At 45.0% G+C, this 71370-nt stretch overlaps 3 protein-coding genes, 1 non-coding gene and 1 pseudogene across 8 annotated transcripts in view; 1 reads left to right on the top strand and 4 right to left on the bottom strand.

The window, feature by feature from the left end:
• LOC144698232 (uncharacterized) overlaps positions 1-2933 on the bottom strand; it is a 4344-nt gene extending 1411 nt beyond the window's left edge. Inside the window, exons 1-2 of one of the 2 annotated variants that reach the window (XM_078570217.1) lie at positions 2662-2933; positions 1-1122 (exon numbers count right to left, since the gene is read on the bottom strand). The exon at positions 1-1122 is cut by the window's left edge and continues 1411 nt beyond it. In XM_078570217.1, coding sequence (XP_078426343.1) covers positions 287-667 — 381 coding nt within the window. In that variant the 5' untranslated portion in view covers positions 668-1122; positions 2662-2933 and the 3' untranslated portion in view covers positions 1-286. Of the gene's footprint in view, positions 1123-1669; positions 1766-2661 lie in introns of those variants that run through there. The other variant, XM_078570216.1, reaches the window with a different exon arrangement.
• A 4355-nt stretch (positions 2934-7288) lies between these two features.
• Positions 7289-14569, bottom strand: LOC144698370 (uncharacterized). The gene is made up of 4 exons (XM_078570324.1): positions 14522-14569; positions 13798-13913; positions 10132-10234; positions 7289-8762 (listed from the first exon to the last, which is right to left on the bottom strand). The coding sequence occupies exon 4, from the start codon at positions 8306-8308 to the stop codon at positions 7442-7444; it is 867 nt and encodes a 288-aa protein (XP_078426450.1). The 5' UTR covers positions 8309-8762; positions 10132-10234; positions 13798-13913; positions 14522-14569; the 3' UTR covers positions 7289-7441.
• A 10910-nt stretch (positions 14570-25479) lies between these two features.
• LOC144698218 (uncharacterized) lies at positions 25480-28143 on the top strand. Of its 3 annotated transcripts, none has more exons than XM_078570195.1 (2): positions 25480-25534; positions 26930-28143. In XM_078570195.1, the coding sequence occupies exon 2, from the start codon at positions 27298-27300 to the stop codon at positions 27874-27876; it is 579 nt and encodes a 192-aa protein (XP_078426321.1). In that variant the 5' UTR covers positions 25480-25534; positions 26930-27297; the 3' UTR covers positions 27877-28143. The 3 variants fall into 3 exon arrangements, with proteins under 3 accessions (XP_078426321.1, XP_078426322.1, XP_078426320.1); XM_078570196.1 differs by having other exon boundaries at positions 25499-25549; XM_078570194.1 differs by lacking the exon at positions 25480-25534 and adding an exon at positions 25550-25580 and having other exon boundaries at positions 26903-28143.
• Positions 28144-37892: 9749 nt separating this feature from the next.
• LOC144697751 (uncharacterized) lies at positions 37893-66588 on the bottom strand (annotated as a pseudogene). The gene is made up of 5 exons (XR_013580428.1): positions 65756-66588; positions 51897-52049; positions 41746-42072; positions 41445-41679; positions 37893-39806 (listed from the first exon to the last, which is right to left on the bottom strand). The product of XR_013580428.1 is annotated as an uncharacterized LOC144697751 (transcript).
• On the bottom strand, positions 46725-46889 carry LOC144698610 (U1 spliceosomal RNA). Its single transcript, XR_013580550.1, has one exon. It is a non-coding gene; the product is annotated as a U1 spliceosomal RNA (small nuclear RNA).
• Positions 66589-71370: the final 4782 nt, after the last annotated feature.

The raw sequence follows: 71370 nt of genomic DNA, 5'->3' as shown, positions 1-71370 counted from the left end.
TCCAGACAGGCTCCTTAACAAGTTCTTTAATGAGATTAAGGTGCCGTTAATTGGTGGTGAGTGGGTTTCCTGTTTCCTCCCCTCCACCGGCACTTTGAAAATTACAAACTGTTTCAGAGGCAGCGGATCCAGTGCCTCCGACCGGGAAAGTAATTTTCAAATCGCATAAGTCCCGGTTCCCACCCCCATCAGAAAGTGAAAATCCAACCCCAGTTATCAGAATGAACCTAGTTCAAGCCTGGATGTGATTCACAGCAGCAATAACAGCAGAATCCAACCCCTGTTGTCATATGTGAAACTTCTGGTGTCTCTTCAAGTTAGATGAAAAAGTGAGTCCCTTCCCACAGACGGGGCAGTTGAAAGGCCTCTCCCCAGTGTGAACTCGCTGGTGTCTGTGCAGGTTGTGCGACCGAGTGAATCTCTTCCCACACACACAGCAGGTGAACGGCCTCTCCCCAGTGTGAACTCGCTGGTGTTTCAGCAGATTTATCGGTCCTTTGAAACTCTTCTCACAGTCAGAGCATTTAAACAATCTCTGATCACTGTGAACAAGTTGATGTGTCAGCAGAGCAGATGACTGAGTGAAGCCTTTTCCACACACAGAGCAGGTGAACGGCCTCTCCCCAGTGTGAACTCGCTGGTGGGTCCCCAGGTTAGATGAGCTCATGAATCCCTTCCCGCACACAGAACAGCTGAACGGCCTCACGCCACTGTGAACACGCTGGTGTGTCAGAAGATTTGATAACTGCGTGAAACCCTTCCCACAATCGGTGCAGGTGAACGGCCTCTCCCCAGTGTGTATACGCCGATGAATTTCCAGCTGGGATGGGGAAATGAATCCAGTTTCACAGTCCCCACATTTCCACGGTTTCTCCGTGGTGCCGGTGCCCTTGTGTCTCTCCAGATTGGATGATCAGTTGAATGCTTGTCCACACACACACACAGAAAACACGTGTATGTGGAATTCACAACATCCCACGGTAAATGCTGTAATTTTTGTTTTCAAGTTGTATAACTAGGTAAAGGTGATATTCTGCTCCTGATGAATCAAGTGACTCTGTTAGATCTTGATGTGATGTTTTGTTTGAGTTACCAGTGTATAAATTCTCCCTTCTGATGCCCCTGTAAGCAGAGATTTCAAAAGTCCTCATTGTAAGCACGGCATAGAAATGAAGAACAGTTAATTTTAGTTCCTATGGAACATTTTTTCTCTCTTGTTCCCCCAAAGCTGCAAATCCCCGTCCCACACCCTCTCCCCCCTCCCTGGGTTGAAATCTAAATAAAGTGTTGGATAATTCTCTGTATCCTTTTAATAAATTCTACAACTGGAGATCATGTTTTACAAGGGGCCATTTGTTAACAGTTTCCCAAACACAGATCAGATCCTCATTGATTTGAGCCCAAAGTGTAACCTCTTATTTCTTGTCCCCCCTCCCCCATCCTCTGATGTGAACCATCCTCCACTCGCTGACCCAGGATGGCGGCCGTTAACCTGGGCCTGTTCCCGGGAGGGAGAAGCCCCGCAGCTGCAAACCAGGAGCTGACAATTATTCCTCAGGGTTTGCGGATCCACAAAGTGTTTCCAAATCCTCCCCGTCCAGCCGCCGGCTCCATCGCTCCCTCCCCCCGGGCCTGTCACCGCGGGGTAAACACGGGGCCTGGGGCCTACCCCAGAAGTTGCTCCAGTTCCCAGTCCAGCCGCGGTTTCCATTCCTACCCTGTGCTCACAATCTCCTCCCGCCTCCCGAACCGTCCGCTCCTCCTCACTCTGTCACCATGACTGACACTGAGCATGCTCAGAGCGCACACCCACACTGCACCTGCGCACTGGACTCCTGTAGTCATTGATAGGGGACTTTCTGCAACGCGGTTTGTTCTGGGTAAATAATCCGCCATTGATAGCTTGACTTGGGAACACAAAATTCAATGCATCGGCTTCCCAATCGAGATCGGGACCCGGGGCGCTGTTGGCACAGTGGATGGTAAATGCTGAGCTGCTCAAGTCACAGAACAAAACCTGAAACAGCTGCCAGTACTGTTTTGCAATTTGTATTTTATCTTGAGATGCGTGAATGATATTCAAAGTGAGTTTTCTTAGCTTCAGTTCCTGCAGACAGCAACTTAATGCATAGAGGCTGGAGGCTTTTCATACTTGTGTTAGATCTCAGAATGCCTTCCCTCTCCTTCATACATGTTTCTCTCTTAATGTAAATTCCAATGTCCCAGTATGTCTGCAAATTTACTTTTCTTATATCATAAATCTTTCATAGTACTTATATTAACAGTAACCTTTGGGAAAAATAAACACTGTTTTACTTAGCTTCCTATGGCTAGATGTAACATCTTATCGTCTCTTTGAAGTTCAAACTAATCTAATATATCTAAAAATGCAATTGGTCCTTGCACCTCGCATTCTAAAACTTCAGCCAGGTTTATGTATTTAGCATTTCAAACCTAGCTTCCCTTTTGATCATTCAAAAGCTCCAGACCAGCTGTCTCCAATTCCATTAAATCCCCTCCCCCAAACAAATCCACACAGAGAAACTAGTCCAAACCCCAAAATTAACCTACCTTTACAATGTATCACATCAATATGATGAAATGCATTATATTTTCATGACAGCGCAATACACACAATAGGTACTTAAAGTATGTACATACCAGAATGTCTGGGCCTTCCTCCATGATGCAATCTGTGCAATTCACCCCCACCTCCACCTCCAATTGCAGATTGGAAAAAGGTCGATGTTGAAATTTACAAAGATCAAGACTGGTACAAACTGGTGGAAACAACCTGCTGAGTTTTTCCATCACTTTCCGTTTTTATTTCAGATTTCCAGTTCCCATAGTATTTTGCTTTTAATTCAGTGCTGGTATCTCTGTAAGGAAAGATATGCTGAAAAGCAGACATGAGATAGACGAAATGGAATGTATCTTGTGCGAAACATAAACACCAGCACAGGTCAGTTGAACAGAATTCACTGTTTCTGGACTTGATATTTTCTGTAATTCAGTGTCATCTCCAACCAGCTCCTGATCAGCATGTTCCACGTCCATCACTTGTACTGCACATGCTCAGAGTGCAACCGAGTGCTGAGTAATCACACCACGCTCCTGTAGTCATTGATGGGGCACATTCTGGCACATGGAAAATTATCGATTGTAACAGTGTCGCTCAAAGCTTAATTGGTGAATGAAAATGTTCATCACCACATTGAGATTGGGCCTGTTTCTGTATCAAGTAGCACTTGCTAAGAAATAACCTGCTCACTAATGCTAAGCGTGGGTTCCGCCAGGGTCACTCAGCCCCTGACCTCATTACAGCCGTGGTTCAAACATGGACAAAAGAGCTGCACTCCTGAGGTGCGTTGAGAGTGACTGCCCTTGACATCCAGGCAGCATTTGACCAAGTGTGGCATCAAGGAGCCCTGGTAACACTGGAGTCAATGGGAATAAGGGGGGAAACTCTACACTGGTTGCATTCATACCTAGCACAAAGGAAGATGGTTGTGGCTGTTGGGGGTCAATCATCTCATTTCTACGACATCATGGCAGGAATTCCTCAGGGTAGTGTCCTAGACCCAACCATCTTCAGGCTGTTTCATCAATGACCTTCCTCCCATCATATGGTCAGAAATGGGGATGTTCACTGGTGATTGCACAATGTTCAGCACCATTCGCGACTCCTCAGCTACTGAAGCAGTGCATGTCTAAATGCAGCAAGATCTGGACAATATCCAGGCTTGTACTGACAGGTGGCAAGTAACGTTCGCAAGACACAAGTGCCAGGCAATGACCATCTCCAACAAGTAAGAATCTACCCATCACCCCTTGACATTCAGTGGCATTACCTTCACTGAGTCCCCCACTATCAATATCCTGGGTGTTACCATTGAGCAGAAACAGAACTGGACCAGCCATGTAAATACTATGGCTCCAAGAGCAGGTCAGAGGCTGGAGATCCTGCCGCAAGTAACTCACCTCCTGACTCTCCAAAACCTGTCCACCATCTGCAAAGCACAAGACAGGAGTGTGATGGAATATTCTCCACTTGCCTGGATGAGTGCAGCTCCAACAACACTCAAGAAGCTTGACACCATCCAGGGCATCCGCTTGATTGGCACCCATCCACAAACATTCACTCCCTCCACCACCGACAAACAGTAGCAGCTGTGTGTACCATCTACAAGATGCACTGCAGGAACTCACCAAGGCTCCTTTGACAGCACCTTCCAAACCCACGACCGCAGCCATCTCGAAGGACAAGGGCAGCAGATAGATGGGAACACCACCCCCTGGAAGTTCCCCTCCAAACCACTCACCATCCTGACTTGGAAATATATCGCCATTCCTTCAGTTGCTGGATCAAAATCCTGGAGCTCCCTTCTTAACAGCACTGTGGGTGTACCTGCAGTGGTTCAAGAAGGCAGCTCACCACCACCTTCTCAAGGGCAACTAGCTATGGGGAATAAATGCTGGCCCAGCCAGTGAAGCCCACATCCCGTGAATGAACTTTAAAAAATATTATATATATATAGTTAATATATGATATATTACTATATCATAGATTAGGCAGAGGTCATGGTCCATATCGGTACCAACAACATAAGTAAAAAGAGGGATGAGGGCCTGAAAGCAGAATATAGGGAGCTAGGAAATAAATTAAAAAACAGGACCTCAAAGGTAGTAATCACAGGATTACTCCCAGTACCATGTGCTAGTGAGATCAGGAGTTGGAGAATAGACCAGATGAATACATGGCTGGAGAGATGGTGTAGGAGGGAGGGATTTAGATTCCTGAGGCATGGGGACTGACTCTGGGGATGATGGGACATGTAAAAGCTGGATGGGTTGCAGGACCAGTATCCTCGCAGTGGTATTTGCTAGTAATGTGGGGGAGGGTTTAAACTAGACTGGCAAGGGAAAGGGAAACTGAGTGAGGAGACACAAGAGAGGGAAACAAAGATAGGAATGAAAGATAGAAAAGTAGAAAGCAAAAGTGGAAGGCAGAGGAAACAAGGGCTAGCAGCAAATAGGACCATAGTACAAAAAGAGATGTATAAAAAATGTTAAAAAGACAAGTCGAAAGGCACTGTATATGGATGCATGGAGCATTTGCAATAAGGTAGATGAATTAACAGTGCAAATAGATGTGAACGGGTACAATATGATTGTGATTATGGAGACATGGCTGCAGGGTGACCAAGGCTGGGAACTGAATATCCAAGGGTACTCGATATTTAGGACAGACAGGCAAAAAGGAAAAGGAGGTGGTGTGACATTGTTAGTTAAGGATGAAATTGGTGCAGTAGTGAGAGAGGATATTGGCTTAGAAAATCTAGACCTAGAATCTGTCTGGGTGGAGCTAAGAAGAAACAAAGGGCAGAAAACATTCGTGGGGGTTGTCTATCAGCCTCCAAACAGTAGCGATAAGGTAGGTGACAGTGTTAAACAGGAAATTAGAGATGTATGTAACAAGGGTGCTACGGTAATCATGGGTGACTTTAAGCTGCATATAGACTGGGCAAGCCAAATTAGCAAAAATACTCTGGCAGATGAATTCCTGGAATGTACAAGATAGTTTTTAGGCCAGAATGTCGAGGAACTGATTAGGGAACAGGCTATCCTAGATTTGGCATTGTGCAATGAAGGAGAGTCATACGGAATTGAAATGTTAACTCTGTTTCTCTCTCCACAGGTGGTGTCAGACCTGCTGAGTTTTCCCAGTATTTTCTGTTCTTATTTCAGATATCCAGCATCCGCAATATTTTGCTTTTACGCTAGCATCACGATGAAACCTTTTCAGCAACAACTGGTGAGAATTTGGAATTCACTATCTGATGGATACAGGTTCAAGAGTAAACTTCAAAAAGGAACTGGATAAATATTTGAAGGAGAAATGATGCAGGGATGAGTAAAGAATGGGGGAGTGGGACTAACTGGATAGCTCGTCGAATTTGTCAGCACAGATTTGATAGGCCAACCGGCCTCCTTCTCTGCTGTACTATTAGGAGATTCTATCATCTATAATAATATAATGATTCATAATAAACATATGATAGAATCATAGAGCATGGATGGTGGCCATTCAGCCCACTGTGCCTGAAAACGTTACCAATCTGTCCCACTCCCCTGCTCTTTTCCGATTGCCTTCCAAATCTTTCCGTATTAATTTAAAATCCAAATCACTTTTGAAAGTTACGACTGAATTTGCTTCTAACAACCATTCAAACAATGACTTCAGTCTTCCCAATATTTAATTGGAGGAAATTTTCTGCACATCCGCCCAACAGTCTGATAATTTACCAAGAGTGGAGAAGTCGAGAGAGGTGGTGGTGAAGCAGAGCTGGGAGCTGTCAGTGTAAATGTGATAAGTGACAGTGTTTTCAGATGATGTCACTGTTTGGAACAGGTTAATGAAAAATAAGAGGAGACCAAGTCTGGATCCTTTGGGGACACCAGAGGTGACTCTGTGAGTGGAAAGGGAAGACATTGCAAGTGATTCTCTGGCGATGATTAGATAGAGAAGAATGGAACTAGGAGAGAGCAGCCCCACCCAGCTGGACGACAGGGGAGAGGCGAAGGTGCAGAATGATGTGGTCAACCTTGTCAAAGGCTGCAGACAGGTCGAGGACGAGAAGGGAGAGTTTATCTTAGTCACAGTCACATAGGATGTCATTTGTGACTTGGATAAGAGCTGTTTCAGTACCGTGACAGGGGCAAAAACATGATTGGAGGGATTCAGAGATGGAGTTCTGGGAAAGATGGGCAGGGATTTGGGAGGTGACAACAAGGACTTTGGAGAGGAAAGAGAGACTGGAGATGGGGCAGTAGTTTGGAAAGACAGTGGGGACAAAGATTTGTTTTTTGAGAAGGGTATAATGATGGCAGATTTGAAGGAGAGAGGGACAGTACCTGAGAGAGAAAACTGTTATCATAGTCAGTGAACATGGGGAAGTTGAGTGATCAGTAGTTTAGTTGCAACAGGGTTGATGAAGGAGGTGGGTTTCATGGACAAGATGAGCTCTGAGAGGGCCTGAGGGGAGATGGGAGAGAAACTACAGAAAGATGAGAGTTCAAGGCTCGGGTAATGGGGAACTTTAGGGAGGGCGAGTGGAAGGGAGGGAAGCAGCAGAGGCAGCTGATCGGATTATCTCAATCTTAGTGACAAAGGAGCTCCATGAGATTCTCACACCGGTTGCTGGGGGTGAGGATGGAGGCTAGGGGAGAGGGAGAGCACTTCAAAATGAAGTAACTTGTGTTAGAGATATTAAAAAGATTCAACACATTGTGTCTTTAGCACAAAACTAATTTATGTGACATTTATCCAGAATATTAGCCCCTCTAAGTGGTCTGTAGTTTATTAACATCAGCAGAAACAGATCCCAGGGAACATGGTTCAGTCCTGGATGTGATTAATAGCAAATTCCCAGCACTTTAGTTACTTGTGAACTTGCTGGTGTCTCAGCAGGTTGGATGAGGTAGTGAATCCCTTCCCACACTGGAGGCAAGTGAATGGTCTCTCCCCAGTGTGAACTCGCTGGTGTGCCAGCAGGTTGGATGAGGTAGTGAATCCCTTCCCACAATGGGGGCAGGTGAATGGCTTCTCCCCAGTGTGAACTCGTTGGTGTGTCAGCAGGTGGGGTGAATGACTAAATGCCTTCCCACACTGGGGGCAGGTGAATGGCTTCTCCCCAGTGTGAATTCGTTGGTGTGCCAGCAGGTTGGATGAGGTAGTGAATCTCTTCCCACACTGAGGGCAGATGAATGGCCTCTCCCCAGTGTGAATTTGCTGGTGTCTCAGCAGGGTGGATAACTGAGTGAATCCCTTCCCACACTGGGGGCAGGTGAATGGCTTCTCCCCAGTGTGAACTCGCTGGTGTCTCAGCAGGTGGGATGAGGTAGTGAATCTCTTCCCACACTGAGGGCAGATGAATGGCCTCTCCCCAGTGTGAATTTGCTGGTGTCTCAGGAGGCTAGATAACTGAGTGAATCCCTTCCCACACTGGGGGCAGGTGAATGGCCTCTCCCCAGTGTGAACTTGCTGGTGTGTTAGCAGGCTGTGTGACTCAGTGAATCCCTTCCCACACTCAGAGCAGGTGAACAGTCTTTCCCCCGTGTGAACTTGCTGGTGTCTCAGCAGGTGGGATGACTGAGTGAATCCATTCCCACACTGGAGACAGATGAATGGCCTCTCCCCAGTGTGAATTCGCTGGTGTACAGTGAGTTGGGATGATCCCCTGAACCCAGTCCCGCATTTAGAGCACTTAAATGGTCTCTTGTCAGTGTGAACACATTGATGGGACATCAGCTCTCAGGAACTTTTATAGCACTTCCTGCAGTCTGGGCATTTAAAAGGTCTCTCTTCACTGTGAACTCGCTGGTGGCTCAGCAGGTGGGCTGAAAGAGTAAATCCCTTCCCACAATTTGAGCAGGTGAACGACCTCTCCCCAGTGTGACTGCGCCGATGCCCTTCCAGCTCAGATGGGAATCTGAATCCCTTCCCACAGTCCCCACATTTCCATGGTTTCTCCCGGATGTGGCTGTGCTTGTGTCTTGACAGGCCAGATGATCGGTTGAAACCTCGTCCACACACAGGACACGTGTACGATTTCTCTCCACTGTGAATGGTGCTTTTTCCTTCCACGTTCAAAATCAAATGATATTCAGGTTACGATAAATCGGGCGACTGTCAGATTCTGCTGTGATGTTTTGTTTCTGTTTCCTGACTGCAAATCCTCTCCTTCTAATCCCCTGTGAAACTGATTTAAAACAGAAAAAAGGGAGTGAGAGAGAACCCACAAAATCACAAAGGCAGGTTGAGCTGAATGAATCTGGTAATTTGTGGGGCTGGCACGAGGCAAAAGTGACCATAATGCTGGATTGTCATAAAAACCCAACTGGTTCACTAATGTCCTTCAGGGAATGGAACCTGTCACCTGGTCTGGGTCTACACAAGACTCTGCCTCCATGGGAGGAAAGAGAGAGGTGGGAGATGCAGGGGGTGAAGATGTGTTTAATACATCTTCAGCTCAACCAGAACTTTGGCAGAATATCCCAAGCCCTCAACGTCCCACGACCTAGAAGGACGAAGGTAACAGGTGTCAATGAACACCATCACCTCCAGCTCACACACTGTCCTGACTTGTCTGACATGCAGTACTGGATGAGCAGAAATTTCCTCCATTTAAATGTTGGGAAGATGAAAGCCATTGTTTTCAGTCCCTGCTACAAACTCCACTCCCTAACCACTGACTCCATCCCTCTTGCAGCTCTCTGAGGCTGAACCAGACTGTTCACAATCTTGTTGTCATATTTTAGCCCAAGCTGAGCTTCTGACTACAAATCACTAAAACCAGCCATTTCCACCTCAGTAAAATCGCCCAACTGTGTTCCTGCCTCAGTTCATCTGCTGCTGAAACTCATCCATTCCTTTGTTCCCTCTAAACTGAACGATTTGACTGTGCTTCTTGTCGGCCTCCCAGATTCAACTCCATAGAAACTGGAGGTCACCCAAAACTCAGCAGCTCATGTCCTTACTTGTACCAAGTCTTGTTCACCATCATCCCCTGTGTTCCCTGACGGTCGTGGTCGTCTCCAGCCCTTCAGCCTTCCAGGATTATCTGAGATCATCTAATTCTGACCCACCCCTGGCTCCAATTCCTCCCGTGCATCCACAATCTCCTCCAGCCTCCTCAGCTGCCTGTTCCACCCCAGTCCGTCTCCACCAGCCGCACTGAGCATGCTCTGAGCACAGCCCGGTCCCCACGCAGTCGCTCTGGGTTCCTGTTCTCATCGATAGGGGGCTTTCTGACCCATGAGGCATTCTGAGTAATCCTGCCACCATTGAGGCCAATCAGCGAACAGACAATTTTTTTCAACACCAGCTCTGAAGAAGGGTCATATGGACTCGAAACGTTAACTCTGTTTGTCTCTCCACAGATGCTGTTAGACCTGTTGAGCTTTTCCAGCAATTTCTGTTTTTGTTTCAGATTTCCAGCATGCGCAGTTTTTTGCTTTTGCCTTAGGCAATTTTTTTTCCCCCAGTTGGTAAAACAGAAGATCCATGAATGAGGGGGATATTGGACAGGAAGCACAATGAGAGGTTCAGACACTTTATTAAATACTCACAGCAGAAGCACATTAATCTGATCGGAGATCACTTCCTCATGAGCAGCCAGCTGAGTGGAGCCTCCTGAGATTCTGTTCCCTTTCCAGTCAGTATTTACAGGAGCTGGGACATGGAAAAGAGTCTCAGTAAAATCAGGGATTTATTTGTTCACTGTTTTAAAATGGGCCTGGGCTCACACTCGAAGTTTGTGCAGCCTATGACTCCCTGGGATTATTAACCCTCCCCTTCCAGACCCTTTGGGCTCTCTATTGTTTCTCAATATCCTCCCGGCCCTGTGACTCCCGAGGTTTATTAACCCTCCCTCTCCAGGCCCTTTGGACTGTCTAATGTTGGACTATGTATTGTTTTTCAATGTCCTCCTGGCCTTGTTGTATCTGATCCAATAAAAACCCTCTTTACATCACACAGGGAACAGCTTTAGACATGTTCTGACTTTTCACCTCAATCTTATTCTGCTGAATGATCTTACTGACCGTTCCCTTTCTCTCGATCAGTCCGTCCACCATCTCTTTTCTGGATTTCACTCCTTCTTGTTGTTCCAGGATTTCATCTCTCTGCCTTTTATTTCTTTTACTGAAGATTCCTGTCCATTGCTGCCTCACAGCCTCGTCCTGTTCCCACATATTCTCCATGTCTAAGTGCTTCCCAGCGGCCGTGCCAGCCGTGGCCCCTATTCCAGCCCAGTCACTGATCCCTCTCTTCCCTCCACCCTTTTTACTGGTGTCACTATCACAGGAACGATTGCAGAGTTTTGCAAAACTGCCTTAACGCCAGGGTCTTGGCTACTGGTGGTCATAGTCCACCCATCTCTCTCCCTGCGTTCTGACTTCTGAAATCCCCGGATAATTCCCTTATCATCTGAACATCAAGGTGCTTGAAGATGGGATGATATAACCTTGGGGACGGGTGTATTGGGGTTCAGGGCAAATATTACAGGAATTATTTTAAATCTTGTATCATTATATCGGCTTTCTGAGTATGGGTGATGATTAAACCATTTGTGGGATCAATTTCTTATGGCAGGACAGATTGAGGGGTAGTCAGTGAAGCATATGGGGCCTTCGGCTTCATAAATAGAGGTACTGAGTATAAAAACAGAGGCATTATTTCGGCATTTATAAGGAAGGCAAATGGAATTTTGGCATTTTTTGCAAAAGGAAGAGTATAAAAATAGGGAAGTGTTGTTGCAACTGTACAAGGCTTTGGTGAGACCGCACCTGGAGTACTGTGCACAGTTTTGGTCCCCTTACTTGAGGAAGGATTTAGTTGCACTGGAGGCGGTTCGGAGGAGGTTCACTGGATTGATTCCAGAGATGCGGGGCTTGTCTTATGAGGAGAGATTGAGCAGTTTAGGCCTATACTCGCTAGAGTTTAGAAGGATGAGAGGAGATCTAATTGAGGTATATAAGATGCTAAAGGGGATAGACAAAGTAGACGTGGAGCGGATGTTTCCCCTTGTGGGGCATTCTAGAAAAAGAGGCCATAGTTTGAGGCTAAGGTGTGGTAGATTTAAATCAGAGATGAGGAGGAATTACTTTTCTCAAAGGGTCGTGAATCTATGGAATTCACTATTCCAGAGTGCAGGGGATACCGGGACACTGAATAATTTTGAGGAGATAGATTTTTAATTAGTAATGGGTTGAAAGGTTATGGGGAGAAGGCGAGAAATTGGAGTTGAGGCCGAAATGAGATCAGCCGTGATCGTATTGAATGGCTGGGCAGGCTCGAGGGGCCGAATTGCCTATTCCTGCTCCTAGTTCTTATGTTATAGAGTTTTGGTTAGGTCACAACTAGAATATTGCATCCAGTTCTGGTCCCCAGTCTTTAGGAAGAATGTGAGGGGCCTTGATAAGGTGCAGAGGAGATTTACCAGAATGGTTCGAGGGATGAGGGATTTTAGCTACAAGGTTTGGCTGGAGAAGCTGGGGTTGTTCTCTTTGGAGCTGGGGGATTGAGGGGAGATTTGATAGCGGTGTACAAGATTATGAAAGGTTTAGAATAAGATAGACAAAGGAAATCCTTTTCCATTAGCTGATGGTACAAGGATACAGGTTTTGGGCAAGAGATGCAAGAGGGGATATGAGGAAGAACGTTTTTCACAGCAAGTAGGGTCACGTGATTTGTTCAACCAATGTGTAGCTAGTGCGGGGGTATAAATTCTAGGGGAGGAGTTTCCTAGGAAGTGGTTGCAGGAGGGGCTGGCTGGATACAAGCAGCCACACAAGCTCTTGTCTAAATAAAGCTTAATTTGTTTGACTAAAAAGCCTCTGAGAGCATGTTTCTACAATAATAACCTGGAACTCAGCCCACGAGGGTGGTGGAAGTGGAGACGATTAATCATTTCAAAAGGAAATTGGATGTTATACTGCCAGGATTTTATGAAGGATTTGACCATGTTAAGTGCATGCTGGACCCTGAAGTTCTGGTCACTTATCATTTAACTTCTCCACCCCACTCCCACTCTGACCTCTGTGTCCTTGGCCTCCTGAACTGTTCCAATGAAGCTCAAGGGGAGTTTGAGGAACAGCAGCTCATCTTTCGATTCGTCACTTTACAACCTTCCAGACTCAGCATCGAGTTCAGTAGTTTCTGCACCAACAGAGAGTTGTCAGGATCAGGAACGCTCTACCTGAAAAGGTGCTGGAACCTGATTCTATGTTTAGTCTCCGCCCACTGGTCCTAGATTCCCCAACCAGTGAATATAGTTTCTCTCTATCAACCCGGTCAGTTCCAATTAATATCCCAAAAACTTTGATCAAATCACCTCTTCATCTTCTAAATTCCCGGGTTTCCGGGATTACAATGCTCATAGTGAGGTGCGGTGCTGGATTTTAGCAGAAGGAATAGGGAGAGGGAAGATATAATTCATGGCTCAGTTCTAAAGAGTGTGCATGGACAGAGGGACCCGGGGTTCATGTGCTTTGATCTCTGAAGGTGACAGGATGTATTAAGAGAGAAGTTAGCAAAGCCGATTGGATCTTGAGCTACATAAATAGTGACATTGAGAACAAAAACAGGAAGCTATGCTGAATCTTTACAAAGCACTGGTTAGGCTCCAATTTGAGTATCTTCTGGTCACCAGACGTTAGCAAGGATGTGAAGGTCCTTGAGAAGGTGCAGAGGAGGTTTACCAGAATAGTTCCTGCAAAGGAGGTTGAGGTGGGATTTGATTGAGGTGCACAAGGTTCTGGCAGGTTTAGATAAGGTGGACAAAGAAAAGCTGTTCCCATCAGCTGATTGTACAAGGACTCGGGGACACAGATTTAAGGCTTTGGGTAAAAGGTACGGGAAATGTGATGAAGAATGTTGTTACACAGTGAGTGGTAATGACCTGGAGTTTACTGCCTACGAAAGGAGGTGGAAACGGATATGATGAATGATCTCAAAAGGAAATTGGACAGACACGCGAGGGAAATAAACCTGCAAGGATATGGGGATAGAGCAGGGGCAGGGGAATGGGACGACTGGATTGCTCCAGAAAACTGGCATGGACTCAATGGGCTAAATGGCTTCCTCTGTGCCATAATGACTCTTTTGTGTAATCTTCTTCTGTAATTTAACCCTTGGAGTTTGGATATCACTCAGGTAAAACTGTGCTACACTCCCTCCTGGTGTTTTTCCAGTCACATTGATATCTGAAATTTTCTCCCACAAACAGAACAAACCTTCCACATTCAGATGCTGCTGATATTCAGTTTCTGATGAATCGAGTGAATCTGTCAGATCTTGTTGTGATGTTTGGTTTGAGTTTCCCGTCTATCAATCCTCCAATTCCAGTGCCCTGTAAAGTTTACAGAAACCATCACTGTCAGTCTAGGACAGAAATTCACAATATTCTCTCCTCTAGCGTTGCCAACTCTGATTAAATGGAGGTTCCATCACATGACTTGTCCCTATGCTCCAGCCATGAGTCGGCCAACACATCCTTCCTTGTGACACACTGCCTTCTCAGGCCAATTGGAAAGCAAAATGTCTCGTGACGCAATTGGATGATGATTTGTCCCACTTTCAATATTTTAATAAAGAGAAACATTCAAAGAAAATTACAAATTAAAACAATCTTTTTAATGCCCTTAAGATATTTCTCCAGTGCTGCACACAGCAATGTCCTGGAGATTGAGCTTCAGCTCCTGGAAACTCCAGTCCAATCCTGGAAGGTGGCAACCCACTCTTTGCCTGTCTCCTAATCCAGGATCACAGCGCATGCGCCCTGCTGTACCGGGCCTGTGAACGGAAGGCGCCCCGCAGCTCATAGACCTTTCGGTGCTAATGCGGGACCGGTAACTTTTTACTCGGGGTTCGAAGCCTCCGCGTAGTATTTATGAAGCCCCCCCGCCCATTCCGCTGGCTCTAATCCTCCCCGCTCACCCACCGACTCCATTACTCAACTGCACTCGATTGTTTCTTCCCCGTTCCTTGCAGCGCCATTGACAGTCTGCACTGCGCATGCTCTACTCTCAGCGGGAAACTGCGCCTGCGCAAGGCGCGCCGGTCGTGTGGATAGGGCACATTCTTACCCGCAGTGAATGCTGGGTCAGAGCGACGCCATTGTGATCATACATTTTTTTTAGTAGAACATTGTGATTTGCGATCAGAATTCCGATTACAATTGGAGCCATTTGTCCAAGTTACAAATTTACTAAATCAATTGATACAGCAACTAAAGAGCACGTGTCTTCCACCATAGTTCTGTCCTGGGTGTGATTAACAGCAGAACAAACCCCTACAGTTAGATGTGGACTCACTGGAGTCTCAGTAGGTGGGGTGAACAAGTGATTTTTTTTCCATAGACATAAGGGTTAAACTATCCCTCTCGAATAAGAATGGACTAGTCGTAGATCAAAAGTGTTGGGTTTCTAAAGTTGGAGTGTTAACCAGGGGGCAAATTGAGTGAATGCCTTTGCACACACAATGAGTCTGATTCTCCTCCCTCAAATGTGAACGTGCTGTTGCGTCAGTAAGTGGGATGACTGAGTAAATCCTTTTCCACATTCAGCTTTCAAATTATCTTTGCACGGTGAGGTTTTATCTAAGAATTTCCAGCTCAGGCGGGAATCACAAATCCTTCTGGTGGTTAGTTTCACAATCTTTTTTAAAATTCATTCAAGGGATGTGGGCGTCGCTGGCTAGGCCAGCATTTATTGTCCATCCCTAATTGCCCTTGAGAAGGTGGTGGTAATCTAGCTTCTTGAACCACTGCAGTCCATGTGGTGTAGGTACACCCACAGTGCTGTTAGGGAGGGAGTTCCAGGATTTTGACCCAGCGACAGCAAAGGAACGGCAGTATACTTCCAAGTCAGGATGGTGAGTGGCTTGGATGGGAAGTTCCAGGTGGTGGTGTTTCCCAGGGATCTGCTGTCCTTGCCCTTTTAGATGGTAGTGGTCTTGGGTTTAGAAGGTGCTGTCTAAGGTGAGTTCTTGCAGTGCATCTTGTAGATGGTACACACTTCTGCTACTGTGCGTCAGTGGTGGAGGGAGTGAATGTTTGTGGATGGGGTGCCAGTCAAGTGGGCTGCTTTGTCCTGGATGGCGTTGAGCTTCTTGAGTGTTGTGGGAGCTGCACTAATCCAGGCAAGTGGAGAGTATTCCATCACACTCCTGACTTGTGTCTTGTAGATGATGAAGTCAGGAGGTGAGTTATTGCCACAGGATTCCTAGCCTCTGACCTGCTCTTGTAGCCACAGTATTTATATGGCTAATCTTGTTCAGTTCCTGGTCAATGGTAACCCCCAGGATGTTGATAGTGGGGGATTCAGCAATGGTAATGCCATTGAATGTAAAAGGGTGATGGTTAGATTCTCTCTTGTTGGAGATGGTAATTGCCTAGCACTTGTGTTGCAAATGTTACTTCCCACTTGTCAGTCAAGCTTGGATATTGTCCAGGTCTTTCTCCATTTGAACATTGACTGCTTCAATATCTGAGGAGTCGCAAATGATGCTGAACACTGTGCAGTCATCAGTGAACCTCCCCATTTCTGACCTTGTGATGGAAGGAAGGTCATTGATGTAGCAATTGAGGTAGTGTCCGAGGCCCAATCGGCAGTGATGTCCTGGAGCTAAGATGACTGACCTCCAACAACCATAACCATCTTCCTTTGTGCTAGGTATGCCTCCAACCAGCATAGAGGTTTCCCTGATTCCCATTGACTCCAGTTTCACCAGGGCTACCTAATACCACACTCGGTCAAATGCGGCCGTGCTGTCAAGGGCAGTCACTCTCACCTCACCTCAGGAGTTCAGCTCTTTTGGCATTGATTGAACCAGGGCTGTAATGTGGTCAGGAGCTGAGTGGCCCTGGCGGAACCCAAACTGGGCGTCAATGACCAGATTATTGGGGCCGGAGACTGATGGGGCAGTAATTGGATGGGTTCGATTTGTCCGGCATTTTGTGTACAGGAAATACCTGGGGAATTTTCCTCATTGCCAGATGGATGCCAGTGTTGTAGCTGTACTGGAACAGCTTGGCTAGGGACGTGGAACGTTCTGGAGCACAAGTCTTTAGTACTATTGCTGGAATATTGTTTGGGCCCATAGCCTTTGCAGTATCCAGTGTCTTTAGCTCTTTCTTGATGTCACATGGAGTTCATTTCAGCATTTTCCAGTTAAAGAAAAGCAAAATACTGTGGATGCTTCAAATCTTAATTAAAAACAGAAAATTTTGGAAATACTCAGCAATTCTGGTAGCATTTGTGAAGAGAGAAACAGTTTACATTTCAGGCCCATGATCTTTCATCAGAACTGGACTGCATCTGTGCACAGATTTAAATATTAATCTTCTGTTTCCATCCACAGATCTGCTGAGTATTTCCAATGTTTTCTGTTTTTAATCTCTGGTTTAAAATGTTGCTCTGGAATTGCATATTAAATTTATTAGCGACTAAATGATATTTATTCTCATTCTGTCTGCAAGTGGAAACATCTGCCACTTGTCTACCCTGTCAAACCCTTTCATAGTCTTAAAGGATCAGGTCATCCTTCATTCTCTTTTCTAGAGAAAACATTTACAGCCTGTCCCGTCTTTCTTAATGGGTGTCACCTGCCAGTTCTGGCATCATTCTAGTATTTTTTTCTTGCATCTTCTCCAGTCCTTTTAGTTCTATCTTATAATATGGAGACCTAAGCTAATCTGAGCAGCAAACTCACCATTGTCCCCAAAAGCGCGTATGTTTCAGTATTTTACTCATTTTCCCATGAGATGAATATAAAATGGGATGGAATAACCAGATCTAATGAGCCAGACTGGAGTAATTACAAAGTTGTCTCTTCTCCTTACAGTGAAACGGTGGCTGTTTTACTCTTAATCTGTCAATTATGACATTAAGAATAACATGTCAGAGAAAGACAAGATTTCAGTGCTGTGACACTAGGCCAGACTAAAGTTCAGTTAATATGATTGCCGAGCAGTGATCAGGAGCACTTGCAAATTATTCTCTGTCTTGAATATATTCCAGATGCAAATCCATGAACGTTTAGATACTGGGGAATCAATGGTTTGGAGATAGGGAGGAGAAGTGGAGTTAAGGAGGAAGAGCATTTAATGGTGTAGTGGCCATACGTTCTCCTGCTGCTCCTATTTCTGGTCTTCTTATGAACATCATTTTGTATCATTTCCGTGTGAGCACAGCAGATGCTGCACCCACCCTTTCATCTCCTCCCTTACTACATTCCCAGCTCTCAATACGCTTTCCGGTGGCACAGTGATTTCCTTGTACTTGTTGCAATTTAGCATCGTGTTTTCATTACTCATGATGCCATCTCTCCTACACTGAGGAGATTAAATTAAATTGAGTGACTGCTTTGTGGAACATCACCATTCAGTTTGCAAACGTGATACTGAGCTTCTGATCATTTACTATTTTAGTTCTCTGCCTCACTTCAGTTCTGACCTCTCTGTCCTCAGCCTCCTGCACTGTTCCAATAAATCTCAAAGGAAACTCGAGGAACAGTGCTCATCATTGATTAGACTCTTTGCAACCTTCTGGACTCAACATTAATTTCAACAATTTTGGATCATAACCACCACTCCCATTTTTTCAGACAGTAGGTGCTTGTAATTGTTCTGCTGTTATCATTCATATCTCATCTGGACCTGTCTTTTGTCTCTTCAGTTGTCCCATTAGTTTATTTACTTGTCTCCTTATCACCCAGTGTTGCCTTGCATCATCCGCTTTGTCATTTAATCACTCCAGCCTTCCATCCTATCACAAGACCGTTTGTTCTTTTCTCCTTTCCCCTTCTCATTTCCCAGACTCCGTACATGCTGGAAAACAACTAAATCTCTAAATTCTTCCAGCTTGGATAAAAATTTAGCGACCTGAAACATTTACTCTGTTTCCCTCTCCGTAGACACTCCATCTCTAGCTCTAATTCCCGAACAGAAAATGCTGCCAAGAGTCATCAAGTCAGGCTTGAGTCTGTGGCCGCTCTCAGCGTTTGAAACCGTCACAATGCCCGGGTGATTAACGGCAGCTCCGGACCAATAGGAAGAGTGGGCGGGACTGGAAGACTGAGCGGGACTATCTGGTGGTCCTCCAACCAATCGAAATGAAGGAAGGGTGCCACCTGATCATCCGTCAGGCTGGCGCCCTGCGCGCAGGCGCAATGTCGTTGTGACTGAAGACTGGGGCTTGCGGGAGTTGAAGGAGGAAGGATGGGGGGACAAGGTGAGAAACAGCGTAACTGAGGAGAGGAATGGAGCCGGAGAATGGACTGGATGCTTCATAAACGCTAGGTATCGGCCTCTAAACCCGAATGAGAAGCTGCCGGATCCGCGTTTGCACCAAATCGAGCAAAGCTGCCGACCTCCTCCGGTCACAGGCCCGAATGAACGGCCGCCATCTTTCTAGGGTCAATGTGCAGCAGTACGCATGCGCAGTAATCCCTGTCCCTGACAGCAGGAGGAGAGAATGGTGTTCATTTCTATCCCAGACTGACAGGGATGGATTTTGGAAACTCCTTTTACAGGGGGTTAGAAGGGGAGGATTTACACCCAGCAAACTAAAACCAAGAGAGATGTTTGTCTCTTCTCAATTTCTATCCTGGATTGACAGTGATGAGTTTTGTAAACCAGAACAAATATTTCTGTTATGAAAGATTGAAAAGGGTGGAGCTTTCTTTTTCCTTTAGAAAATGGAAGAGTTAACAGTGAGTTGATAGAGGTCTTCACAATGATCAATGGGTTGGACGCGGTAGATATGGAGAGAATGTTTTCACTTGAAATTTCTTGAGAGTGATTACAATGTGAAACTCATAGGAAACCATTGAGATAATTTTGAAAGGAAACTAGATGAGTACGTGAGGGAAATGGGAATAGAAAGATAAGCTGAAAGGATGAGATGAGGTGCATGGAATGGGAGGAGAAGCATGTGGTGTATAAAAACCAGCGTAGTCGTTGGACAGAATGGCCTTTGCTTTTTGAATATTCTGAGTATTTTAATGTAAACTCCTTTTACAGGGCATTCAGAGGGTTGGATTTGCAGATGGGAAATTCAAACCAAACATCATGTCAAGATCTGATAGAGTCACTCGATTCATCAGAACCTGAATATCATCAGCCTTTGAATTTGGAAGAAGAAATGTCTGTCTGTAAGGAAAGATTTTAAACAACGTTGTGACTGGAATAGCACTGAGACATACACACATGAGTGAGAGTGTTCCAGTGCAATGATTGGAAAGAGTTTTAACCAGCCTGAAAAAAAAGTGCACCATTCACAGCAGGGAGAGACTGTACACGTGTTCTGTGTGTGGATGAGGCTTCAACTGATTGTCAAACCTGGAGAGAAACAAGGACACCCACACCATGGAGAAACCATGGAAATGTGGGGACTGTGGGAAGGGATTCAATTACCCATCTGAGTTGGAAACTCATCGACGTATTCACACTGGGGAGAGGCCGTTCACCTGCTCTGTGTGTGGAAAAGGATTCACTCAGTCATCCAGCCTCCACACACACCAGCATGTTCATACTGGTGGCAGGCCGTTCACCTGCCTTGAATGCGGGAAGGGATTTAATGCATTATCAACCCTCCGGACTCACCAGCAGGTTCACTCTGATCAAAGACCATTTAAATGTTCTGACTGTGAGAAGAGCTTTAAAAGCAGAAAGGATCTACTGATATACCAACGCTCTCACACTGGGGAGAGGCCATTCACCTGTGCAGTGTGTGGGAAGAGATTCACTCAGTCATCCCACCTCCTGACACACCAACTTGTTCACACTGATAAGAGACCTTTTAAATGTTCTGACTGTGAGAAGAGCTTTAAAAGTAAAAAGGATTTACTGAACCACCAACGCACTCTGACTGGGGAGAGACCATTCACCTGCTCCGTGTGTGGGAAGGGATTCACTTGTTCATCCCACCTTCTGACACACCAATTTGTTCACACTGATCAGAGACCGTTCCATTGTTCTGACTGTGAGAAAAAATTTAAAAGCAAAAAGGATCTTCTGAAACATCAACACATTCACACTGGGGAGAGGCCATTCACCTGCTCTATCTGTGGGAAGGGATTCACTCGGTTAGCCCACCTGGTGAGACACCATCGAGTTCACACTGGGGAGAGGCCGTTCACCTGCTCTGAGTATGGGCAGGAATTCATTGATTCATCCAACCTTCTGAAGCATCAGCGATTTCATTCTGGGGAGAGACCATACACTTGCCCCTTGTGCAGGAACAGATTCACTCAGTCATCCCATCTCACTACACACCAGCTTGTTCACACTGATCAGAGACCTTTTAAATGTTCTGACTGTGAAAAGAGATTTAAAAGTAAACAGAATCTGCTGACACACCAGCGTGTTCACACAGGGGAGAGGCCGTTCACCTGCTCCGTGTGTGGGAAGGGATTCGCTCAGCCAAACAACCTGCTGAGATGCCAGCAAGTTCACATGCGACAGTGGGGGTTGGATTCTGCTGTTATTGCTGCTGTTAATCACATCCAGTGCTGAATCATGTCTGGATGCCTGTTTCCAGTGGGGCTCCACAGTTTTGTGGTTTATAGCAATCATTTAGACTTAAATGTGGGGATCATGAGTAAGAAGTTTGCAGGTGATCCTGAAGTTGTTTATGTGTTTAACAATGAGGAAGAAAGCCTTAGACTGCAGGAAGATATCAATGGACTGGTCAGATGGACAGGAAAATGGCAAATGAAATTCAATCTGGAGCAGTGTGAGATAATGAATTTGGGAGGGCAAACAAGACAAGGGAATGAACAATTAATGGGTTAATGCTGAGAAGTGTAGAGGAACAGAGGGACCTTGGAGTGCATATCCACAGATCCCTGAAGGTGGTTGGACAGGTAGATCAGGTGGTCAAGAAGGCATTTGGGACATTTTCCTTTCTTGGCTGAAGTCTAGAATATACAAGCAGGGAGATTATGCTGGAATCGTGCAAAACACTAGTTAGAGCACAGCTAGAGTACTGAGTACAGCTCTGACACTGCATTACAGGAAGGATATTCTCACACCAGAGAGGGTACAGAGGAGATTTATGATTTACAGGATTGAAGAAATTCAACTATGAGGAAAGATTGGATAAGCTGGGGTTATTTTCTGTGGCTGAGGGGAGATTTAATTGATGTGTATGAAATTATGAGGGGCCCAGAATGAGTGGACAGGAAGGACCTTTTTCTCTTAGCAGAGAGATCAATAACCAGAGGGAGGGTATAGTTTAGAATTAAAATAATTGGCAGAAGGAATGAGAGGGGGAGGGAGAAATCATTTCAGCCAATGGGTGGTGCAAGTCTGGAACTCACTATCTGATTGGGTCGTACAGGCAGAAACCCTCATTGCATTTAACAGAAAGACTTGGATATGCAGTTGAATTACTGGAACATACAGGGTGACAAACTAAGATCTGCAAAGTGGGATTGGCTGAATAGCTTTATTTCAGCCAGTTCAGACACGAAGGGCCAAATGGCCTTTTTCTGTACCAGAACTTTCTGATGCTTTTACTCTGACAGTTGGAGCTTGTTTCTGATGATGTTAATAACCTCGCTAATTGGACTGGAGTTTAATATTCTGGATAAATGTGAAATAAAACAGCTTTGTTTTCAACATGTTGTAGATTTTTGTCTTTCCCACCTGAGTGTTTAACATCACCTGGCTGGAACTCAGAAAGGACAAGCTAGGGTAAGATCATACGGCAGGAACAGAACTTCAGCCTGGACACAGTCCTTCAGGGTCACACTGACAGGGTCTTTCTCATCTCTCTTCACTGACGACAAAGTCCCCATGTGGGTTAATCCTGGGGTATGTAAGAAATGTGTCCCAGCCGCTGTCTTCCATGGTTCAGAGCTCCTAGACACGGAACAGAAGGCTCCTTCACAACTGTGTTTAGAGTCAGGAAGAACAACGGTGAATGCTGGAAATGTGCTGTCAAATCAGAGATTGGTGTAAAGTTGTGATCTGTTTCTGACTAAAAGTGAAACAGCAGGTTTAAGTTTAAGAGAATGACTGTGGTAATTATTCCATGGAGATTTAATGTGTTTTTGTGGCAGTCCTGAATCTAGCACTTTAAAGCTGGTGTTAAAACATTTAAAATAAACCAATTTAAAACTGGGAACATCTAACTGGAGGATTCACAGAAGCCTGTTAACTTCTGGGACAATCATACAGCAGACATTTGATCTCCAAATAAAGGAGGACCTGCAGCGTGTTTTCAGAAACTCCCTGTTTTATTAATGTGTGTGTGTGTGTAAGACACCAGGATAACTAAAACCATGTGCCTTGGAACATCCCCAAGGGTGCATTCCTGATAGTTACTCTGAGATCACTCCCGCTGTGGAACTCCACCACTGACCCTGCTGAAGATTGTAGGCTCAGGGATGGGGCCTCCAGGAGTGGACTGTAAGAAAGGTGGGTTTCAGTATCCTGACTAATGGTCCAGACAACTGACTAAAGTGAGGAACCAGAGGAATCCTTACTGAGAACTGTCTGCAGTTTTGTCTGTCAGTGTAGGTCTAGGGGTGAATGATTCCTGACTCCCTGAACTGTCTGACATTGAACCCAGTTTAGAACAAGATGGATTCAGTGTCCAGGAGAATGGGGACCAATATCACCCACAATTGAAGAAGACAAAAGCAGCCGGCTCTAATAATGACTTGGATGAAGGAACTGACTGTATTGTAGCCAAAATCACTGATGATACAAAGCAAGTTGTGAGGAGGATACCAAGAGTCTGCAGAAGGACATGGATAGGTTACCTGAATGGACAAAAATTTGGCAGATGGAGCATCATGTGGGAAAATGGGAGCTTTCCCACTTTGGCGGGAAGAATATAAAAGTAGAAAATTATTTAAAAGGTGAGAGACTGCACAATGCTGCAGTACAGAAGGATCTGGGTGTCATAGAGTCATAGTCATAGAGTCATAGACTTATACAGCACAGAAACAGGCCCTTGGGCCCATTGTGATTGTGCTGGCCATTTTCCAGGACTTGACCCATTGCCCTGTATGCTATGGCATTTCAAGTGGTCATCTAAATACTTCATAAATGTTGTGAGGGTTCCTGCCTCTACCACTCCCTCATGTGTTCTTGTACATGAATCATGAAAAATTAGCATGAAGGTTCAGCAAGTAATGAGGAAGACAAATGGAGTGTTGGCCTTTATTGGAAGGGGGTGGAGTAGGGAACTTGCTACAACTACACAGGGCATTGGTGAGACAGCAGCTGGAGTACTTGTACAGTTTTGGTCTTCTTACTTAGGGAATGATATACTAACATTGGAAGCAGTTCAGAGAAGGTTCATTAGGCCAACTCCTAAGATGAAGGGGTTGTCTTATGAGGAAAGGTTGAACAGGTTGCACCCATACTTGTTGGGATTCAGAAGAATGAGAGGTGAACTTACTGAAACAAAGAAGATTCTGGGGGGGATGACAGTGTAGATACTGAGCAGATGTTTCCCATCATGAAGAAATCTAGAGCTAGGGGACACAGTTTAAAACTAAGGAGTCTCCCATTTAAGACAGAGATGAGGAGGAATTTCTTCTCTCAGGGGGTCGTCAGTCTTTGGAATTCTCTACCCCAGAGAGCAGTAGAGGCCAGGTCATTGAATATATTCAAGGCTGAGTTAGACAGATTTTTGATCTACAAGGGAGTCAAGAGTAATATTTACTTGGATTTATCTAATATTATGGCCCTTACAGACATCAATACTTTATCCCCAGTTTTATTCAGGGTGGCAAGTGTCCATCCAATGGCACAGGACCTGTTCCATGTGAGAATGTGCGGGGGTGGGTGGGGGGAGGATGGCTGTGTGTGTTAGTTTGTGTACATGTGGATGTGTGTGCTTGTGTGTGAGAGAGCATATGGGTCTTTGTATGTAGGTCTCTGAGTGTGTATGCTGCTTCTCATTAGCTGTAACACAAAACCTTCCTCTCTTTGAGCAGACGATGTTGGTTCTCAGAGAATCCCATCGAGTGATTTGAATGGTACCATTCAGAGATTCTTCATCCAGGGTGAAACCACAGGCTGACCTTGTGCTGTGTAAAACCTGACTCCGACACAACTAGGACCCACTTCGCCTGGAACAACATGAAATGTCTGCTCCTTTCCACATCCCTTCCTTTCCGCACACTGTTATCCTCAGATAGTTCACAAATTCCTTGTGTACATCATCCTTAAGCACCCCTCTGGTCTCCACTTTAAATACTTCCATTGGTCATACTGACAGTTAGCAATGGGATTGCTGCTATCACAGAAATCTGTTCTGAAATACTGTCACCCTGACTTTAAGGCTTCCTGGAGTAAAACACTGATCCAGATCTTCCCACCGAACACCAATCCATATCCTCATCTGAGTTCTAGATTTTGTCTAATATAGAAAACCCCTTTTAAACTTATTCAGCATATCTCATCCATACATAATACAAGAGTTTGTCTTTGAAATCAGTTCTTCCTTTATATTCTTTGTTGTTCTGAATGATGACAGTATTAACCTTCTCCCTAACCTATCCTAACCCTTCTTCCAGTTCATTTATTGAAACCAGAGACTCTCCTTGTTCCAATGGTGACATTCCCTGTCTGCCCAGTTATTCCTCAAAGTCAGCCCTTGAATTGTGTGTCCATTGTTTCATCATGTTCCCACATTTCAGTAACAAATGTTGAAATATTTGCTCCACACCCACAGGGTTTCATCTGTTTTAAGCCACAAACAGAAAGGTCCAGTTTTCTCCTGGAGTTTGAGACAAATCTTTCAAAATGATGCAGAGTTTCAGCCAATGAGGGAGATCCGGGCTCAGCCCCGCCCCTCATTCATTCCGATTGGTTGGAGGACCAGCCGCTCCCTCTCGGTCCTCGAACCCTGCCCCATCTACCTATTGATGATGGGCATTGTGAGCTGGAGCATGCGCATTGCCGACGATGGCGGATGACTGAAGCGGCTGTGTGGAAATTCTCAGCTGGTGAGTTACCGCCGGGTGGGTCAGGAGGGAGGAAAGGAGCCGGCGGGTGTGTTGGAAGGCTTCATAAACACCTCGTGTAAGCCTCCAGCCCAGAATACGAAGCTTGGGCACAGTATTTGAAAGGGCGACAGCTTCTCGGGCTTTTCTCCGAGACAGGCCCGGGTTAACGGCCGCCACCTTTATCGGGGACAGTGCGCAGCCGGGGCGCCTGCGGAGACAATGAGGGATGATGGAGTTATGGGCTCAGCCCCGCCCCCCCCCCATTCAGTCCGATTGGAGGACCAACCGCTCTCGTTCGGTCCTACAGCCCCATCCCCTATTCCTATTGGTCCGTACCTGCCGTCAATCACTGCCCGGGCATTGTGAGCTGGAGTGACCGTTATGAATAATTATCAGCGCCTGGTTTGCAGCTGCGGGGCTTCTCCCTCCCGGGAACAGGCCCAGGTTAACGGCCGCCATCCTGGGTCAGCGAGTGGAGGATGGTTCACATCAGAGGATGGGGGAGGGGGGGACAATAAATAAGAGGTTACACTTTGGGCTCAAATCAATGAGGAATCTGATCTGTGGGAAGGAAGGAAACCCTGGGAGGTGGGCGGGGAGGATTCAGAAACACCCGCTGGAGGCCCCAAACTCCCAATAAGAACCTGCAGGACCCGCCTTTGTTGCTCCGGGTCTTTTACTTTCTTGCTGAAGCAACAGTAAGTGGGCGGGGCTTCAGGGGCCCAGTGACCAGGAGAGAAAATGATTGATTCATCGATTATATTCTCACTTTCCACACAGGTATTTGAGAACAGAACCCAGCCAGAGTAGACAGAGGGATAAAACTGGGAGTGAGGAAAGGAATGGTGGATATGGTATGAAGGGTTTGGCAGGATGACCATATCACAGGAAGAAAATTGAGGGACAGCCTGCCTTGGGAGTCCATACGAGTGAGTGGGGGTTTGTTGGGTGGGGTGTTGCCTGAGGTTGGGGGTGATGCGGTGAATTGGCTGCCAGAGCTGTTGGAGCACAGAAACAGTGGGGGACAGGGTTCTGTATGGAGAGCGACCAGAACCATAGAACACTACAGCACAGAAAAATAGGCCATTCGGCCCTTCTAGTCTGTGCCGAAATATTATTCCGCTAGTCCCATTGACCGGTCCAATTTAAGGGACAAAACGGAGTTCCGGCACCAGGAAGACCAGAATAACTGACTCTCAAATAGGGGACAATTCTGTAAAATACAGTAAGGTTGGTCACTCTGGGATTTGGATTTCAGCACGGTAGGAGGGAGAGTGTGTGGGATGAGGATTTTCAGGAACATGAGGGGAAAACATGTTCCATAGAAACAAGACTTGTCTGTTCAGAATTTCTGTCCTGTATTTACAGTGATGAGTTTTGTAAATCCTTTTCTAGGATATTAGAACGGGTGGATTTACAGACAGGAGGCTCAAACCGAACATCACAGCATAAACTGATAGAGTCACTCGATTCATCAGGACCTGAAGATCATCAGCCTTTCAATGTGGATGGAGAAATGTTTGCCTGTTCAGTCTGTGTGGAAATGTTTCAAACATCAGTGTGACTGGAAAATCACCAAGACACACATTCACCTGAGTGAGAGTGTTCCAGTAAACTGACTGTGGAAAGTGCTTTAACCAGTTACACAGCCTGAAAAAACTTCACACCATTCACAGTGGGGATAAACTGTACATGTGTTCAGTGTGTCTGGACAAGGCTTCAACTGATCCTCAAACCTTAAGAGACACAAAGACAGCAGCACTATGGAGAAACCATGGAAATGTGAGGACTGTGGAAAAGAATTCAATTCTTCATCCCGGCTGAAAATCCATCAGCGCATTCACACACGGGAGAAGCTGTTCAGCTGTTCTGTGTGTGGGAAGGGATTCACTCGGTCATCCGGCCTTCCGTCACACCAGCGAGTTCACACTGAGAAGAAGCCATTCAGCTGCACAACCTGTGGAGAGAAGTTCAAGTCTTCATCCATCCTCACTGAACACCAGCGGATTCACATGGGTGGGAGACCATTCACTTGCTTCGTGTGTGGAAAGGGATTTACTCAGGTATTCACCCTCCAGTCACACCATCGAATGCACACAAAGGAGAATCCATTCAGCTGTACTTCCTGTGGAAAGAGTTTCAGGCAGTCAACCGACCTCAATGAACACCAACGTACTCACACCGGGGAGAAGCTGTTCACCTGCTCCGTGTGTGGGAAGGGATTCCCTTGGTCATCCCAACTACTGACACATCAGCGAGTTCACACCGGGGACAGACCATTCACCTGCTTCTTGTGTGGGGCGGGATTCACTCAGTCACAACACCTGCTGAGACACGAGTGAGTTCACAAGTGATTACAGGGGTTGGACTCTGCTGTTATTGCTGCTGGTAATCACACCCAGGACTGATAGTCCGACAATATTAGGTTTGTTTTTGCTGATATTCACAACCTTATAACTGGCTGGAGTTTAATATTCTGGAGATGTCACTGACTTTCGGGGCTGCAATGACCCTTTTGAAAGCACCATTTGTGATCTTACCCCTTAATACAAGAACTCTTCTCAAGAACAAGTTTACAATAAAATTATGAACTGTTACTTCAATCCTAATTTATATAAATCTATAATTTGGTGTCAGAAAGGTTCCATTTTTTACATCTCTTGTTATAAAGTGCTGATTAATCCTTGCTGACAATTCTTACTGACTTGCACATTCTTCAGTGACACCTTCATCATGAGGTTAAATTAATAAGGAACATTAAACAAAGCAGTAAATATTTTACAGGCGCATCAATAAAAGCTTCATCAATCAACATTGATATTGATGAAGTTTGGAAGTCGCTGATTCAATCATTTCTGACACAGCAGCAGCAACATTTGGTAAAGGTGGAACCCTCAACAAAGACTGGTTTAGGACCTATTCAGCTGAGATGACATCTGTCATTGAAGCAAAAAGCAAAGCCTACCTGATGCACAACATAAACCCAACAGCTAGAACACTGCACAATTTGAAAGTAGTCAAGACAGTCATGTAAAAGACAGGGAGATCCTGTGCAAATAAACACTGGATCAGCCTATATCAAGAAATCCAAACTGCCTGTGACAGTGGAAATGTATGTGCTATGTATGATGGGATCAAGAGGGTGCTTGGTCCGACCATCACCAAAGTTGACCCCTGAAATCACGGATGGTGACGTACTCACTGACAGAAGTAAACAGATATCCCACTGGGTTGAACATTACTGTGAGCTGTACTCCTGTGAGACGTACATCTCTCAGTCTCCATTTGACTCTCCTGCAGCTTCCCATCATGGTTGCGTTGGATGAGGAACCTGCATCATTTGAGTTTGAACAGGCCAATTATTGCTTAGCAAGCAGTAAATCACCCGGCAAGGATAGTGTTCTAACCAAACTGCTCAGGCACAGGAAGTCCCAGATATTGTGACCACCTCCTTCTCTGAAAAGTAGGATCTGTTCCACAAGATATGCATAATGCAAAACTCATCACAATATACAAAAACAATGGTGACAGAGGGGATTGCAACAACTACAGGGGTATCTCATTCCTTAGTATCATAGGGAAGACCTTCACTGCGGTCATGTGTACCCAGAAGCACAGTGCAGTTTCTGTGCTGGCGGATCTACAGTGGACATGATCTTCTCCATACACCAGCTACAAGAGAAGCATACAATTGGGATTTAAAATGCTGCCAGCTTCTGTGCTGAGAAAAGTGAAATATTACAATTACTGATTAAATTAAACCTTGTAGCATTAATCACAATTTACTTGTAGAATTATCAAAGGCACTGAAAAGTTGGATTCCCTAAAGATAAGCTTCAGCCTTGAAATTATGAGCTGGAGTTGACAAGCTGTGGGAAGCTCCACCCTCTTTGACTCTTTTTGGTCTAAGAAGGTTGAAACTTCAATGCTAACTTATTTAGTTTCATTTTTCTTCAGTTATATTACACATTTGAAAAGGTGTGTGATGAAACCTCAACTCATCTCTGTTGGTTCAGTTTGGAAATGCAAGTCAGATGACCTGAAACGGAGCACCATTATCTTGGAGGTGTCCCAGGGAGCAGGACTTGGGACAGGGACAGGGAGAAGCTCCCAAACCAGGGAGAGGTCCCAAAAGGTAGTTCCAGGTAAGGAATGAAGAGAGGGGACAGGAATAGATCCCCTTGAATGAGGTAAAGGAAAGGAGCAGAGAAATAGGTTCAGAGTTAAAGAAGGAGCTGCAGTGAGCAGACTTATAGTGAATTGGGCTTGAGAGAAGCCCTGAAGATCCGAGAAGGCAGCTGAAGGTTGGTGACTCAATGCTGTGGGCTGTTGGGTACCTCTTTGAAGCAGTGGTGTTCTGCTTGGCACAGCCAAAGATCTGAAATTGTGCTTGGAATGTGATGCTTGAGTGTGCTCGAGAATCCAGGGGAAAGGAATCTCAGAAGGAGAGATTAAAACCCTGTGAGGTGGGCCATTGTTGAAACTGCCCGAGTCGGAATACTTTTGGAAAGAATTCCAAGGCAAGGTCTTCAGATGTGGAGATCAGAAACCGTCATGAGAAAGACAAAGTTTCTGTGGGATTGATTGGCTCACAATGTGACAAACGTCTGGGTGGGGTGTTGAGAAATCCATGGAATCTGCTTTGGTCGCATCTGTCATTGAGTGTTCAGAGTGTGTCAGAGAGAGAGGACAGGAATTTTAAGCTCTCTGATAAGAAAAATTCTGAGGCTCTTGGGGAGAGTAGTTAACTGAATAATCAGCTAATAGAACTCAGTAAATTGATCAGTTTAGCCGAGATGCTACTGGAAGATAGAGTTTAGGGAACTCATTTGTTCACTTTGCAGTTGAAGAAGCAAAGAGTTCAGAATGTGTTTTTTGGGTGTTTCAGGGAGAGATACAAGTTGGGTGATAAGCATCGAGTGAATGCTCAGGATTTCACCGGAAGAAAATTGTTTGCAACTGTGGCAGTCCGAAGCGAGAAGCTTTTGTGTCAATCTCGTGGTAACTCTTCCCTGTAAAGATATTGTTGGGGTAAAGGAATAGTGTGTGTCTGAAGTGTCTTCTTGTGTTGGTATTGAGATCTTTCCCATTATTTATCTGGCATAATATAGTTCATTATTTCTTGTTTAATAAATAGTTTATTCCTTGCGTTAGAAATTCGTCAACAGACTCCTGTTGATGACTTTTCCTCCACGGTTTCTTCAAAGAAAATTAGGAACTGTCAAACCAGGATTCACTCTGGGATCTTATTGTCCAGTATGAACGTCAGCTGGGATCGTAACAGTAATCTGAAGAGAGAACAAAAGAGCTGTGAGAAATACCAAAAGAATTGGAGAAACAAAAATCATGTTTGGCTCATCTTTGATCTGAAAAGAAAAGTTATGTAAAGTTGATACAATTGTGCACATTTGAGAATGTTTGCTCCAACCTTTCCGCAAACAAGCAGAATAGTTAACCCTTTCCACTGTGACAATTTGAACTAAAGACTTTGCCTTTTAATGGTTTGGCTTTATCCCATTTGTTACCTTTTAAGACAAAGTACTTGAGAACGGGAGATATGGGAGAATTGTAAGTATTTCTATCTCTGATGTAAAAACACCATATTACGTGAATATTGAGTTGGACAGTTAAGTTCCTCCAGGGCTCATAAATGAGATAGAATGATAATTAATGGGATGGCCCACTTTGAGTAAAAGATAGAGAAAATCATATGAACAAATGGAAATTGGAAGAACTCATCCTGGGTATAGATCAATAAAATAGCTCAATTTTGTATCCATGTACATTTAAGTGGAAGAAAGGAAAGTGTAAATGAGACTAATAAGTTGAAAGCCTTTTCTTGGAGATTTTAGTTTTCTTGCCTCTGAACTTTTCAAGGTAAATGCATTTAATTGTCTGGTCAGTACCTGAGGCATTGCACCCTGCAATGGGGAGATAAGTCAAGATCGTCAGACACCCTCCTGATCTTTTGGTAAGATTACCTGAAAGTCAAGAATGGCTTGTATCAGACGGCATGTGTAGCATGATATTGGGATACTGGTGTGAGTGTGTAGATGTGATTGGTTACATGTGAAGTAACTAACATGTTGAAATGCATGGTGAACCTGCTCTGAGGAATGAATCCCAGACATGCTCAGGAACTCAACAACACAACAGCATAAAGTGATTAATGTGGTTAGTAGGATGAGACATTTTATATTATCAATGCATTACACATACTCCATGGAGAAACAGACTTTAAAACAATCAGGATAGAAATAAACACATTAAATTCCACCTCTTACTGTTAATATTGTATGGTCCATTGTTACACTGGGTGATCAGCCCCCGTAGCAAATAGTGTGAAATACAGAACAACATACTTGGATAATAACTGCCTCTAATTTCCTCTTGGTATTACCGATGATGCTAAGTCCCCTAACGTTCATGGTCTGGTTGATGAAGAGAATTCAAAGACAGGTAACAAGGAGAAAGGATATAATGGAAATGTTTGCACTGACCAAGAGAAAAGCTTTGAAGCTACAAAAGGAAGAACATTCTTGAGCCTCAAGGTGGGGAATGTAGACAGAGGGAAGCCAGGTGAGGAAGATCTGAATAATTTTAATAACTCTATTAAACATTTCTCAATAGCAAAGGCACTTACACAAATTAAAACTAAGAATCTGCAATCAGAGCAGGTTCTAGGTGGTCCTGTTGAAGATAAGATTGGACATGAACAGACCAATGATCTGAAAGGACAGATAATGCATGTTCTTGACACTGAGCCAGGGTCAGGAGATGAACTCAATACAAAGACATTATTAGGTCTCTCATATGAGATTTTCAGGCAAACATTGTGTGAAGAGGAATAACATTATCTCACTGCCTATTCCAATGTGGAATTCACTCAGGGCAGGTACAACATGTATTAGAAACAGAGTAAAGGTCCCGCTACACTTTCCCATCAAATATTCCCAAGGTAGGTACAACACGTGTGAGAATTAGAGGCCGAACAAAGCTTCTTCCAAATCGTCTCGTTAAACATGTCCAGGGCGAGTACAGCCCAGCTTAGATACAGAGAACTCCCACAACATGCCACATCAAACAGTGCCACAGAGCAGGTACAGCACGGTTTCGATAGAGAGTTAAACGCCCTCGACACTGTCCCATCAAACTCTCCCAGCCTAAGTAAAAACATTACTCTCCTGCAATCTCACAACTACGAATTGGCTGGGATGTTGCAATATGAAGAAGCCCCACATATTTGTAAGGTGGGAGAGGCTGTGTCCAGCAGATCCCTTCCTTCCGGGAGAGGTGGGGCCTTCCCCCACCTGTACGTTACGGCCCTTCTGATGAAGATTGGCCATATTCACCCACATGGAACATTCTGGGTAGAATGCTTCACCATTTATATGTTACAGAATGGAGGGGAAGGTCATGCATCATAATCATAGAAAAATAGAATAGTATAAAAGAGTGAACATTTCCCACGAGTGCTGGGCAAAATGAATATGTTAATTGGAAACAATTATTGTTAGTTGAATTTCAATACTTTAGTTTATAAATTGAATCCTGTTTCTTTAACTGTACTTCCCAAATTAGATTCACAGCAGCAATTTTTTTTCCCTCTGAGCCCCTGAACTCTGACAGTGTTGGTGAGTGGTGATTAATTCACAAGTGGACTGGATCTCTGAAGGTCAATCATTTCCCTCTTTCCATGTCAATATCTGTTAAAGATATGGAGTTTGATTTCCCCCTCATTTTTAACCTATTTCCAATATTTAGATGGACAATGTTTCACTTTTTCTCTCTTTCAGTAGTTAAGGTAACATTCTTGGTCTTCAGAATGGAGTAAAAATTTCGATGCCTTCAACCTTTAAAATTACCATTGTTTTGTGTAAATCCCTCCACAGCTCAGGATCCACGCAATCACCTTGTACACAAACTAGTTCTAGCTGGATTCCCTGACCCTGGAGCATTAAAAGACCCGTGGATGGAAAAACTGCTGGCTTATGCACATAAGATGGAAGGAGAGTTTTACTCGGGTTTCTGTATAACTTGGATCCGATTTTCATTGATTTCCACACCACCGCGCTCAAAAATCCACGTCATATCAAAATAAATCTCTATACACTGGTTAGGACTTTCCGTGGCGGGGACATTACCCAGCATCCCTCGCAATGGTGAATGCCTCCTATCCCCACTACAGGAGAGCAGTGCGCACGCGCATTTCTACCCATCGTTTGGAGCATGCGCAATGATGGCTCTGGAGAGCCGCTTGTCTGTCGTATCACCAAAATGGATGCGGAATCGAAGGGGAGGGTTTCTAAACACCTGCGGAAGGCCTCATGCCCCGAAAACAAACCTGCAGCTTCGGGTCTCTTCCCACGAAACGGCCTGTTGGTTCAGCAGGGAGCAGAATGCTCGCGTCTTGGTGACGTAACCGAATGGGCGGACTTTCACGGCCTCTGTTCCCATCCGGGTCCTAGTGTCCGTTGCATTCATGGGTGCCCAGGTGATGTTTGCAACCTCGAGGAGTCCATGGGCCATGCATACATTCGTTGTGAGAGTTTGCAGCCCCTGTATCGTTACCTGAAGGGGCTGCTCCTCAGTGTTTGATTACAATCTTTGCCTGTCCAATGTGGAGGGGCTAGGTAAGTTAGAGGATCTTCTCCTGAACCTGGTCTTGGTTAAAACAACAATTTGTAGATTGAAGATGGACGGGGGATATGGTGGGCGTGGGGGGGGGGGGGGGGGGGGGCGGGGGGTGAGGGGTGGCGACAGTGGCATGGCTTCACACCAGCTGCCAGCCTCTTTCGCAGTCTCGCCTGTGCCCCAGTAACTCTGGAGAGGGAGCATGTGGTGTCCACCTTCATCAGCTGGTGGGGACATCAGGGTACAGAGTGATAGGGTATAGACACGGTGAACAAGATTCTGGTTTAGATAGAAATGTTCTCTGAATTCTTGTTAGGGGTTTGTTGCTGATTGTCACTTCTTTTACCTTGATTGAACCCATCTTTGTAGAAACAAGAGAAGAAAGAGTTTTCTGTAGGAACTAGAATTGCCTATTCTGAATTTCAATCCTGGGCTGATAGTGATACTGACACTGTCAACTTCTTTTCCAGGGATTAGAAGGAGGTAATTTGCAAAAAATTCTGCAGATCTGACAAAGTCACTCGATTCATCAGGACCTGAATATCATTGGCAGTTGAACGTGGAAGGAGAATTTTTTGTATGTTCTGCCTGTGGCTGGAAAAACACCAGCACATACATACCGGAGTGAGGGTGTTCCAATGCCCTGACTGTCGAAAGAGCTTTAACCAGTTACACAGCCTGAAAATACATTGCACCATTCACAGTGCGGAGAAACCATACACGTGTTCTGTGTGAACGAGACTTCAACTAATCATCCAACCTGGAGAGACACAAGGACATTGACACCACGGAGAAACCATGGAAATGTGGAGACTGTGGGAAGGGATTCACATCACCAACTGCGTTGGAAATTCATTGACACAATCACACTGGGTAAAGGCCGTTCATCTGTTCAGATTGTGGGAAGGGATTCACTCGACTAACCCACCTCACTGCACACCAACTCGTTCACTCTGACACGAGACCTTTTAAATGTTCTGACTGTGAGAAGAGCTTTAAAAGAAAACAAAACCTGCTGACTAACCAGCGAGTTCACGGAGAGGCCGTATACTTGTGCTATGTGTGGGAAGGGATTCACTCAGTTATCCAGCCTTCAGTTACACCAGCGAGTTCACACTGGGGAGAAACCATTCACATGCCCTAAGTGTGGGATGGCATTCACTCAGTTATGCAAACTGTTGGATCATCAGAGAGTTAACAGTGGGGAGAGGCTGTTCACTTGCTCTGTGTGTGGGAAGGGGTTCACTCAGTTACCCACCTTGTTGAGACACCAGCACATTCACACTGGGGTGAGACCGTTCACCTGCACTGATTGTGGAAAGGAATTCATCTCACTTCACACCAACGTGTTCACTCTGACATGAGACCTTTTAAATGTTCCGACTGTGATAAGAGCTTTAAAGGCAAAATGGACCTGCTGACTCACCAGCGCAGTCACATTGGAGAGAGGCCGTTCACCTGCTCTGTGTGTGGGAAGGGATTCATTCAGCATTCCCTCTGACTGAAACACCAGCGCATTCACACCAGGGAGAGATCATTCACCTGCCCCATCTGTGGGAAGGGATTCTCTCGTTCATCCACCCTGCAGACACACCAGCGAGTTCACAAGTTGCAGGGCTTGGATTCTGCTGTTATTGTTGCTGTTAATCACATCCAGGACTGAACCGTTTCATTTTGAAAGTTAGAGTTTGTTTCTGTTGGTGTTAGTAATCCTTGTAACTGGGCTGGAGTTTAATATTCTGGGTATAGGTTAAATAAATCAGCTTTGTGTCAAACACAGTGTCCCAGTCCTTCATTTCTCTAAGATAAGAGGAGACTGATTGGTGTCCTGTTACCAACTGTTGTATTTTTGGGCATTTTCTCCTTTGTTAATGGAGACTTGTATTTATATAGCACCTTTCACAACTTCAGGACGTCCATAAGTGCTTTACAACCAATTAAGTTTTTTGAAGTGTAGTCACTGTTGTAATGTATGAAATGTTGTCACCAAATTGTGCACAGCAAGATCTCACTAATAGAAATGTGATTGTGATCAGATAACCTGTTCAGTGATGTTTGTTGAGGATAAAAATGAAGCAGTACAGCAGGGAGAACTCCCTTGCTCTTTGGAAGAACATCCTGGGAACTTTTACACCCAAATGAGAGGACAGATGGGGCCATAGACTGACAGTGCTCCCTCAGTACTGCATCAAAATATCAACCTGGATTTTAAACTCATGTTTCTAGATGTGGATTTCAACCCACAGCCTCCTGACTGAGAGATACGAATGCAAACACTGAACCACAAATAACACCTCATCATTACTCCAGATTATTTCAGTTCTCGTACCTTCAGTTACTCTCATGGTCAAGTGTAAGATTTTAGTCCAGGAGTTACAGATTACCCAAAAAGGGGTTTGAAGTCGTAGGTGTTTTGAAGCATTTTATTAAGAAGCAACAGTTTAGATACGATACATCAGTTAAAAAGGCAGAAAGGACATACAACCCATCACAGGTGAGAACGGTTTACTGGTCCCTGATTGGACAAATGGATAGGGAGAAGCAAGAGTATGTTAATCTCTGTGGCTGGAGGTGACAGTCTCCTCGGAATGGTTTACTGGTCCTGGATCAGGGGGATGCTGATCTCCTTGGCTGGAGTTGGCAGTCCCCTCGGAATGATTTACTGGTTCTGGATCAGGGGGAGGCTGATCTCCATGGCTGGAGGTGACAGTCTCTCCCTTTCTCGGTTTCTTTAAGCCAAAGTGTTCAGCTGAAGCCAGCATAGATCACTGAGAAGTTCTTTCTTCTCTAAACTGATTTTCCTCTTGAAAGGCTGTTTGTATACATTATTTCTGGGGGTCTTTTGTCAATCGCTTATTCAATTATCAAGGGATAGATTTTCAGGTTAATCCCTCCTATTTCCATTGGAAATCCTTGAAGTCATTTAGTGGCTCATCACTTTCTAGGGCATCCTGTTAACCTTTACTTAGACAGTTGGTTTACATTTGGGTCATGAGATTCCTCCCCCATCACCCTCCACTGACCCGATCAAGTGTGTCTTGTTTCAGGGTGTGTGCTGGAGACATGTCCTTGGCAGAGATAACAGGCTTACACTGTCCTGTGTTTGTCAACCCAGGAAGCTTTCCTCATAAGTGAGAGAGAGAGAGAGAGAGATTCCTACAATCAGTAAATTTCTTTAAAAATTACATGGTTATTGGACAATTATTTCTTCCAGATCTCCCCACCTTGAGAAGGAAATATCCTTACTGACTTTTCACAAACCAATTTCTGGCTAACCCAGTTATTTCTAAGCTAAGAGCTTGTTTTCATAATTTCATGATTACATACCATCAATAACATACTCAAGTTACTAGAATTATCAGAATCAGCAACACAAACCCTTGAGCTGCCAAGAATAAATGTAAAAACTATATCCAGTAAACGTGATAGCTATCAATTTCGATTCATCCTCCCCACCTGCAGAAAATCTCACACAATTCTAAATTATTGGCATGTCGTAAATACATATGGTTCAAACAAAAGTTCCGGCGCAGAATTTAAAGATTTTCCAGCTCATTCTTCACCTGCATTCACCTTGTGGATATTTTCCAACTGATTCTGGACTTTCTTCAATTTAATTTGGCCTTTCTGAAACTCTTTAGAAAGTCTATAGAGATATATTCGTAATTCTCATCATACCCTTCTACAATCACCAGGATATCTCTCACCCCTGGCGTGTCCATGTTCTCTGTCAGCCTATCTGTCCATCGTTCCCTGTAATATGTTAATGTCATTATATACTCCTGGCTTCACTTAGGAATTTCCCCATTCACATTTAACTAAGACTGTTACTTCTCAAGCCTATGACCTCGACCACTGTGATCCTGCTCCTAACACTCCTTGTAAGATTTAGGTCTGGGAGTCACAGATTACCTGAAAAAGGGGGCCGAGCTCAGAAGTGATTTGAAAGTAGTTTATTGAGAAGCAACAGTTTAGATATGATCAAAGAGCTAAATAGACAGGAAAACAGATGACCGGTGACAGGTCAGAATGGTTGACCAGTCCCGGAGGACAAACGGACGCATGATGTCTCAGAGTGAGTGCTGGTCTCTGTAGCTGGTGGCTGCAATCTCCTCTGAACGGTTTACTGGTGTGAGCCAGAGTGTGGGTGCTGGGCTGAAGCCAGTACGAGTCACTTTGAAATCGTTTTGCTCTCGTGAGCCTGTTTTAACCTTCAGACAGACAGTTGGTTTAAATATGGGTCATGAGATTCAATCACATCAGGGTTAGAAATGTCTTGTTTCAGGAAATGTGCTTGAGACGTCCTTGGCAGAGATAACAGGCCTGTCCTGTGTTTGTCATCCAGTAAGCTGCTATGGAAGCTTCCTTCATAAGAGTGAGCAATTTCTATAATATTCCATAAATTTCTGAAGATTTCATAAGTTTATTAGACGGCGATTTCTTAGTCCATCACTTGGATTGGACTTGTCTCCATTCCTGTGCCAAGGGGATTTCTGTACTAGACAGGAGGGGTAACATTTGGGGACTCTCGATTCTCCAAACCCCATTCCCCTTCTTTCTGGTGGATAATGGATGTGTCACTGTGCTTAATGTGCAAATCAGTAAGAATTGTCAGCAGGGATTAATCAGCACTTTCTAACTGGAGATGTTAATCAGTGGAACCTTTCAGACACTGAATTGTAGAGTTCGTACCAAAGATCAATTTAGGATTGAAGAAAAGTTCATAATCTTGATGTAAACTAATTTCTGATGAATGTCACAGAGTTGTGGGGAAAGATCAGACAGCGGTTCTTAAAGGGACACTGCCGTCCCAAGAACACAATCAGCTATAGATTCAGCATATTAAACTTCAACCCAGTTACAGGGATTATTAACAGCAGCAGAGACAAACCCCAGCTGTCAGAATGAACATGGTTCAATCCTGGATATGGTTAACAGCAGCAATAACATTAGAATCCAGTCCGTGCTGTCACTTGTGAAGTCGCTGATGCCTCACCAGGTGAGAGGAACAAGTGAATCCCTTCCCACAATGGGAGCAGGTGAATGGCCTCTCTCCTGTGTGAACTTGCAGGTGCAGACTGAGATTACTTGAATGCCTGAAACTCTTTCCACAGGAAGTGCAGCTGAATGGTTTCTCCTCAGTGTGAATTCGCTAGTGTGACACCAGGTTGGATGAATTAATAAATCCCTTCCCACACACAGAGCAGATGAATGGCCTCTCCCCAGTGTGAACTCGCTGGTATAATGCTAGGTTGGCTGACTCAGTGAATCCCTTCCCACACACGGAGCAGATGAATGGCCTCTCCCCAGTGTGAACTCGCTGGTGTGAGATGAGGATGGTTGAAAGACTGAAAGTCTTTCCACAATAAGAGCAAATGAATGGCTTTTCCTCACTGTGAACATGCTGGTGCCTCAGAAGGTTGGAAGAATTAATAAATTTCTACCCACACACGGAGCAGGTGAAAGGCCTCTCCCCGGTATGAACTCACTGGTGTAATGCTAGGCTGTATGACTGAGTGAATCCCTTCCCACACTCAGAGCAGGTGAATGGTCTCTCCCCAGTGTGAGTGCGTCGATGAGTTTCCAGCTTGGAGGGGGTAGTGAATGCCTGCCCACAGTCCCCACATTTCCATGGTTTCTCCGTGGTATTCGATGATCAGATGAAGCCTTTTTCACAGACAGAACAGTTCCTCCCCACTGTAAATGATGCAATTTTTTTTTCGGCTGTGTAACCGGTTAAAGCTCTTTCCACAGTCAGTGCGCTGGAACACTCTCACTAGTGTGTGCGTGTCTCGGTGTTTTTCCAGTCACACTGATGTTTGAAACCTTTTCCCACGGACAAACATTTCTCCTTACAGATTCAAGGGCTGATGATATTCAGGTCCTGATGAATCCAGTGACTGTCAGATCTTGATGTGATGTTCGATTCAAGTTACGTGTCTACAAATTCTCCCCATGTAATATCATGTAAAAGGGGTTTACACAAGTCATCTCTGTCAGTACAGGATAGAAATTCAGAACAGACAATTCTAGTTTCAATAGAACATTTTTTCCCTCTCTTATTCCTCAAAGCTGCAGATCCCCATCCCACACATTCTCCCTGGGCTGAAATCCAGACAAAGTGTTGGATAATTCTTTCTGTATCCTTTTAACAAGTTTGTACAACTAGAGAGAACAATATGTTTGATAATTCACTTTATTCATTACTCGTGTTAAAATATTAATCTGAAACAGCCTGACCAACCATACAGAATAAAACATGAGCCTTGTGTCCAGAACTTACTGTGTCGAGATTTAATGAGCAATCGTGAAGGTGGTTTCTCCACCCCTTGTGGCTGCGTCTTCAGTTCCCTCAGCCCCAAGCTCTGCAATTCCCTCCCTACATCTCTCCGTCTCGACCTCACTTTCCTCCTTTAAGGCACTTTTTAAAACTGCCCTCTTTGACCAAGCTTTTGGTCACCTGCCCTCATATCTCCTCATGTGTCTCGGTGTCACACTTTGTTTTATAATTTTCCTGTGAAATGCACTGGGATGGTTTCTGATGCTAAAGGCTCTATATAAATAGAAGTTGTTGTTGTTGACTGTAACCCTGACCTCCTGATTTACAACAACCCATTGACTTCACAACAAACTCTCTCTCTGATTTTTTGCCTCCTGCTGGTTTGCGGCCTCTATAAAGATGCCGGCCGTAAACTCAGGCCTGTCGCCGGGAGAAGCCGCAGCTGTTTCCCCCGCTCGATACAAACGCGGGACCAGAAGCTTCTTATTCAGATTTGGGGCCGACAGGCCTCACTCCAGCTACAGCATCAGCACTGCGCATGCTTCAACTCACAAAGCCCGGTGATTGATGGCAGGTCCGGACCAATAGGAAGAGGGGGCGGTCTGGAGGACCGAGCAGCAGCGACAGGTCCCCCAACCAATCGGAGTGAATGAGGGGCGGGGCTGAGCCCGGATCTCCCTCATTGGCTGAAACTCTGCATCATTTTGAAAGCTGATTTGTCACAAATTCCAGCGGGAAACTGGACTTTTTCTTCGCGGTGACAGGCCCGGGGGCAGCGGGCTCACTGGCCGCCATCATGCGAGTGGGAGTCAGGGAGGCGGGGCTTCCTCCCCGGTGACAGGTCCGGGTTACCCGGGCAACCGGCCGCCGCCATCTTGAGCTGAGGGTTTTCCATCCGGGTCTTGAGTGAAGGAATGGACAATGAGCTGGAGTCAGTTTGAAAACTGTTCAGAGGAAGGTCTGAAATCACTCAGAGCAGGTGAACGGCCTCCCCCCAGTGTGAACTCGCTGGTGTCCCAAAAGCGTGCATATCTGATTGAATCTCTTCCCACAGTCGGAGCAGGTGAACAGCCTCTCCCCAGTGTGAATTCTTTGATGCGTCAGCACGTAGGATGACCGAGTGAATCTCTTCCCACACTTGGAGCAGGTGAATGGCCTCTCCCCAGTGTGAACCCGCTCATGTACAGTGAGGTCAGATGATTGGCTGAATCCAATGCAACAGTGAGAGTATCTGAATGGTCTCTTGCCAGTGTGAACACGTTGATGGGACAACAGTTCCCTGGAACTTATACAGCACTTCCCGCAATCTGGACATTTAAAAGGTCTCTTGCCAGTGTGAACTCGCTGGTGCCTCAGCTGGTTTGATGAGTAAGAAAAGTCCTTCCCACACTTGGAGCAGGTGAACGGCCTCTTCCCAGTGTGAACTCATTGATGTGTCAGCAGGTGGGATGACTGAGTGAATCCCTTCCCACACTCAGAGCAGGTGAATGGCCTCTCCCCAGTGTGAATTCGCTGGTGTGTTAGAAGGTAAGATGAGGTAGTAAATCCCTTCCCACACTCTGAACAGGTAAATGGCCTTTCCCCAGTGTGAATGCGCTGATGTACCCTGAGGTCAGATGATCGTCTGAACCCAATCCCACAGTGAGAGCACTTGAACGGTGTCACATCAGTGTGAACACGTTGGTGAGACATCAGTTCCCCAGAGCTTTTGTAGTGCTTCCTGCAGTCTGGGCATTGAAAAGGTCTCTCATCAGTGTGAACTCGCTAGTGTCTCAGCAGGTTGGATGAATGAGCAAATCCCTTCCCACCCTTGGAGCAGGTGAACGGCTTTTCTCCGGTGTGAATGCGCTGGTGTGTCAGAAGGTGGGATGAGGTAATGAATCTCTTCCCACAGTCAGTGCAGGTGAATGGCCTCTCCCCGTTGTGACGACCCTGATGAATTTCTACCTTGAATGGATAATTGTATCCCTTCCCACAGTCCCCAAATCTGCACGGTTTCTCCCCATTCTGACTGCATTTATGTTCTGACAGGCTGGATGAATGGCTGAAGTCTTGTTCACACACAGAGCATATGCACGGTTTCCCCCCATTGTGAACAGTGCTTTTTCCTTCCATGTTCAAAATCTGATGATATTCAGGTTATGATAAATTTTGTGATTGAGGCAGATCTTGATATGATGTGTTTGTGTTTCTCGACTGCAAATCCTTCGACTTCAAATATCCTGTGAATTTGATTTAAAACAGAAAAAATGGAGTGAGAGAGAATCCCAGAAAAGCAAAGGCAGGTTGTGATACTGAGCTGAATTAACCTGGTAATTTGTGGGGCTGGCACTAGGGAAAAGTGACAACGAAAGTTATCAAATTGTCATAAAAACACAATCGGTTCACTAATGTCCTTCAGGGAAAAGAATCAGTCTGTGTCTACACAAGGCTCCAGCATCTATAGAAGGAAAGGGAGAGGTGGGAGAGGCAGTGGGTGATGGAGAGGAATTTTATATATTTACAACTCGACAAGAACTTTGACAGAATCTCACAAACCCTCAACCTCCAGCACCTCGAAGGACCAGGATAGCAGGATTATGAAAATGCTATCACCTCCAAATTCCTCTGCAAGTCACACACCAATGTCTTAGGCTGAGATGATTGGCCTCCAACAACCACAAGCACCTTCCTTAGTATTGGCCATGATTCCAGCCAGATTCCCCCCTCCCAATTCCCATTGATTTCAATTTTACTCGGGCTCCTTGATGCCACACTGGGCCAAGGTAAGTCACTTTCAAATCATCTCTGGAATTTAGCTCTTTTGTTGAGGTCATTAGCAAGTAAGGGGCCAGAATCAGAGGTATGCAGAGTGCCTAATGTCATGGAATGGCACAGCATGGAAGGAGGCCATTCTGCCCATCATGGCCACACTGGATCTTTGAAAGAGCTGTGCACTTTAACACCACAATCTTGCCCTTTCCCAACAGCCCTGCAATTTTTTTCCAATTTGAGTATTTATCCCATTTGAAAGGTATTACTGAATTTGCTTCCACCACCCTATTAGGCAGTGCATTCTGGAGCATAACAAATCACTGCATTATCTCCCTCATGTCACCTCTGGTTCTGCTGCCAATTACCTTCAATCTGTGTTATCTGCTCACTGACCCGTCTCACACTGGAAAGTGCTTCTCCTTATTTAGAGGGTATAGGGCTTGAGGAGGTCACAGAGATAGGGAGGGGTGACTCCATGGAGGGAATTGAACAAAAGGATTAGAATTTTAAAGGCTGAAGTCGCCAGACATCTCCCCCAGTACAGAATGTGGATCACTAATTGCATGAAGGATGTTTCTTTAACTCATAAATGTGCAGAAATCTGAATGATTGTCTCTCTAAATATCACAAATGGTTGCATGATCAATGAGGAATTAATCTATATCTTTAACTAACAACAACATGGAACGAGGGAAATGAATGACCTTTAAACACCTGCTCAACTTGGCACAGAAGCATCTGAAACAAAGGCCAGGAACTCCAGGAAGATGGTGGCGTATTGATAATGTCACTGAACTTATAATGCTAAAGCTAATGCTCTGGGGAGACTGGTTCAAATCTCATCAGCACAGCTGGTGCAATTTAACTCCCTTTAATAAAATCTGGAATATAAGGCTGATGTCAGTAACAGTGACCAGATCATTGCAAAATCAATCTGGTTCACTAATGTCCTTTAGAGAAGGAAACCTGTCATCCTTACCTGTTGTGGCCCACATGTGACCCTAAGTTCACAGAAACGTGGTTGACTCCTAACTGCTGCTGCAATGGCCGAGCAAGTCACTCAATTCAAGGCAATTAAGATGGGCAACAAACGCTGGCCTTGCCAGTGATGCCCACACCCCATGAAATAAATAAAAATACTGATAAATGTTAAATAATGTTGTTGATAAAAGAGATACTCCTTTAATTTTTCAGAGATGAATGATTCCCCAGGGGTTCACTCTGACTCTTCTGACTGACTGACTCAGGGTCCAGTCCTCAATCCCCCCGATTGATGACTGAACTCGCTGCTCCCTTTGCTCCTCCGGCCTCTGAGCTCCTCTTGCTGTTGTTTCCCAGGACAGTCAATGCCCGCTCTCCAACATGACCCTGTCAGATGGAGTTCAGGGGCGCAGAGGGAGAAAAGAAAATGAGGCGGTGAATCTGAGTTGGGAGAAACAAGGAGAGAAACAGGATTCAATGGAGAAACTGAGCGGGGGGCGAGCGCAGCCTCAGGAGCAGCGAGTGCGGCTCTCAGAGGCCGAATGAGAGCGGCCGGGCCCGGCGGCCGTGCGGTGATCTCCCCGGGCTGGGGGTCAGGGCTGCCCATTAAAGCGATGCTGCAGCGCCTCCCCCATCCTCGCCGCCGCTTCCCGGTTTCTTCTCCCGTTTCCACCGAGTCCGACTCACAATAAAGGAGCCGCCCAGAATGCCCCGCGGCTGGCCCTGGGGAGCATGCGCACTCTCAGCGCCTGGGGAAAGGCGTGAGTTGGATAGAGCGTTTTCTGGGGCGCGGGGGATTATGGGAGCTGTGGCTGCCATTAGGAACATGGTCCAGTGCAGTAACCAGTAGACCGGGTATAGTGTCTTATAAAAAAGGACATGATCTAGTGTATTATAATCAAGAAGAAGGTCTAGGGCAGTAAGCAGTAGACTGGGTCTCGTGTATTATAAACAGGGTCATGGTTTAATGTAGTATAAGCAGGGATAGGGTCTAGCGCAGTAATCAGTAAACCAGGTCTAATGTATTATAAACAGGGACAGGGTCCAGTGCCGTAATCAGTAAACTGGGTCTAATGTGTTATGAACAGGGGTAAGGTCCCGTGCAATAATCAGTAGACCGAGTATCATGTATTATAAATGTACTTACAAGGCCAGTATTTGATGCCGATCTAGAACAGGGCCTAGTGTGATATAGGTAGATATCATTAGAAACATGATCTATTACAGTAATAATTGAGACACTGTCTAATGAAATATAAACCGAAACAAGATCTATTACAGTAATAACTGAGACAGGGCCTAGAACCCTAGTAACTGTATGACTCTCAATGAATTTTTATTTTGAAACCTGCAATGTGAAGATCCAGACTGGGACAAGGACTCTTCCTCTTCAGGACCTTCCTCCAGAGGGGACAGACTGAGACCTTCTCCAAGGCCGCGCCCCATGAGCCCACGTGAGTTTGTGTCTGTTTCTTACCCTGAGATTTAATTGCCTGGTTTTCGGTGGCTCCGGTTAACCAGTTCCTGTTAGGCTGTGGGCCTGGAGTTTCAAAAAGATAGCCCTGGGGTTAAAGTAGCCCGGCCTTGCAATCTAAAACATACATGTTAGCCTCCGGTGTGTGAGGAACTGGAGCCCCACAAGAGAAAGTGAGAAGTCCTAATGTGAAGCTGTCTAAAGTCTTGTTATAATTCAGGGATAATGCATGTGTTTTAGGCTGTGTGATCATCCTGTTGGTCATTTTCTATTCATTTTACGGAGGTTTTGGGTTTAGATTTCTTTCTGTCTCTCTCCAGCTTTCTTTCTCCGTTTATTTCTTCGCTTTGCGCTATTGAAGTCTTGAAGAAATAATGGCAAGTGAATGGAAAGCCTGTTTATGAGATAAACCCACAGCAGGGGAAGTGAGCTGCAGAAGGGGCAGGGAAAGACTTTACACATGGGGAGAGGGGGGCAGGAGTTTGAGAAGGTAGGAATCATAGAGGGGGCTGTTGAAGGGGGAGATTATACAGAGGGGGTGGGAGGCTGCTGTTGATTTCGGAGGGGGGTAATTAGAATGTACATGGGGACAGGGTACTTGCACATGTTTGAAATAGTGAGGGTTCGCAGCTGCATGTTTTAAATGGTGAATGTAAATGAATGAATAGCTGACTGATGATATACCGAAGTCCAGAGAGATACGGGGTGGGTTGGGAGGTGGAGGGTGGTGCTGGAAGGAGTGTAGGGACTGTTTTGATGGTGGGTTAGGTATTATTTGGGGGTTTGAGAGAGAATATTGGAGTGGGCAAATGCGGGGTTAAAAATGGCGCGTGGAATTTGGCGGCCACAACAGAAATGGCAGCGATAAAATGATGCGGAGATGGAATAATCGCCTGCTGATAATCGCAGGGAGGAAAAGAATGGGGGTTGGATAGTTGCGGGAGGGAAAACAAAAGAGTCTAGATTTCGAAAGAGTATTTTGTGGCCCAAATTGTTTACATTGAATAAGATATAACAAAGAAGCTCATTAAACAAATACGTTGAAGTCTATTTTTTGAATTGTAAACCAGGGGAGAGCGCGAACGCAGTCCCCCACTACCACAAATTTTGCAGTCGAGTATCCCGCATTTGGGGACATCGCAGGCATCAGCACACCCGAAGTGCAATGGGATAGCCTCGTCCTGGGAGAACAACCTGCATGATCATTGTTTGCTCCCCTGCCAGGTAAGTATGCCCTAAACTCTCACACGCTGCCAGCCGGCATCAAACACTACCTCTCATAGTCACATACACTAATTTTTAAAAATCATAACGTCACCCTGTTCATATTTTTCCATTAAACAGCTCAGTTTTTCTCATGTATTGTAGAACATGCTTAACTATCCCTCTAGATGGAGAAAAGATAGCTGATATACTGTCCTCCATTTATATTTGCATAATGCCTTAAAAGGAGACAAACCGCCTTCCTGGGCCACTGGCTGCAATACAGGTATTCGCCAATTAGTGGCGCTGTTCCCTCAATATAAGACACTCGTTAGGCCTCAGTTGGAATATTGTATATAGTTCTGGGCGCCACGCTGTACCTTGCGTGTCCTGCCATCCAGTCATAATTAGCAGATTCTTTCAGATAATATCACCACCTTCAACACCTCTTTGTTCTTTTGTCTGTGACATCTTTTGATTATCTGCTCCTATCGCTGCTTGCTTGTCCCTACAACCACCCCCCCCCCCCAACCACTTCTCTCCCCCTCCCCCCCACAACTTAAACCAGCTTATATTTCACCCCTCTCCTATTTTTACTTAGTTCTGTTGAAGGGTCATGAGGACTCGAAACGTCAACTTTGTTCTTCTCCGCTGATGCTGCCAGACCTGCTGAGTTTTTCCAGGTAATTCTGTTTTTTGTTTTGAGTTATGAAGATAGTTTGGAGAGGTTGGGACTGTTCTTCTGGAGAGGAGAAGGTGAAGAGGAGATTTGACTGAGGTGTTCAAAATCACGTGGGGGTTCGATAGAGTAAATAGGGAGAAACTCATCGAGGGAACGAGAGGGCACAGATTTAAAGTGATTTGCAAAAGAAGTTACGGGGAGAAGGCGGGAGAATGGGGTTGAGAAACTTATCAGCCATGATTGAATGGCGGAGCAGACTCGATGGGCCGAACGGCCTATTTTCTGCTCCTATGTCATATGGTCTAAGTAAATGTGATGTGAAAAAAAACTTTCTCACACAGCGACTGGTTCGAGTTGGGAATGCACTGCCTGGAGGTGTGGTGGAGGCAGGTTCAACTGAGGCATTCATGAGGGCAATAGATGATTATTTATATAGAAACAATGTGCAGGGTTACGGGGAAAAGGCAGGAGAGTGGCACCAAGTTACAATGCTCAGAGAGCTGGTGCAGACACGATGGGCCAAATGGCCTCCTTCTGCACCGTAACAATTCTGTGAACTGAGGCAGAGTAACGTGTAATATAAAGAGAGACATGGTCGAGTTTGGTAATAATCAGATAGGGTCTAGTGCAGTAATATCTTGAATTTAGCCGATTGTAATATAAGGAGAGATATGGTGCAATGCAGTAATAACTGAGGTAGATCCTAGTATGTTATAAATAGAGGCATTGGCTTAGTGCAGGAATCTGAGACAGTGTTTTCAGTAATGTAATCAGAGATACATTCTACTTTAACATAAATACCGATACAGTCTATTTTAATATAAACAGTAACTCAATCTGTACTTTTGGGAGGTTTTAATTCCTCATTTATCAACAGAAACAGACATAGTAACAAAGTTTCAATTGTGAAACAACTTTATGGAGACAAAGTCAGGACAAGTTTATCAAGTTTCATGTAAACTACAGCAACAAGCTCTGGCAATGATTTACAGTTTAATGTGGGTTATTCTACCTGTGTCAAATCTGTTTCTTCTCTGTTTCTCCTTCTCTTGGCTGCTGGTCTCGGCTTCTTCTCCTCCACATGGCCTTGCTCAGGAGGATCTCTTTCTTGTTGCCTCTTATCCAATTAACCTCTGCCCCATCCCAATCAATATTCATCCCTGTGGTGATCATGCCCTGAGAATGTTTCTCTTAACCAATCAGGTATAGTTCATGTCAGCAATGTTAGCCTTAGTTAATCACCTAAATTTTCGTATTCACAGTTCATGTCAGGAATGTTAGCCTTGGTTAATCATGTAATGTTCCGTGTATTCACCATGGTTCTATTTCCTCGTACCTGCAGGCTGCTACATCCTGTTGCCATTTATCTCAGAGAGGCCCCTACATTCCTGCCTTTGGCTCACACAACCAATCTTCAAGAACTTTAGTTTTTAGCTGCAGTAAGTGTTTTAAAGATTGTCATTATTTCCCAGAATCTTTCTCCCGTGGAATTAATTTATATTATGCCCTATTTCTCCATTTTCCTTCCTCACTATAACACAAAAGGGGTTTTAACAGAGTTCAGTGTTAATAATTTTACACCATCTTCTATTGAAGACCTCTGATTATTCTCTTTCCCACGAGAGAAAACGTTCTCTCTGTTTCCTCTCTATCGAAATCTTTCACAATTTTAAAGACCTCTATTAGGTCACCCTTCAGCCTGCTATTTTTCAGGGGGAAGGGACTCAGTCTGTCAATCCTTTCCTCATATGTATTTCTGGTATCATCCTTGTAAATATTCTCTGCTCCCTCTCCAGGGTCTCTCTATTTGTTTTATAAAATGGTGACCAGAGCTGTACTCATTACTCTCAGTGTGGTCTGACCAGGGTTCCAGGCAGCTTTAGCAGAACTTCCCCACATTCCAATTCCATTCCTCAAGAAATAAAACCTAGTGCTCGATTTGCTCATTTTATGGCCTTGCTCTGAATGATACAATTATACTCAGAGATCTCTTAGTTCCTTTTTTCCACCCAGGCTCACACCTTCCAAGTAATAAATGACCTCCTCATTCTTCTGACCAAAATCTACTACCTCACATTTAACTGTGTTCAACTTCATTTTGTGTGCTCCTGAAATCAAGGGGCTGAGGGCAGTGGTGTGGTGTGGTGCTAATATCACTTCATCAGTAATCCCGAGATTCAGGCTAATCCTCTGGGGGCATGGGTTCAAATCCCATCACAGCAGTTGATGGAGTTTAAATTCAATTAATGAATCTGGAATTGAAAGCTAGTCTCAGTAATCGATAGTTGTAAAAATCCATCTGGTTCACTGATGCCCTTTAGGGAAGGAAATCTACCATCCTTACCTGGTCTGGCCTACATGTGACTCCAAACTCCCACAACAATGTAGTTGACTCTTGTGCTGAGCAACCCATCAGTTCAAGGGCAACAAGGAATGGGCAACAAATACTGGCCTTTCCAGTGACCCCCCACATCCCATGAAAGAACAAAAATAAAATTCTGACCCCTTCAGCTCCCCACACCTACATCACTCCACTATTGGCAGAGGCGCTTTCACCCTGCTGAGGTCCTCGGGGCTTGAATTCCCTCACTAAACCCGTCTCCTTCGTACCTTTTCGACCCAGCTTTTGATTCTCTGTGAAGGGTCTCGGGACATTTTAATCTGTTCAAGGGTAAATCCAAGTTGTTGTTGTCACTGCCTGACATTGGGAGACTCCAGAATGTTACACAAACGCTTGGAAATTTTCAGACTGGAAACATCACTTTCAGTCAGGAACAGGTCGCAGTTTCACACCAATCTCTGATTTAACAGTTTGTTTGGTAAAATATCACCATCTAATAATCTTCATGAGATGTTAAGAAATTCATTGAATATTAATAGAAACAGCTCTCGTACTCTCTGTTACGAAGAAAGCTTCCACAGCAGCTGGCTGGGTGACAAACACAGGACAGGCCTGTTATCTATACCAAGGACATCTCTCTATCAATGTCCCTGAAACAAGAGATCTCTAACCCTGATCAGGTTGGATCTGATGACCCACATGTAAACCAACTGTCTGAGTGAAGTTTAAACAGGCTCGAGAGGGAACATCATTTTGGACAGTAAAGGTTTTTTCAAACTGATCCATAATGATCTGGCTTCAGATTAACACCAAACACTTGGACTAGATCCAGAAGAATGAGAACAGAAGAGGCTGCCACATCCAGCTGCAGAGATCAGCTTCATCTGTCCGATCATCCAATCCAGGACCAGTAAACCATCCAGAGGAGACTGTCACCTCCAGCCATGGAGATCAGCATCTCCCTGATCCGGGACCAGTAAACCATTCCGAGGAGACTGTCACCTCCAGCCACAGAGATCAGGATTGGTAAACCATTCTCAGCTGTTACAGGTTGTGTATCTTTTCTGAATATTTAACTGATGTATCGTATCTAAATGTTGCCTCTTAATAAAATGCTGAAAAATCACCAATGACTTCAACAGCTCCCTTTTTGGGTAATCTGTGACTTCTGGACTAAAATCTTACACTTTCCAGCATTCACACTTGCTCTTCTTGACTCCAAATACAGTTATAAAGGAGCCTTCTGTTCCATGCCTGGAGCTCTGAACTATGGAAGAGAGTGGCTGGGACACATTTCTTACACACCTCAGGATTAATACAGAGGTTAATACAGTGATTAATACTGGATGTGGCTAACAGTAGCAAAAACAGCAGAATCCAACTCCTGCAGACACTCGTGAATTCTCCGGTGTCTCAGTAGACGTTTTAAGTCAGTGAATCCATTTCCACACTCGGAGCAGGTGAACGGTCTCTCCACAGTGTGAATTTGCTGGTGTCTCAGCAGATCATTGCTGCTTTTGAAGCTCTCCTCACAGTCAGAACATTTAAAGGGTTTCATAGCAGAGTGAATACGCTGGTGTTTCAGCAGGTTGTATGACTGAGTAAATCCCTTCCCACATGCAGAGCAGGTGAACGGCCTCTCCCCAGTGTGAACTCGCTGGTGTACAGTGAGTTCAGATGATCGCCTGAACCCAGTCCCACAGTGAGAGCATCTGAACAGTCTCTCGTCTGTGTGAACACGTTGATGGCATATCACTTCCCCAGAACTTTTAAAGCACTTCCCACAGTCTGGGCATTTAAAAGGTCTTTCATTTGTGAGGACTCGCTGGTGTTTCTGCAGGTTAGATGTAGCAGTGAATCCCTTCCCACATGGAGCAGGTGAATGACTTCTCCCCACTGTGAATGTGTTGGTGTCTGAGAAGATATTTTTTGCTTTTAAATTTCTTCTGACAGTCAGAACATTCAAAAGGTCTCTGATCAGTGTGAACATACTGGTGTGTCAGCAGGCTGGACGACTGAGTGAATCCCTTCCCACAATTGGAGCAGGTAAATGGTCTCTCCCCAGTGTGAGCGCGTCGATGAATTTCCAGTTCAGAAGGGTAACTGAAACCCTCCCCACAGTCCCCACATTTCCATGGTTTCTCCATAGTGTGGGTGCCTTTGTGTCTCTCCAGATTGGATGATCAGTTGAAGCCTCATCCACATACAGAATATGTGTGTGGTTTCTCTCCACTGTGAATGGGGTAATGTTTTACAGGTTGTTTAACTGGTTAAGACTCTTTCCACAGTCAATTCACTGGAACATGCTTACATGGGTGTGTGTGTCTTGGTGCTTTTCCAGTCACACTGATGCTTGAAATCTTTTCCCACGGGTAAACAGACAAACATTTCTCCTGCTACACTCAAAGGCGGATAATATTCAGGTCCTGATGAAACAAGTGGCTCTGTCAGATCTTGCTGTGATGTTTGGTTTGAGCTTTCCATTTTCAAATCCTCCCTTTCTGATATGCTGTAAAAGGAGTTTACAAAAGTTAGCGCTGTCAGGAAAGACCAGAAATTCAGAGTGAAAAATTCTAGTTTCTATGAAGCATTTTTTTCTCTCTTGGTTCCCCGAAGGTTTAACACCCTGTTTCACATACGTTCCCCTCTTATCTCCTGATGACTGGGATGCTGAAGTTCCACCAATTCTCTGTTCCCCAACAAGATGGCCAAACATGCACTCCGCTCGCTGAAGCAGCCCACCTTCATAAGATTGTGAGAAATAACAGCAGCAGAGGCCATTCGGCCCATCAAGCCTGCTCAGTGAGATCATGGCTGATTTGATTCTGGCCTTCACGCCACATTTCTCCTCGCACCCATAACCCATGACTGCCTTGTGGATCAAAAATTAATGCAGCTAACTCAGCCTTGAAAATGTGCAATGACCCAGCCTTCACTGATCTCTGGGGAAGTGAAATAAAAACAAAAAACTACTGCGGATGCTGGAAATCCAAAACAAAAACAGAATTACCTGGAAAAACTCAGCAGATCTGGCAGCCTCGGCGGAGAAGAAAAGAGTTGACGTTTCGAGTTCTGTTGAAGGGTCATGAGGACTCGAAACGTCAACTCTTTTCTTCTCCGCCGATGCTGCCAGACCTGCTGAGTTTTTCCAGGTAATTCTGTTTTTGTTTTGGATTTCCAGCATCCGCAGTAGTTTTTTGTTTTTATTTCACTTCCCCAGAGAAGTGGGGAAGTGAATTCCATCTTACAATGCTGCACAGGCCAATGGGTCCCTGAGTCCCCGCCCACTGCCTCTTACCTCACCAAGATGGCCGCCCAAGAGCCCCCTCATTGAACAAGCCCCGCCTTCCTCTCCCAAGATGGCGGCGGCCTGTTGCCAAGGTAATCGGATTCTCCTTTGCCTTCACCTATCACTGGCCTCCTATCCAGCTTCACCAGTCCCACGCCGCACCCCCCCCCACCGCCCCGCCCTTTAACATATATATTTCACCACATTTCTACTTCTCTTCAATTCTGAAGAAGAGTCATACGGACTCGAAATGTCAACTCTGTCTTTCTCTTCCCAGATGATGTCAGACCTGCCGAGTTTTTCCTGCAATTTTTGTTTTAATAACCCGGGTCTGTCACTGGGGAGGAAGCCCCGCCTCCCGGATCCGCCCCGCCCCGACTCGCAAGATGGCGGCCAGTGAGCCCGCTGTCCCCGGGCCTGTCACCGCGGGGTAAACGCGGGGTTTCGGGCCTCTTATTCGGGGTCTCAGGCCTACCCCAGAAGTTGATCCAGTTCCCAGTCCAGCCGCGGTTTCCATTCCTACCCTGTGCCCACAATCTCCTCCCGCCTCCCAAACCGTCCGCTCCTCCTCACTCTGTCACCATGACTGACACTGAGCATGCTCAGAGCGCACACCCACACTGCACCTGCGCACTGGACTCCTATAGTCATTGATAGGGGACCTTCTGGAGCGCGGGCTGTTCTGGGTAAATAAGCCGCCATTGATAGCTTGAATGCGGGCAGAGAATGTAATGTTTCGGCATCCCAATTAAGGTCAGTTCGAGAGGCACAATACATAAAATAAACACTTTATTATGTGGAAACCCGAATGTCTGGACCCTCCTCCCTGATGTAATCTATGCAATCACCACCACATCCACCCGCAATTTCAGATTGGAAGAAGGTTCAAAGTGATGATCCAACACCGTTATTCATCATTTACACTACGGACCGGGACTTGGGAACAATGAAAATATTGGCAGCTGATGCCAAACAGCATTTCTAACACTGAGGAAGAATGTAACATAATACAAGAAGACATTAGAACACCTGCAGACTGGTCGTTAAGTGGCAAATGAACTTCAACAACGAGGGGATGAATGGCCGACTCCTGCTCATTGCCCATATATTCGTGCAATAAGCAATGATATACCGTGGGAGCAAAAATACAAACATTGCCTAGACCTTAGAGAATAAAAAACTGAATGGTGAAGAAGAGAAATGCAATCTCTAGAAAGAGATGAATAATGAAAAACGTTATTGCAAGTCAGCAAATCAAATAAAAATGTTCACAAAAGGCCTGGATTTATTTCCAGGGGTACCAAATTAAGAAATAATTAAATATTGTTCAAATTGGTTAGGACCATGTAGGTATTTCTGGTCTCCATACAATTAAAAAGTCAAATAAGCATTGGAGCTTGTGCACAAAGGATTTTTAAGGATGATATCCTCACCGAGCGGTTACAGTTATTGGGAAAATTAAAAGGATAGGGCTTTGTTCTTTAGAAAAGTGAAGGCTTAGATGTGACCTGCCAGAGGATTCTTTAAACTATGAATGGGTTGTACGGGGTAGAAGTGGAGCCAATGTTTCCATGGGGGAGGGGGGGGGGGATCAAAAACCAGGACCATATCTTCAAGATAGTTCCTAATAAGACCAACAGGAAAATAAGGAGAAATGTCTTTAGTCAGAGAGTAGTTAGAATGTGAAATTTACTACCACAGGAAGCAGTTGAGGTGAAGTAACTTAGTTGCTTTCAAAGGAAACTAGATGAGTACACGAGAGAAAGGAGATTAGAAAGAAAAGCTGAAAGGCTGAAGTGAGGGAGATGGAATGGAGTGAGATACTTTGAAGATAACCATGAAAACAAATGAGTTGCTTCAAATAGTCTGTTTCCAGACTCGATGTTCTCTGTAATTCAATGTCATCTCCTATCAAATCCTGATCATCATGTTCCACATCCATCACTTGTACTGCACATGCTCAGAGTACAACCCAGTGCTGAGTAATCACACTGGGCTCTGCAGTCACTGATGGAACATATTCGGCCACGTGGAGAATTATGGATTGTAACAGTGTCATTGAAAGCCCAATTGGTGAACAGGCATTTTTTTTATAGATCGAGGTTGGGCTGAAAGGCCTGTTACTGTAATGGAATCATACGTGGCAGAGGTTGGTTAATGCTCAGGTCTGTACAGCTGCGGCCCATGAGGTGGATTAATACTCAGGCCTATAAAAACCCACCATCCTAAGTTCAGTTACCCTCACTACCAACTCCATCCCTCTCCCTGCCACATTCTGAGGCTGGACCAGATCCATTGCAACCTTAGTTTCCGATCTGACTCTGAGCTGAGGGATGAGCTACCGATGACATATCCTCTCCATCATGAAGATCGCCTCCTTCCAACTCTATATCTGTTGTCTCCATCCCACGCCAACCCATTTGCTACTCATCCACATCATTGTTACCTCCAGACTCGACTATTCCACTGCCCTCCTGGCTGGTCTCCCAACTTCCACCCTGCATAAGCTTACGCTCCTCCAAAACTCTCCTGGGTGGACAGCAGTCCAGTGGGGATAGGGTAAATAGAGATGAAGCTGGGTCTCATGAACAAGATGAGCTTGTGAGAAGATAAGAGGATATAAGAGAGAAACTAAAGAAAGATGTGAGTTCAGGGCTGGGGCTGGTCAGATCTTTGGAGGAAGTTTAGCCCAGTGAACTAATGGAGTGGAGGGAAGCAGCAGAGGCAGCTGATCAGAATGTCCCAATCTTAGAGACAAAGAAGTCCATAAGCTCTTCTGTTGTCAGAGGTGAGGATGGAGAAAACAGGGGAGAGAGAGAACATTTCAAAAGGAACAAACTTGTATTAGGGATATTTAAATGACTCATCACTCTGTTAACATCAAGTTGATTTATTTGACTTTTATCCAGAATATTAACATATATAACTGGGCTAGAGCTTCTTAACATCAGTAGAAACATATCCCAATGCTATTTTTGTTTTAAGACAAGGGATGGAAAAATATCTGGAAGGTCAATGCAACATGAGGACTGTATTCATTGATCTACAGAAGACTTATGACCGGGTGCCCAGGGAGGAAGTCTTGAGATGTGTTAGAATTCATGGAGTCCCTGAGGAGCATGTACGACTATTACAGGACATGTCCAAGGAGTGCCAAGCCAAGAGTAAGAAGCAGTATGGAGGGAGAGAGAGAGTTTCAATGTCAAAGTTGAATTGCATCAAGGATGGACACTGAACCCCTTCCTCTTCCTGATGGCCGCGGATGTTCTAACTGAGCAAGAATAACAGGAAATGCCATGGTCAATTATATTTGCAGATGACATTGAGCAATGTGGTGAGGATGATGAGAACATGACTGAGTACGTAGGAAAATAAGTTGTGAAGAGGACATAAGGAGGTTACAAAGGGATTTAGTTAGGTTAAGTGAGTGGGAAACGATCTGGCAATATAATGTGGGAAAATGTGAAATTGTCCCTTTTGGCAGGAAGAGTAAAACAGCATATTATCTAAATGATGAGAGATTGCAGAGCTCTGAGATGCAGAGAGATCTGGGTGTCCCAGTGCATGAATCTCAAAAGGTTAATAAGCAGGTACAGCAAGCAATTAAGAAAGCTAATAGAATGTTATTGTTTATTGCGTGGGGAATTGAATACAAAAGTAGGGAGGTTATTGTCCAATTATACAGGGCACTGGTGATACTACGTCTTGAGTACTGTGTGTAGTATTGGTCTCCTTTTTAAGGAAAGATGTAAATGGAAGCAGGACAGAGGAGGTTTACTGGACTAATACCAGGAATGGGCAGGTCATCTTATAAGGAAAGATTGGACAGAGTGACCTTGTATCCGATGGAGTTTAAAAGAGTAAGAGGTGACTTGATTGAAACATACAGGATCCTGAGGGGTGTTGACACGATGGATGTGGAAGCATGTTTTCTCCTATGAGAGAATCAAAACTAGGGGCCACTGTCTAAAAAGAAGGGGTCGCTCATTTAAGTCAGAGATGAGGAGAATTTTTTTCTCTTAGAGGGTAGTGAATCTTTGGAACTCTCTTCCTCTAAATGCAGTGGAAGCAGAGTCTTTGAATATGTTTAAGGTAGAGTTAGATATATTCTTGATTAACAAGTGGGTGACAGGTTATCTTGGGGGGCGGGGAGTTGTAGGTGGGAATGTGGAGGTAAGGTTACATTCAGATCAGCCATAATCTTATTGAATGGCGGAGCAGGCTCGATGGGCTAAGTGGCCTACTCCTGCCCCTAATTCATATGTTTGTATCAATATCTGGGAAACTGGAGAAATGCACTGGAAGACACAGGTATAAAGATTAGTTTTGTTTTTATTCTTTCATGGGATGTGGGAGTCGCTGACAAGACCAGCATTTGTTGCCCATCTCTAATTGCCTTTGAACTGACTGACTTGCTCGGTCATTGCAGAGGGCAGTTAAGAGTCAACCACATTGCTGTGGGACTGGAGTCACATGTAGGCCAAACTGGGTAAGGACAGCAGATTTCTTTCCTAAAGGACATTAGTGAACCAAAGACCCAATCTATGGTCTGTCAGAAAAGCTCTGAAGAAGGGTCATTCGGATTTGAAACATTAACTCTGATTCTCTCTCCACAGATGCTGCTAGACTTGCTGTGTTTTTCCAGCATTTTCTGTTTTTGTTTCAGATTTCCAACATGCGAAGTATTTTGCTTTTATCTATGGACTGTCAGTTCGAGTCCAGGGAAGAGAATCAGAGTGATGGTGTAAGATTAGAGGCAAAGGCTTGGAGAATGTGAATAGCTTCAAGTACCTGGGGTCAGTGATGGCAGGAGATGGAAGTATGGAAACTAGGAAATGGATTAGCTCTGGTTGGAGTAATTGGAAGAAGTGCAGTGCAGTGTGATTTGATAGAAAATTGTCACTGAAATTGAAAAAGAAGAATCTACAGGGCAGTTGTGAGACCGGCCTTGTTATACAGAGCAGAAACTTGGGCAATCTCAAGAAGAGAAGAACAATGCCTGGATACTAATGTGATAGAGATACTGAGATGGATGTGTGGAGTGACAAGAAAGGATACAATCAGGAACCAGTACATCAGGGGGTCAGTGAAGATTGTGGAAACATCAATGGAAGTAGCTGAGAAGAGATTGAAATGGTCTGGTCTTCATTTGTGGAGAGAGAGAGGAAATGTGGTGAGGTGAGTAATGGACATGGGACTGTCAGGAAGAAGGGGAAGGTCTAAGACCAGATGGAAAGATGCGGTGGCCAGAGACAGAAATGCAGTAGGATTTGATCCGAATGTTATTCATTGCGATACCCTGCCCCAATCTCGACATCACAGCGAAAAATGACTATTCGCTTATTTGATTTTTGATGGCGGGTTCTATACCCAGCATTCCGAGCGGTAGTGAATGTTCCCTATCCACGCCTCAAGAGAGTAGTGCGCAGGCGCAGTGTCGGGTGCATGCCCAACACGAGGGATGGCGATTGGGCGAGATGCTTCTTTGTCTCATCTGCAGCCGGTAAGAAAAGGGAAATGCAGAGGCAGCGGTGGAGTCGGCGGGTGGACAGGGAAGGTTTTTAAACGCCTGGTGAAGCCCTCAAATCTGGAATACGGACCTGCAGCTCCCGCGTTTGCAGCTTTTAGTCTATTTCCAGAGAACAAGCCCAGATTAACGGCTGCCATCTTGATTCAAGGGGGCGGGTGAATGTGCGGCCATATTGGTGATGTAACAAAGTGGGCGGGGTTTCAGGATTTGTGTTCCCAACCGGGTCCTAGTGCTGTTTTGTTTAAAGGGGCACGTATATAGTGCAGGGCTGCAGTCCCCGTATTGTTACTGGAATGAGTTACACAACTTTTGGTTACACTTCAGCCCCAGGCTCCTAATCTTTGACTGCCCAGTGTGGAGGGGTGCGGGTGGGTAAGTCAGAGGATCTTCTCATTGTTACAGACAGAATTTAGGTGGTCCCTTCCAGTCCATAATCAGGATGTTTGTGTGTCATTTCCTTACCTTCTGAGTGATTTTTTCTTAATTTAAAATAAATTCCAGCAGTAGGCTTTCTGGTGATTTTTAAAAGTAAAACAGGTTATTTATTGTCACACTCTTGCCCTGGATGTTTAAATGCAACATCTCAAACACTCTTCTCACCCACAGTATCTCACACACAGAAGTTAGATACAGATGAAGTTAAAGCCGTAATTATATAAATGGAATTTATAACTCAGTCTTTATATCAGTACGGGCCTGTTGTCTTCTTGGCTGAGCTGTTCCTTTAGTTGGAGTGAAGGTCTTTTAGAAGCAAATAATTCTCATCAAACTGTGCATCCTTTTGTCAATGAACAGCCAGGAGATTGGTTCTCAGGTAGGCTTGGAAGCTGGAACAAGTACAGTACTTTGGCTGCATTGGTAGACTTTCAGCTATGATGGTTCAGTTGTTTCAGATGTTTCCTGGTGCTTCAGATGTCTTTCAGACACAGATTTGCTTTGTTGAGGTTGTATTATACTGCAGTCACTGACAGTCAATTCCAGTCACAAGACTGCAGGGTTAACACTTCTGGGGTCCAGACCACCATGAAACAAAAGAAGTTGATAATGGTCATTCACTCTTATCTCTGCCCATCCTTGAGCTCAAATATCATCCTTTATTAGATATGGCACCCTGAGACCGACAGTATAGAGACTTCATATTCCCCACATGCTTGTTCATCCTTGCACAGTGAGATGTTTAAACTTCACAGGTGCCTATGAAGTTCCCTTATTCAGCTCCATGTTTAACTAAATATTGGCCACGGAATCGAACGCTGTTCACAGTTTAATGTCCGTAGTCACATGTTAAGTTGCAGCCATCTTAACAGAGTTTTGTGGCCAGTTTCACAAAGTATGACCTTACACTCTCTAATATCGAGTATCTCATGCTTGTACTGAGCGTGATGTCCTGGACCTGGTTAAAACAGTCATTTGTAGATCCAGGATGGGTGAGTCCCATGGGGAGGGTGGTGGGGGGAATCACTCTGGCCACCAACCTATTTTCCATGGTCTTGTCTGTGCCCAGGTGGCCCTGGAGAGGGAACAGTGTCCACTGGTATACTTGGTACATTCCACAACTGGTGGGCACTTCAGGGTACAGAGTGTCTCAGACACTGGAAACAACATTCTGGTTTAGCTGGGAAAGTTCCCTTTGCTTTTGTTGGGACTTTGTTGCTGATTTTGGTTTCTTTTAGTTTGATTGGGCAACATGCTAGGAGGAAACAAGGAAGAGGAAAAAATGTTCCATAGAAACTAGAATAATCTGTTCTGAATTTCTATCCTGCACTGACAGTGATGACTTTTGTAAACTCCTTTTACAGGATATTAGAATGGGAGGATTTGCAGAGGAAAATATCAAATCAAACATCATGTCAAGATCTGACAGTCACTCGGTTCATCAGGACCTGAATATCATTGGCCATTGAATGTGGAAGGAGAAATGTTTGTCTGTTCTGTCTTTCGGAAAAGATTTCAACCATCAGCGTGAATGGAAAAGTACCGAGACACACACACATCCGAGTGAGAGTGTCCAAGTGCACGGACCGTGGAAAGAGCTTTAACCAGCTACACTGCCTGAAAAAAAAATCACACCATTCACAGCGGGGAGAAAACGTGCACGTGTTCTGTGTGTGGACGAGGCTTCCATTGATCATTCAGCCTGGAGAGACACGAGGACACTGGCACCATTGAGAAACCGTGGAAATGTGGCAACTGTGGGAAGGGCTTCAGATCCCCGTCCGTGCTGGAAATTCATCGACACAGTCACACCAGGGGGAGACCGTTCACCTGCTCCGTCTGTGGGAAGGGATTCACTTGTTCATCGTACCTGCTGAGACACCAGCAAGTTCATAAGTGACTGCAGGAGTTGGATTCTGCTGTTATTCTGTGTTATGCTGTTACCATGTTCATTCTGACAGCTGGAGTTTGTTTCAGTTGATGTTAATAATCTCTGTAACTAGGTTCGAGTTTAATATTCTGGATATAGGTTAAATAAATCAGCTTTGTGTCAAACACAGTGTTCGAGTCCTTGATTTCTCTAAGAGGAGACTGACTGATATCCTGTTACCGTCTGTTTCATTTTTGGGCCTTTTCTCCTTTGTTAATGGAAACTTGTATTGAAATAGCACCTTTCACAACATCAGGATGTCCCAAAGTGCTTTACAGCCAATTAAGTTCTTTTGAAGCGTAGTCACTGCTGTAATGGAGAAAGTGCAGTCGCCAATTTATGCACAGCCATTTTCCACTAATAGAAATGTGACTTTGACCAGGTAATCTGTTCAATGATGTTTGTTGAGGGATAAATATGAAGCAGTACAACAGGGAGAACTCCCCTGCTCTTTGGAATAACACTATTGGAATTTTTACACCAACTGAGAGGGCAGATGGGGCCATAGATGAATGTCTCATCTGGAAGATGGGACCTCTGACAGTGCAGTGCTCCCTCAGTACTGCATCAAAATATCAACCTGGATTTTATGCTCATGTTTCTGGATGTGGATTTGAACCCACAACCACCTGACTCAGATATAAGAATACAATCACTGAGCCACAACTAACACTTCATCATTAGCCAGGTTATTTCAGTCCTCATACCTTCGGTTACTCTCATGGACGAGTGTAAGATTTTACTGTGGGAGTCACAGATTACCCAAAAAGTGGGTCGAAGTACTAGGTGATCTTAAAGCATTTTATTAAGAAGCAACAATTTAGATATGATACATCAGTTAAATAGGCAGAAAGAACATACAACCCGTAACAGGTGAGAATGGTTTACTGGTCCCGGTGTGAACAAATGGATGGGGATATGCAGGGGGGGAACCTGATCTCCATGGCTGGAGGTGACAGTCTCCTCGGAATGGTTTACTGGTCTCGGATCAGGGGGATGCTGATCTCCGTGGCTGGAGGTCGCAGTCTCCTCGGAATGGTTTACTGGTCCTGGATCAGGGGGATGCTGATCTCCATGGCTGGAGGTGACAGTCTCCTTGGAATGGTTTACTGGTCCTGGATCAGGGGGATGCTGATCTCCGTGGCTGGAGGTGGCAGTCTCCTCGGAATGGTTTACTGGTCTCGGATCAGGGGGATGCTGATCTCCGTGGCTGGAGGTCGCAGTCTCCTCGGAATGGTTTACTGGTCCTGGATCAGGGGGATGCTGATCTCCGGGGCTGGAGGTGACAGTCTCCTCGGAATGGTTTACTGGTCCTGGATCAGGGGGATGCTGATCTCCAAGGCTGGAGGTCGCAGTCTCCTCGGAATTTTTTCAAACGTTACAAATCACACCTGCACACTCACATCGGTATGCTAGTATCATGCCACATATGCTCCTTCTGATACAAACCACTCTTGAACTTTCATGTGATCTTATTGAAAGATCAAACAGGGCATCTGACTGAAGATCTTTGCTTATGGTTCTGATGCCTTGGGTAGTGGCCAGACTATCAAATGCAGTTTTCTTAAGAGTTCAGAGGCAAGGATACAAACAAAGAAAGCTATCAATTTACTCATCCCATCGAAACTTCTCTGAGTTTCACTAGAATGTACATGGCTACCAGATTGATCTATTCTATTGAAGTGTACCCGAGGTAGGGAGAGGGGGTTATTCCAATTCCCATTTGGTGGTATAACTTACTCTATCTTTTATTCTCAGTGGGGCATCGCATTAATTACCATTCTATCTCATTCATGAGCCATGGAGGAACTTTGCCATCCAATTTAATATTCTCATAATATGGTGTAATTGGATCAGAGAAAGAAGTCTAGGTACTTGCAATCAGTTTGGAGATAACTCCCATTCTCAAGTACTTTGTCTTTAAAGATAACACATGGGATAAAGCCAAATTTTTAGTTCAAAACATCATGTCATTGGAAAGGGTTAACTTTTCTGCATGTTTGCAAAAGCACAGAGCAAACATTCTCAAATGTGCACAATTGTGGAAACGTTACATAACTTCTTCAGATCAACGATGAATGAAACTACCATTTTAAACTTATTTTTCTAATCATTTGTTTAAATTTTTTTATCTTTGCCCAAATTTTATTATTTTGTTTGATTCTCTCTTCAAGTATTTTTCCAAATGACTGTGTTAGAACTGAGGAAAAATAAAATTTAAAAAGTTAGCTTTTACTGTTAAACAAAAGATTCAACCTTCTTAGACCAACAAGAGTTAAAGGAGGTGGAGCTTCCCACTGGTTATGTTTCAACTCTGAAACATAACTTGAAACCTAAAGTGTTTCTTCCATGAAGCAAACCTTTCAATGCCTGTTACAATTGTACAAGTGCATTGTAATTCGTACTTAAAGATTTACTTTCACTGAGTAATTATAACGTTTCACTTCTCTCAGCACCTAAGTTGGTGGCATTTTCGCTTAAATGCCAAATGGTTCCAAATTTTTTAGTTCTTTCTTGAAAGAATTTTTGAATCTTTGAGATTTGCGAGCAATGCCCTGCATTAACAATGACTGGACGGTGTTTCGAATGTATGGTATACTCTCAGCAGGGTAAGGACACTTCTTCATGGGAGGATGTATCAGTCTGCTAATATCTTCCAGTTTGGTCATGTCTCCACAACCATGTGAATGCACCTGGCACAGATTCGAGAACTGCCTGGACCTCAGGATCACCAGAGGTGACGGGTTCGTGCTCCTCTGCAAAGCCTGATAAAACTTGGGGCACACCTTTCATGGGGTCGGGGGGAAGATCGTGGATTATTGATGGCCTTCATTATCAATACCGATAATGCAGAATACCGATCTCCCACTATCATGTCAGAGAGGGGAAACAACTCTGTGGGAGCCCTGCTAAAGTCACTGGGAGTCTGGAGATATGTGCCTGGGGTACCTGATACACTATGACAGCCAGCAAAACTCTGTTACTAATTCACCTAATCTCTATCACTGCCTCCATTCTTTCCAGCCACTGATCAACAGGATCAGGACTCTCCTGTGCAGGGGGAGGGGGAAAGCAGGACTCACAGTTACTGTCAGTCTCCACACTGCACCTATCGTGACAGTGACGGGCATAGTGGACCAGTTGGTTACAATTAGGATGATGCACTGGGTCATCCCTTCCTGGCATGAAGTTCCTGGATGGTCCAGATTTCTGGCCAGGCAAGGGTCTTCCTCTTCATCGGTGCTTGTGGAGTTATCACGGGTCTGTTCGTGGACCCATGGGAATGTTGAAACAACTTGTTCCAGGTCATTGCCATAGTGTCATAAACACCCCACATGCTACAGACTCATGGCTGGAGCCCTTTCAGAAAGAGACCCTTGAAGCTGAAGGAGTGAGAACAGTTTACTGTCCCGGAGAACAAACAGATGGATGATGCAGAGTAAGTGCTGGGCTCTGTAGCTGATGGCAGCGGACTCTTCTCAACAGTTTGCTGGTGTGAGCCAAAGTGTGGGTGTTGTACTGGAGCCAATATGGATCAGTATGGAATTTTCTTCCTAGTCAAAGAGATTTTTTTTTCCTCTCAAGAGCCTGTGTTAACCTTTACACAGTCATTGGGGAGGCGGTGGAGTAGTGGTATTGTCACTGGACTGGTATTCCAGAGAGCCAGATTAATGCTCTGGGGACCTGGGTTTGAATCCCACCATGGCAGATGGTGAAATTTGAATTCATTAAAAAAAAACTGATGCCCATGAAATCATTGTCATAAAAAACTCATCTAGTTCACTAATGTTCTTTAGGGAAGGAAATCTGCTGTCCTTATCTGGTCTGGCCTACATGTGACCCCAGACCCACAGTGATGTGGTTGATTCTTAAAATGCCCTCTGAACAAGGGCAATAAATGCTGGCTGAGCCAGTGACATCTCCATCCTATGAATGAATTGAATTTAAAAAAACCACAGACAGCTGCTTTACATCTGGGTCATGGGATCCAGTGGTATCAGGGTTAGAAATGTCTTGCTTCAGGGCCTGTGCTAGAGACATGTCCTCAGACAACAGCCCTATCCATGCTTGTCAGCACCAAGCTGCTATGGAGTCTTTCTTCATAAGAAAGAGAGTTATTTCTACAATATTCAACAACTTACTTAAGATTTCTTACGGTTAATAGATGGTGATTTCCTACAGCCCATTACATGGATTGGACTTGTCTGCATTCCCACTCGAGGGATTTCTACCAGATGGGAGGGGTAATATTTGGGGACTCTCGATTCTGCACCAATTCCCATTCCCCTTCTTTCTGGTGGATAATGGAGTTGTCACTGTGTGTAATATGTATGTCAGTAAGAATTGTCAGCAAGGATTAATCAGCACTTTCTAATTGGAGATGTTAATCAGTGAAACCTTTCAGTCACTGATTTGTAGAGTTCGTACCAAAGATCAATTTAGGATTGAAGAAAAAGTTCATAATATTGTTCTGAACTAACTACTAATGCAAGTTCCTGAACTACAGGGAAGGTCACAGACAGCAGTTCTTAAAAATTGCAGCCCCTAGAACACAATTAGTTACAGTTACAAATATTAAACTCAAGCCCAGTTACCGGGAGTATTAACATCAGCAGAACCAAAGCTGAACTGTCAGAATGATTCAGTCCTGGATGTGATTAACTGAATAATCCAGTCCCTGCAGTCACTTGTGAACTCGCTGGTGTGCCAAAAGGTTGGATGAATTAATGAATCCCTTCCCACACTCGGAGCAGGTGAACGGCCTCTCCCCAGTGTGAATTCGCTGGTGTGTCAGTAGGTTTGATGACTTAGTGAATCCCTTCCCACACTCGGAGCAGGTGTACGGCCTCTCCCCAGTGTGAACTCGTCGGTGTGCAATGAGGTGTGATGAACTCCTGAACCTCTTTCCACAGTAAGTGCAGCTGAACGGTCTCTCCTCAGTGTGAGTTCGTTGGTGTGACAGGAGGCAGGATGAATCAGTAAATCCTTTTCCACACACGGAGCAGATGAACGGTCTCTCCCCAGTGTGAACTCGCTGGTGTATCAGCAGGTGGGATGACCGAGTGAATCCCTCCCTACACACAGTGCAGGTGAATGGCCTCTCCCCACTGTGAATTCGCTGGTGTGTCAGCAGGTTGGATGACTTAGTGAATCCCTTCCCACACACAGAGCAGGTGAACGGCCTTTCCCTTGTGTGAACTCGCCGGTGTGTAATGAGAGTGCCTGACTGCCTGAAGCTCTTTCCACAGAAAGTGCAGCTGAATGGCTTCTCCTGAGTGTGAATGAGTTGGTGTGACTGGAGACTGGATAATTCTGTGAATCCCTTCCCACACACAGAGCAGGTGAATGGTCTCTCCCCTGTGTGACTGCGTCGATGAGTTTCTAGCGTGGATGGGCATTTGAATCCCTTCCCACAGTCCCCACATTTCCACGGTTTCCCCATTGTGCCGGTGTCCTTGTGTTTCTCGAGGCTGGATGATCAGTTGAAGTCTCATCCACACAAAGAACACGTTTATGGTTTCTCCCCACTACAATGTGATGCTTTCTCAGGCTGCGTAACCGGTTCAAGATCTTTCCACAGTCAGTGCACTGGAACGCTCTCACTTGGGTGTGTGTGTCTTGCTGCTTTTCTAGTCACACAAATGTTTGAAATCTTCCCCCTCCCCGACTGAAGAGACAAATATTTATCATTCCACATTCGAAGGCCGATGATGCTCAGGTTCAAATGAATTGAGTGACTCTGTCAGATCTTGACGTGATGATTGGTTCAAGTTTCCCATCTGCAAACCCTCATCTAACCTGTAAAAGGAGTTTGCAAAAGTCATCACTGTCAGTCCAGGATAGAAATTCAGAAAAGACAATTCTACTTTCAATGGAACATATTTTCCTCTCTTGTTCCCCCAAAGCTGTAAATCCCCGTCCCACACACTCTCCCTCCCCCCTGGGCTGAAATCCAAACCCATCTCACCATTTCTTTCCTCCACTCCCAGTTTTCTCCCTCCCTCTCCTCTGCCTGGGTTCAGTTCTCCAGCTCCTGTCTGCAGACTGACAATAAAATCAATGAGTCTTATTGGGGGTTTGGGGCCTCCAGCGGGTGTTTCTGAATCCTCCCCGCCCACCTCCCAGGGTTTCCTTCCTTCCCACAGATCAGATCCTGATTGACTGGAGCCCAAAGTGTAACCTCTTATTTCTTGTCCCCCCCTCCCCCATCCTCTGATGTGAACCATCCTCCACTCGCTGACCCAGGATGGCGGCCGTTAACCTGGGCCTGTTCCCGGGAGGGAGAAGCCCCGCAGCTGCAAACCAGGAGCTGATAATGATTCCTCAGGGTTTGCGGATCCACAAAGTGTTTCCAAATCCTCCCACCCACCGCCTCGCTCTGACCCCGCTTCTCCGGGACAATCAGGCGCCTCTTCCCGCAAGGCCATCAATCGCATTGCGCATGCTCCAGACTTCCCGACACTGCGCCTGCGTGCTGGTGTCCATTGGCACTGCGCATGCTCCAGCTCAAGATGCCTGGTTGATTCACAGCTGTTTTGCATCAATAGGAACTGGAGGCCCGAGCGTGATCGGCTGGTCCTCCAATCAATCGGAATGAACGAGAGGCGGGGCTGAGCCCGGATCTCCCTCATTGGCTGAAACTCTGCATCATTTTGAAAACTGATTTGTCTCAAACTCCAGGAGAAAACTGGACCTTTCTGTTTTTGGCTTTAAACAGATAAAACCCTGTGGGTGTGGAGCAAATATTTCAACAGTTCTTAGTGAAATGTGGGAACATGATGAAGCAATGCACAAGCAATTCAAGTCTGACTTCAAGGAATAACTGGGCAGACAGGGAATGTCACCATTGGAACAAGGAGAGCTCCTGGTTTCAATAAATGAACCGGCAGAAGAATTAGGACAGGTTAGAGAGAAGGGAGGATCTGGACATAAGAGGAGTGATGATCCCAGGCAGTGGAGGCACTCAGATCAAAGCCTCCCTGTACATGGACGATGTCGCCGTCTTCTGCTCGGATCCGCTGTCGGTGCGCAGACTGATCCACATCTGTGACCAGTTCGAACTGGCCTCGGGAGCCAAGGTAAATCGTGGGAAGAGCGAGACCATGTTCTTTGGGAACTGGGCTGACTGGTCCTTTGTCCCCTTCACTGTCAGGGCTGACGGCCTGAAGGTGCTGGGGATATGGTTCAGAGGGACCAGGGAATGTGTTAGAAACTGGAAGGAGCGAGTGTCTATGGTGAAAAGGAAACTTGGCATGTGGGAGCGACGCTCCCTCTCCATTGCGGGTAAGAACCTGGTCATCAGGTGTGAGGCACTCTCGCTGTTGCTGTACGTGGCGCAGGTCTGGCCCATTCCACGCTCCTGCGTGGTGGCGATCACCTGAGCCATTTTCCGCTTTATCTGGAGGTCGAAAATGGATTGTGTCCGCAGGGACACGATGTACAAGTCTCTAGATAAAGGGGGAAAAAAACGTGCCCAACATCGCCCTCATACTGATGGCCACTTTTGTGTGTGGCTGCATCAAGCGGTGCGTAGACCCTCAGTATGCAAACACCAAGTGTCACTACATGCTGAGGCTCTACCTGTCCCCGGTGTTGCGAAGGATGGGTCTGGCCACGCTGCCGCGGAACGCTCCAAGTAGTTGGACTGTGCCGTACCACCTGTCCCTCGTGGGAAAATTTATGCAGAGAAACACCTTTGACCACAAGTCCATCAGACAGTGGTCGGCACGTAATGTCTTAGAGGCCCTGTGGGAAAAGGAGAGGGTGGATCCGGTGGGATGGTTCCCCGAGCAGACTGTCAAAGTCATTTGACAGAATGCCTCATCGCCAGAACTTTCCAACAAGCACCAAGACGTAGCTTGGCTGGTGGTGAGAAAGGCCCTCCCCATCAGATCCTTCCTACACGCCAGGAGTCTCACCCCCTCGGCACGTTGCCCTCGAGGTGGCTGTGGTGGGGAGGAGACCATTGTTCACCTCCTGGTGGATTGTGCCTTTGCAAAGAAGGTCTGGAGAGAGATGCAGTGGTTTCTGTTGAGGTTCAGCCCAAGCAGTTCTGTGACACAGGACTCTGTGCTCTACGGGCTGATCCCAGGGACACACACCGAGACAAGCATCAGCTGCAGCTGGAGGATCATCAACTCGGTGAAAGACGCTCTTTAGTCTGCCAGAAACTTGTTGGTCTTCCAGCGCAAAGAGTTGTCCCCGACCGAGTGTTGCAGACTGGCACATTCCAAAGTCCAGGACTAAGTGCTGAGGGACGCACTAAAGCTTGGGGCAGCCGCCGCAAAGGCGCAATGGGGAAGGGTCGCTTTCTGCCACAGTGCACCGAGGGGCTGGGAACTGTTTAAATCCCCTCAGGCTGTACAGCTCAAAATGAATGTCTGCAAATGATTGTAATATTCATTTATTGTATTGCTGCATTTCGTGATACACGTTGTAAAAGTTGAACCAGATTGTATTTTTGTGATGGTGATTTTGAAGAATTTGAAATGGTTTGAAATGTTGTTGAAGATATTGTGTGAATAAAGTATATTTTTGCAAAAAAAAAGCTTAGAGAGAAGGTTAATACTGTCATCATTCTGAACACAGACTATAAAGGAACAATTATATCAAAGGAAATCTTATGTAGTATGTGTGGAGGGAGTGTGCTGAATCGGGTTGTAAGGGGTTAAATATTTTCTACATTAGAGAGTCATGTAAAAAAAAACCTGGAACTCAAATGTGAATATGGATTAGTGTTAAATGGGAAGATCTGGATCAATGTATTAATCCAGAAAGCCTTAAAATCAGACTGACAGTATGTCAGAACTAATCATATGAGCACCAATCCCATTGTTATCTGTTGATAAGACAGATGGAACTCTCGATGGAGACCATAGACATGTTGGAGGATGATATACACAGGAATTTGTGAACTATATGAGGATAATATTGAGGAGAAAGGAAGGGGTCTGGAAAGCAGCAGACACTTCATGTTATTACAAAATAAATGGGGACTGGTTGTATCGATATCAGGTTTTACACAGCACTCACATGCACACACTCACAGGCATACAGTGGGACACTACCAATCTGATCAGGCGGACAACATTTTGCCTGACACCAATCAACCTGATGGATATTGGGTTATGGGCCACAATGTTCTAGAAATTTAACTAAGCATTACCCTGCAGGGACTGCAAGCAGTTTTGGCCATCCAGTCCCACCCCTTTCTCTGAACTTTAAATCTACGGTGAACAACATTTGGGACAGAATCAATGACAAAGCGTTAACAATGAGCTGTCACCCTGGGTGATTAGCACACACCCCCCACCCCCAACCACCCCCTCCCTCCCCCGGGAGATAGTGAAAAATACAGTTAACATTCCTGGATAATTACAGATTCTACTTTCCTCCTGGTATTAGAGATGGTACTAATTCCCCTTATATTGATGGTCTGGTTGAAGGTCAGGCCATAGAGTAGAATGGATGGAAAGATGGCTACAAACTCCCTGTAAATCTAACCCTCTGATTTCGGTTTTGTTGCCATCTTTCCATCCATTCTGCTCCCTGGCCCTTCACTTCACATGGCCTGATTTTGGTCATCTTGTATATTGTACTTAATAAAAGCAAAGAACTGCAAATGCTGGAAATCCAAACCAAAAACAAAAATACCTGGAAAAACTCAGCAGGTCTGACAGCATCTGCGGAGAGGAACACAGTCAATGTTTCAAGTCCGAATGACTCTTCATCAGAACTAAGGAAAAATACTTTGTACTTAATGTTGTGGAGCAAGTTGGTTACAAAACAGAAAACAGACAGAAGATGTTAAGAGTAGCTACTCAGACTGATAAAAGGATGGACCTGGTTGGAACTCCAATTTAAAAATTTGGGAGCAGAATTACAGTAAATCGCAGATAAGAATTCCCAAGAAACAAAACTTTGTAGCACAGTTCATTAAATATTTAATTCAATAGTAGACTGAACAATGCCACGAGGAAGTGATTAAGTGATATATTTATTAGTTAATTGATTATCAAATTCAGCTAATGCTGAAGAAAATTGCAACAAAATCCTCGTATCTAACATGTAAACATCATTAAAATAAGACATTTCTTGAAACTGCTGCAAGTCCCTTTCAATTAGAGGTAAATGACTATTTTGTAATTGTCCCAACAGCTAAACAGAACCTGTGAACTCCTCCATGTGTTATTTTGAAACAGACTTTAAACTATTTATTTTTAACTACATTTAACTTAAAGTTGCTATGGCAATACAAGCTGTTGGTAACATTGGCTTAAAGTAGTGGACTCAGGACAGCACC

This window comes from Cetorhinus maximus, chromosome 23 (genome assembly GCF_964194155.1).
Source record: "Cetorhinus maximus chromosome 23, sCetMax3.hap1.1, whole genome shotgun sequence".
NCBI lineage: Eukaryota > Metazoa > Chordata > Chondrichthyes > Lamniformes > Cetorhinidae > Cetorhinus > Cetorhinus maximus.
Note: the sequence above shows the minus strand (reverse complement) of the source record. Positions and strands in the feature narration are given on the sequence as shown.

Bases quoted from the DNA above. Each gene is read 5' to 3' on its own strand.
- LOC144698370 (XM_078570324.1), bottom strand. From the start codon at position 8,308: ATGTCCCATCAATGTGTTCACACTGACAAGAGACCATTTAAGTGCTCT.
- LOC144698218 (XM_078570195.1), top strand. From the start codon at position 27,298: ATGGAGAAACCATGGAAATGTGAGGACTGTGGAAAAGAATTCAATTCT.